A 72,089-nucleotide genomic window follows, 5' to 3' on the forward strand; every position below is an offset into this window, starting at 1 on the left:
CGCGTATTTCCTGTTCACAGGATGTTTATGTTTGCTATAGCTTTCGTTTTCCCTCTCTGTGTCGGAGACACTGATGAAGGCAGTCATGGCTTTCTTTGTTCTGATCAACGCTGAATAAAACTTGTAAATAATGCTCTCCTGAGTGCAACTTTTGGCTGTGGGTTATCTGCTGATAAAGAGTGTGCATTGGCTCTAGAATGTTCTGGAGCTCATGTCGCTAATTGCTGATACTGCGTGTCTACGAGAGGTCGATGGATCGTCCGGCAGACGGCTTGGGGCCATGATGGACTTTGTCTCCCTGGCAGTATCCCAACAAGCAGAATGGATCTAACTTTCATTTTGCATTCCTATCATGTTAAGTATAGCAATTTAATTCACTGAAATTGTAAATGCTTGCATGCATTACTGCGTGTTTAGATTTGATTGGTTGGTAACTGAGTGTTCTCTCGTAGTTCTCATGTGATTCTCTAATGTTGGTCACATGGGAGGTATCTCGTAAAGGAGAGACCCTATTTTACGTGAAGCAAGATGACTGTGTTTTAGAATCCACTGTGAACACTGCTAAGATGAATAGAGTGTTGGAGCACTGCTTCTCGGCTTGAAAGAAAGAGAGCAAAGCTGCAGGGGAAGGTAAAAGTGGAAATCTCTCATAGGAGCTGCAAGGCATAGCCTAATTGAGATACAGTAGACTGAGTGCTGAGCTTTGGAAAGAGAGGAAAATACAGTTTATTTGGAAGTGGGAAGAAGAGACTGTAAGCCCATGCTTGGAGAAGCATGTGAGTGCAAATATTATGTTTTCATTCATCTATAACTATAAGTTTTGGCAAAGTAAAGTTTTTAAATGTTAAAGTCTGGACATTGGTTTAATTTTCAAAGAAGGGTGTCCGTACCATACATTATTTTAACTTCTTAGCTGAGTTTTTGCTATGCTTACTTCAACATACCATGCTAAGGAGTTATGTTACATCAAGGACACTGTGGGAAATTTAAATAGCAACTTGTGCCAGCCCGGAAGTCTCTCTGCACCAGCCTAAGCCCCCCCATCTCTGGTCCTATCCTGGCCATGTTCCTATCACATCCCTTTTTGGAGACTTAGACCAGCATATCTTTGGCTGAGCCATGATTGGGAACATAATGCTGACTGAGCGAAGAATCAGTCAACTGAGCTAGAGATCCACTGCATCCTAAGCTGCTCATCTGAGTGGATATTTCCATAGGATCCCCCCCCCCCAATCGTTATACTTTCACCCAGGAAAGGATAGCGGCAGGCCCAGGCAAGAAAGCTGTTCAATTGGTAGGATTACAGTGAAAAGGGCCCTTTTCTGAAAGGCACAAAATGAGATGAGAATTTCTCATTCATCACAAGCAGAGCAGGAAGTCTCTTTGTGATGTTGATTCTCAACTTCGACAATAATAAGTAACTGATGTTCAGGTGGAAAATAAATCTCTCCTGAATCTATCTTGTTCTCATTTCTTTGCCAGGCTGTGGATTACTACTTTGCTGCATGCACTGCATGCAAAATAAAACATTAGAATATTTCACATAGCTGGGGACAGTGTTACTGAATGGAGCTGACTAACAATGTGTTGGGGCGAGAAATCTGTGCCAGGGAGCCGTTGACAACGGCAGGTCCCTGAGGACAATATATGACTTAGAATCCTGCATCATGCATCAGGTCTGCTAACATTTCATGTAAAGATGCCACTAATATCTGAGCCTTTATGCTTCTCAGTACAAAAGCTGAATAGGCAGCAGGTCTGAAAATATTATTGTCAGATCCGTATGAGACCCAAAATGTAATGACTGGCTATGCAAACTGTTGGGAACATGCCATGTGTAACAGTCCCAGTCTGTGCTATGCTGCTTACAGAGACATCTGTACATTTGAATGGGGGACATGAGGTGCAGTCAAGAGTGTATAGCTATGTACATGCATTTCACAGGATAGTAATGATTGCACATCCATTTCTGTGGATAAATGTCCCAAATGCCAGTGTATGGGAAGGGCAAAATTAGGCTTTGAAGAACCCTAATTCCATAGTGGCAGGCTTCCATTAATTTGGAAGACCTACAAAATGCTTGCAAATTTTCATACCTCGAACTGAATGTGTGGTGCTTCAACTAACCCAGTCTTTTGAAATCCTTTCACTCCCAAAGTGAGTTTTTACTTCTGAAGTGTGCATTTCACCCCCAATCCAAAGCTTAAGTCTCACCCAAATGAATAGGGCATAAGTTATTTGCAACAATCTTGGTCCATTGATTTTAATGGCATTTCAGCTTATTCCCCCCCCCCCGGGGATCGGGGTCAAAATTAGAAACATTTGCAATTGACCATTTATATATCTCCTGATTTATTTATTTATTTTACTGAATATCATGCACATTGCAACTCTGATAGGAAGGTGAAACTTTGGACATAGTGCAACTGCCACTGACAAGATGATAGGAAAAGAATTGAGACCTTGTTGGTTGGTAGTTCCATATCAGAAACCTTGAAGAGCCTATGATAAATCAATTGCTGCCTGTTTCTTTGTGTGATAGAATATGCCTAACAGCCCTTGCTCAGTTAGCTCAAGTAATGGATTCCCCCCCTCCTTGACATATTGATGTGATCTAATAGCCAAATTTTAATCATCCTTAAAAGGTTCACAGTGGGGAGGTGAGGGAGATTCTGCTCATCATTCAAGGAGTCGGTTCCACTGTTCATATCCAGGTACCTTTGACAAGCTATGCCCAAACATCCTTCAAGTGTTATATATCCTATCTGGCTGATGCAAGACGGATCATATACACCTGGCAGCCTTCTGGCCATTAATTGCCATGTCAAGGAGCAACAGTGTCCCTGCCTTCCTATCATATTGACAGCATGCCATATGTGCCTTTGTGTAACATTGCTTCAAAGGCAACTGCTGGTGCATCATTCTGGGAAGTACATAATTAGTATGGATGTCTCCGAGTTTTGTAAAGGTTCCATTTTGGGCTACAAAATCAACACACATATAAAGTACTTTTTAGGTCGCCTGCCCCCCGTTCTTCTCTAGCTCAGATTCTAATCCAAATCGCAAAAGAATTCGCATCATACTCACTTCTGCCTCCAAAAATGGAGGGAACTATTATTCTGACCTGGGGAAATCACATTTCAGAGTATCCGTGGCACTGGCAATCATTGTCACACTAGCATCCTCCTGCTCTAGCTTGGGGGCAGGTGGGGGGCATAAGAAAGTTCTCTGCAGGCAAATGCTTGAAGCAGAAAGCTTCTCACTCCAGACACTCTGCTGCAAGGTGTTTGGTCAGATGGAGCAGGAAGGTGAGGAAGAAACTGTGATGGGACAGATCTGGAGACCCTGTAGTCGGTCATGGCAAGGTGGAGAAACAATCAGAGTGGAGAGTAAAAAGTTTAACTTCCAGATAGGACCTATCTAAGGAAGCAGTTGTGTGGTTAGAGGGTTTTTAGGCAAACAGTGTCTCAGCAGGAACTCAATACATTTCTGGTTTTCCTAACTTGATTAGGATGGCAAAACCTCTGGAAGGAAGGCAGAACCAAGCATCTGAAAAGTAGGGATGGGTGAATCTGACAATTTGGGGTTTTCTCACCTGAAGAAAGATGATCCATCTGCCATCTTACCTTCCTGGAAATTTCAAACAAAGTAGTTTCAAAGGGGAGGCTTTAGCATAAACTTGCTGAATTATAATTTCTGAAGATACTCGGCTTTGAGATCGGAATTGAGACAATGGTTTTTCCTCTCCCACTTCACAGCATTGCCAAGTTGTCTGTCTCACTCCTCTCTCTCCAGGGGAAGTGGTTTAAGATGTCTCCAGAAGGGGAAAATATTTCACTTGGAGGAAGCACTTTGAGTTCAGTTTTCTCCAACCCTCTAGACTGCACTAGAGAGATCCCAATATCAAGAAATGTGGATGCTGCAGAATTTGGTGGCATCCCTTATTCTATTAGAAATGTTACCTTTGCAGAACTAGCTTCTGCTAGTTGTTGGCCGTTATCATGAGCTATCAATTTGCCTCAACATTAATTTCTAATATGCGTCTCTACCCTTTAAGATATCACTTCTTGTCTTTAACCGATGTGCAGATTCTGCATTTGTATCCCATTTCACACACCTAAGATTAGTAGTAGATCTTCAACCTTTTGTCATCATTGAACAATTTTAAAATAAAGCTGCTGCTTTTAAAGATCATCCTTCACTAGACAGGGAATAAAACCTTAAAACCCCTAAAGCTCCGAATTTTTCTCCAGGAAGAAAGCTGGAGGATTTTGATTTTGGAAAAAAAGTGCTGATATGTGCCAATAGAGGTAAGCTCCCTTCTAATCGCCGCAGGCATTCTTAAAGAGGAACATACTTCATCTACTTCAATAGTCTATTGTAGTCTAGCATTCCACTTTTGTGTGCTCATTAACTTGGTTAACTTCTTAAATACCAATTAGAATGGAAGGTGTAATTTGCTTTTGGACACCTGACACTGAAGCCTTAGTTGTTTCATGCCAGCAAGACATTCACAAAAAGAAGTAAAAAGTTAATTTATTGTAGATTTGGCTCTTCTTTTTTCAAAAGCACCCCGCTAGTCATTTAGTAAGAGAAAACCCACAGCAACTCTGGTTGAAAAATGTGTCCCACTGCATGGAAATTCCCCATGCAGGGTTGTAATTTCCTAAGACAGACCACTTGAAATCAATGGACCTAGGTAAAGGTACCCCTAACCGTTAGGTCCAGTCACAGGTGACTTTGGGGTTGTGCGCTCATCTCGCTCTATAGGCCGAGGGAGCCAGCGTTAGTCCACAGACAGCTTCCGGGTCATGTGGCCAGCATGACTGAACCACTTCTGGCAAACCAGAGCAGCACACAGAAATGCCATTTACCTTCCTGCTGGAGCGGTACCTGTTTATCTGCTTGCACTTGACGTGCTTTCAAACTGCCGACCTTCCGATCGGCAAGCCCTAGGTTCTGTGGTTTAGACCACAGCACTACCCACGTCCTATCAATGGACCTGCTCATGACTAATTTACATTTTACCATTTCAGTGGGCCTGAGGCTCCTGCATGTGGCCCACAATACCCTTTCAGTCCAGTCGTTCTCATCTGCTCTACATATATCATGGCAGGTAAAGACTGCCAGTTTGCATTTCTTACTACAGAAGGTATTGATCTGATGTGTAGAGATCTTTCCTATTCCACGTAATCCAAGAGGGTTCTGGAAACTTCTCTGCGTGGAAAAAACAAGCAGAAGGTTCACGATGTTCGGGTTATTCCCAGTGCTTTTACCTGGGGGAACACAGAGGTACGCATACACCCTAAACATATTGTGAATCTTCTGTCCATTTACTGTATTTATTTTTCCCAATTAGAACTATAAAATGGTGATTTTCATTAGTCCAAATGAGAGTACCCCTAAGCATTTTTTTAAAGAAAAAAAGCACTGGTTATTCCTTCAGAGAAGCTGAGTACAGCTGGCTTAAACAGGTTCTGTTATCTCTTCTTCAAGGTCATGCTGGCTGTAAAAATAAGCCAGAAGGAGCCTCGGTTTCACTTTCTCTTCTATCTTGCTTCCTTCTGGTGTGGTATTCTGTACATAGTATGCTTAGTGTAAGGTTTATACTTATAATAAGTTATTGTATATAATAAGTTATTGTAAGTTTAAGTTAAGTCTGCTGTAAATCCGGTCCTCTCTTAAAGAGGGCACGTATTGCAGTAAGACCTGGAAAACTGACACCCTGTGTTGTGGGTGGGTACTTTTGGACAGCCACAACACCCGATTGGTAGGTCCCTCGAAGCTGGGTGCAATCTGGCAAATGGGATGCAGTCCAAATGGTTTGAGGTACCTATTTATGCCCATGCACGTGACCCAGAGCTCCCTCTTTCGGTGCTTGCATTCGGAACACCCGCCCACCTCTCCCTACTTTTAGGGTTTTGCACTTGACCTTGCTATGCTGTTGTGTGTCATCTGTCGTTGGGACAGGGGCACGGCAGGACTTTCCCCCACTTGGCTGATTGGCTGGTGCCATTTGGGTTTCGCCTGCTGCGTAGCAAATCGTCACAACTTGTAAGGTTGTGGATAGGCTCTGGTTCAGGTGATAGGGATGGGAGAATGCTCTCACCATCCCTATGTGAAGGGTATTCCGTTAAAGCAATCCAGGGACTTGATGGTTTAGTCAACCCCTGAGAGGGGGTTGTGCCCGTGCCTGAGTCCAGGGGGGCATTTGGGTGGTGGAGTTAGCCCATTCCCAGCTTTCCACCTATCCAGGTGTTCACCCTTGGCTGACCTATGCTGGTGTCCTGGGTCAGCGCTACCTGCATGGCAGGGAGCTAGTCAAACCAGAGCCTATCACTTTCTGTAATCAATAAAGTTGTGGCCTAAATTCTGCCAAAAACCAAAACCAAAAATGTGAGTCTTGTGTGAATTTATTTAGGGGGGAGGTTTCTAGGTCTGAACATGCAACTGGATTTCCTATGGACAGTGCCAATCCTCAATGTATTGGATTTGTGACTATTATGCTCATTTGCCTTCAGTAGCAGTAAAGCTCTGCTGGATGACATATTGCCTCTGGTCTGTTTTTGGAGAATCCTGCAATGCGTTAATTTTTTACTATGCTAACTATACATCAGAATTCTACTCTGGAATCAATATTGAGTGGGGTTTCAATGGTTTCCTGGCAAAACCAGGAGTTCCCTCTTTGGACGAGCTGCTGTGGAATTGCAGAGTTAAGGTGCTTGGGTGCTGTGCTGGAGTTCTTCGGTGTCCTGAGACACTCATCTTGGAAAACCCATTTGATAATCTGTGCAACCTAAAACATATCTATTCAGAAATATGTTCTAAAGTTTAGTGTGGTGACAGCCACCCTTTGGCACTCCCTCCGGAGACACATCAGACAGGTGCAAGCGTGGTGTAGTGGTTAAGAGCGGTGGACTCGTAATCTGGTGAACCGGGTTCGCTTCCCCGCTCCTCCACATGCAGCTGCTGGGTGACCTTGGGCTAGTCACTCTTCTCTGAAGTCTATCAGCCGCACTCAACTCACAGAGTGTTTGTTGTGAGGGAGGAAGGGAAAGGAGAATGTTAGCTGCTTTGAGACTCCTTCGGGTAGTGATAAAGCAGGATATCAAATCCAAACTCTTCTTCTTCTACTACTATCTTTTGAGGCAACTATAGAAGACCTTCCTTTTTCAGCAAGCTTTTCAAGTGGAGAAGCTGATCCCAGCCTGTATCTGTATCTGTACAGGATTTAAAATAGCTTATAAGTATGTAATTGTTTTTAATTGTTTGCATATATTGAACTTCTTTTACATATGGAGCTGCTTGTAATTGGTTTTTATTGTCGATGTTTTGGCTGTGAAATTGCTTTGAGGAGCAATTCATAAATAGAATCAAATAAGCACATAAATGTAAACAAGACACAGCAGAATCTGCCCATGTGATGACCACCTGGTGGAAACTCTTACTCATATGGCTCTTAAATGTAAACTATATGCTGATCTCCACCAGCAATTCCTAGAGCAACTCTGCATCCCCGAATGGAAACCAGAGTCAGAGGTCATACACTTTTTACTATTGGGGGATGACCAGGAGCTCACCAAGTTAGTGGCCAAATATATTTATCTGGTATTCTGTCGTCAAAACACATTGCAGACGACTGATCTTCTTGGAGACCTAGAGATGTGACAATAGTCTGCTCTGCCTCTCCTTTTCCCCTTTTTTTCTTTTCGGTAAATGTTTTGTGCCATGGGGGGAGCGGGAACTCTGTACTGTTATGTTGTGGATGTTTGTATGTGATGCCAATAAAAGGTTTGACGATGATTAAGATTTTGCATTATAATCTAAAACTCAACACAAGGATCTGTTCCTTCTGCCCTCTTTCCTAGTTATCCTCCTTGCCATAGTATTTCTGCTTTCTGCCCTCCCAACCCATATTTTTATACACATTATAGAAAAAAGGGGGGATGAACAATAAAGTATGATATTTTTCATACAGAATCTAAAAACCTGGGTCTATTAATTCTTCCTTTGCTGCTGTAATCAGGAAAAAGATTCCTGGATCTTTCTTTTTTTAAATGAAACATACCAAAAATTTAAAATGAAGAGCTATATTCTGAAAGGCAAAATCCACCACTGTACTCACTGTGATAAGACATCTGGATAATCACCAGCTATATCGCTGTATATAAATACTTGGCTTTCTCAGTACCATGTTCCAAATGCCATCAAAACAACAGAAAGAGAACGATGCCTTTTAAATATTTCAAAATGGGCTTTGTCCTGTGCTTATGTTTAACTTTCATGAACATGAAAGATTGGCAAGCCCAGCTGGAGAAAGCTGGAGACTGACTGAGTACACCTCAGCTTCAATATCATGCAGCATTAGCAAACCTCCTCAATATCGCTTATTGCTAATTTGTGATATTTTAAACTACTTCAGTCAATAGTGAAAGAGCAACTGGGGGGAGAGAGTGATCACCTCTTTTCCATTTATTTGCTCAGAATTCCTCATGCTGGTTACCACCCATTAGGCCAGGCTTCCTCCAGATGTTTTGAGACTACAATTCCCATCATCCCTGACCATTGGTCCTGCTAGCTAGGGATCATGGGAGTTGTAGGCCAAATGCATCTGGAAGGCCAAGTTTGAAGAAGTTTGCACTAGGCAATAACGCCCTCCCCCAACCTCTGAATCTTCTTCCCCTGTGGGGAAAACTGCAGCTTAGGGCACTTTTGAACAGGTGAATGGCAAAAAGTGGGAAATAATAAACAGCTCCACCCTCTTCCAATCCCGTGCTCACAACTGGCAACCTTCCATGGCCGTTACACAGTGGAAATAAACCGTTGGGTGTTTGTTCACACATCTTTAGCATCTTGTCAAATTTGGCACCCAAGCTGATATAGTAAAACTTGTGGTCTGGCAGGAATCAGCTGGCAGCTCATTAGAATTTCTCTAAAATGCATCAAAGTCAGTCACTCCTACTTTGTGTTTTAAGGAAAGCTTTAATGTGCCAGGCACTGGTCAATGGCTGAGCCATTTAACAATGAACTAAGTCTGGCTGTGCATTTTTACCAGTCGATGAATGCAAGCTGAGCATCCACACAGGTCACAAACTATGAAGGTAAGTGGCTTCGCCTCACTTCAATTTGTGCTCTTTCAGAGTATACACACGGCATTTGTTGAGCACAACCAGAAACCGATGGAAAGGGAAGATTAAGTCCTGATATACATTAATTCCTCTCACACTGCATTCATGTTTCCTTCTCACAAACACAGATAATTGTCTACTTGTTACTTATGTTTGAGAGAGGAGAATGTGAAGTGTGAGGGGGGGTTGTTCACACAAGTCTGTTAGCATGACTTCCTCACAAATGACAAACATTTTGCTTTAGTGCGGTGACTTTTAACCATGCTATCACAAGCTGTGGTGGTTATGTGGCAACTAGATACAGCATTCACAAAACTCTGTATTTATCTGGTATGCTGGCTGAGACCCTACCTGTCCGCAGACTGTCTCACCAGAATGATATATGCTCTAGTTATCTCCTGCTTGGACTACTGCAATGCGCTCTATGTGGGCCTACTTTTGCAGGTGACTCTGAAACTACAACTAATCCAGAATGTGGCAGCTAGACTGGTGACTGGGAGTGGCCGCCGAGACCATATAACACCAGTCCTAAAGGATCTTCACTGGCTCCCAGTATGTTTCCGAGCACAATTCAAAGTGTTGGTGCTGGCCTTTAAAGCCCTAAACGGCCTCAGCCCAGTATACCTGAAGGAGCGTCTCCACCCCCACCGTTCAGCCCGGACACTGAGGTCCACTTCCGAGGGTCTTCTGGCGGTTCCCTCACTATGAGAAGTAAATTTATAGAGAACCTGGGAGAGGACCTTCTCAGCAGTGGCACCCTCCCTGTGGAACACCCTCCCATCATATGTCAGGGAGATAAAGAATTATGCAACTTTTAGAAAACATCTGAAGGCAGCCCTGTTCAGGGAAGTTTTTAATGTCTGACATTTTATTGTTTTTTATATATATATTTTGATGGAAGCCGCCCAGCGTGACTGGGGAAACCCAACCAGATGGGTGGGGTATAAACAATATACAATTTATTACTACTCCTACTACTCCTACTGTTACTACAAAGTTTTGTCTTCATACATACCTGCTGTTTCAGGGGCAAATATGTCCAAGCACTAGAACTCAATCTCTACAGAGTTCCTCCTGTGCAGATCAGAAGTCATGCAATAGCCCCAGCCTAGGAGAGTTTAACTAAAGGCGATGGATGCCATTGGAGGAGGAGGTTGTGTGAACCAGTCCTTAGGTGGCTCCTGCTGTAAAATGACTGGGGAAAGGGACGAGTTTTTAATCTCCCCAAATGTTCAGGATTTTGGCTGAAGGGTGTATGTTTTTATTTTTTTAAAGAATCATTGTAGGGTTTTCTGAGAGGGGTAGAGAGGTCTGATGTGTTTAAAGTTTGAAAGGCTTTGAAAGTGCAGTAACTGGACTCAATCTTATGGGTTGGGGAGAGGCTGGGGGAAAAGACACATCTTTACAAGACATCTGAAGCAGCTGATGGATAGTATTTCACAAATGGCAGAAGAAAGAGCATTCCACAGAGCAAAGCAATCAGGGAAGGTGTTCATGTTCTGGTCACTGCCTTGATCTATTGTATATGGTATGGTTTCATGGGAAAAAATTCCCAGGTGATCTAAGTAATCTTATAGCTTTACATATGTGCAGAACACTTTTCATTATTCCCGCTTTATGTTGCCTTGGCATGTTCTAGTTAAAAGCCAGTTTTAGTTAACAGGGTGATTGGCAGGTCAAGTTTATCTTTATTGACACTGGCTCCATTGTGGAGCATTGCTTCATCTGATGCACTCAGATCACGGGCCAAAATGCTGATTAGCAAGAACTCTGTGGGAATAGCTATTGCAGGGGAAAACACCCCAAAAGTGCAAGCTAAGGGTTAATTTATTTTTAGAGTTTTCAAGCAGTTAATGTGTAATAGCAAGGATCATTCACAATGCAGAGCTATTTGGCAACTTTGGCTGCATCCAGAGAGTCCTGGCTTCAAACAACAGACCCCCATGTGTCTCTATTTTCCAGGGACAATCCAGGATTCATGGAAGCCATCCCAGTTTTTTATTTAATCCTGGAATGTCCCTCTTTTCCTTAGGATATCCCTAGTTTCATCAGTTGGCGGGTATGGAGTTATCTAACCGCCAAGCCATCTGAAGGCAGCCCTGTACAGTAGAACCTCTACTTGCAACCGCCTCCACTCGCGGACCTTCCAAGTTGCAACCATGGCAAACCCAGAAGTAACCGGCGGGTTTGCCGCCATTCGCGCCTGCGCAGAAGCGGTGATCGCTGTTCACGCATGTGCAGGAGCAGGCAATTGCCACCCGCGCCTGCGCACAATGGCACCTCTCCCAGAGACCCATTTTGCCATAAGGACGGGCCTCCGGAATGGATTGTGGTCGTGAGTAGAAGTTCCACTGTATAGGGAAGGTTTTTAATGTTTAATGTTTTATTATGTCTTTATATATGTTGGAAGCTGACCAGAGTGGCTGGTGCAAAGCAGTCACATGGATGGGGTATAAACAGTAAAATTATTATCGTTACAGTGGTACCTCGGGTTAAGTACTTAATTCGTTCCAGAGGTCCGTTCTTAACCTGAAACTGTTCTTAACCTGAAGCACCACTTTAGCTAATGGGGCCTCCTGCTGCCACCGCGCTGCCGGAGCACGATTTCTGTTCTTATCCTGAAGCAAAGTTCTTAACCCGAGGTAATATTTCTGGGTACCACTGTATTATTATTATTATGGAATAGGACGTCCCTATTTTCATCAGAGAAATGGTGATGGGTATGAAACAAGTCTCACCAGTGGAGTGAGTGTTGTTTAGCTGCCAGCTGGAACCAAAGAAGTGTTCCTCAGCCTGAGTTTCTGATATAAAAGGGTGAGCATATTTAGTATGTTTTGTGGTAGTGGTTTCATTTTGTTAGTCTGGTCTCACATGCTTTGCTGTCTGGCTTCTTAGTCATAGGGTCTTCTTCTGCAAACAGCTATTTGCAGCAGTCTCTCTGCTTCAGTTTTGTTCAGGCTATCGGTTTATGTCTCACTAAAAATTTCCAAGCCTTTTCCTTTCTGAATTTGGTCTATTTTATTCAACCACTTCTTCTAAGCAGCCTCAGCAAAGCAACTGCTCCCCCAAGCGGGCAGCTTCCAGAAGGTTCCACCTGACCCACTTGCCTTCATGCAGTGTGGGTTGCGCACATTGACCCTCAATGAGGCATATGAATGAAAACGGGGGCTAGTTGATAAACATGTTAACGCTCTCACCAGCTTATTCAACTTCTTTCCATTCAAAGTGATACATCGAGCGAGCAATTTGCATTCAATTAATCTGCTAATGAAGAAGTGGGAATTGCTATGGAGTGAAACTCCGCTTAATTACCTAATAAACAAGTAGGAAAACATTTCAAGTGGACTAAATGCTTCAGTTTGCTGACAGAAAGTGCTAAAGGCAAAAAGGAAATTACTTGCTTTTGTCTTCAGTGGAGAAATTGCCAGTTTTGAGCTTATATCCTTCTCCTTCTCTTTACAGCCATGCTCTTTTCCAGAAGGAGTTTAAGAAATCAGTAACCACTGGGCTGTACTCATGCCTAATGTAAAAATGTAGCATCTACTGCCTGTATAAATCGACTGAAACAACACTCTTTCCCTACCTCTGTATAATTATTTAAGGAGCTGATGTATGTGTTCTTGCTAGGGATGGAATTTTCTGAAAATGTTGGTGTCAAGCTTATTGACACAGATGTTTTTTTTCTAATTTTCAACTTTCTCCTTGAGCTCTGTGAGAAGGGCTTGTATTTTTGTGTTGGTTTTTCTTTTTTACAGGGTCTGCTAATAGCACCCCCCCTTCATATGGTATATATGTCATTGGTGCCAACACACATTCAGGTTATGACTCCTCCCCAGCACTAGACATTAGGCAACTTTTGCATCAGGAAGGATGGAAGAACTAAGTGGAAGTATTTATTAATTCTATAGGGCACAACCATGCTTTCCAACTACCCTTAGTCAATAGCTATAATTGGGGGCGTGCAGAACAGAGAAATCTTGATGAAACCCGAAACACTTCCCCCTTTAAATTTCTCCTCGAATAATCAGGGGGCAGCCCTACCATTGGCAGCTGTCTATTTTATTTTATTGTTTGCAAAAATTTTATTAGTTTTTACAATATCAACGACAAACAAAAACATAAAACATAACAAACATAAATCCTAACCTTATTGAAAATAACAGTTATTTACTTTGTAAAGCGACTTCCTCGTTTCCCCTCAGTTGAATTTCATTGCATATCCTTATAATGGTTTTCCAAATCCCAATTTTAATACCCTTTAAATTAAACATTAACATCTTTAAATCTTCTCCTTCTTGTATTAAACATATTATTTTGTCAGTTAACATAAGTACCATCCTAAGCCCGTTGAGTATCTGGACGCTATTTCCAGTTATTTTAGCTTAACAAATTTAGCTAAATAATCATTAAATTTCTTCCATTCTTCATGGTGTTCCTCCTCCTTCTGGTCGCGGACTCTTCCGGTTAGATCGGCTAGCTCCATAAAATCCATCATCTTCATCTGCCGTTCTTCTACTGTTGGTAATTCTTGAGTTTTCCACTTTTTAGCTAACAGAATACGAGCCGCAGTTGTGGCATACATCTTTCTTGGGCAATTCCAAACCTGTTATTCCAAGAAGAAAGGCCTCTGGTTTCTTTGTAAATGTATATTTCAACATTTTTTTCAATTCATTATAAATCTTTTCCCAGAAGTCTTTCACCTTGGGGCAGGTCCACCACATATGAAAGAATGTTCCTTCCTTTTCTTTGCATTTCCAACATGTATTATCACAGTTATAATACATCTTTGCTAATTTTACAGGAGTCAAATACCATCTATACATCATCTTCATAATATTTTCCTTTAACAAAGTACATGCAGTGAACTTCACCCCTTTCTTCCACAATCTTTCCCAGTCCTCAAACATTATATTATGTCCTAAATCTCTTGCCCAATCTATCATCACCGATTTAACTTGTTCATCTTTTGTATGCCACTCCAGCAAAAGCTTGTACATTTTAGATAAGTTTTTACCTTCAATATCTAATAACTCCATCTCCAACTTGGATTTTTCCAAGGCAAAACCATTTTTCTTATCCAGTTTATACAATTTGTTAATCTGGTGCTAATGTAACCAATTTAGCTTATCTTTAATTTGCTCAAATGGCCTTAATTTATAACCTTCCTCTTCCTACCATTGGCAGCTGTCTAAGGAGAAAGATCCTGAGTGGCTGAAAGTGAGCACACATGTCTGAGTCTCTCCTCCACCACCTAAAGTGCTGCTCCTTCTTCTTGTGAAGGACTTTGTTCCTTCTCCCAGTGTTAAAGTAAGATTTAACTGTCTGTCCAGTCAGCTTTTGGATATTGTGTGTTTGTGTGTGGATGCGGGTGGCACTGTGGTCTAAACCACTGAGCCTCGTGGGCTTGCCGATCAAAAGGTTGGAGGTTTGAATCCCTGTGATGGGGTGAGCTCCAGTTGATCTGTCCCAGCTCCTGCCAACCCAGCAGTCAAAAGCATGCCAGTGCAAGTAAATAAATAGGTACCACTGTGGCAAGAAGGTAAACGGCATTTCCGTGCACTCTGGTACTCGCCATGGTGTCCTGTTGCACAAGAAGCGGTTTAGTCATGCTGGCCACGTGACCCAGAAAGCTGTCTGTGGACAAACGCCAGCTCCCTCAGCCTGAAAGCGAGATAAGCACCGCAACCCCATAGTCACCTTTGGCTGGACTTAACCATCCAGGGGTCCTTTACTTTGACCTACCTATTCAGCTACAATTGGGGACATGCAGAACAGAGAAATCTTGATGAAACCCGAAACGCTTCCCCCTCTAAATTTCTCCTTGAATAATCAGGGCAGCCCTACCATTAGGGAGATTGAGGCAGCTGTCTCAAGAGAAAGATGCTGAGTGGCTGAAAGTGAGTGTGCATGTCTAGGCCTCTCCTCCACCACCTAAAGTGCTGCTCTTTCTTGTTGTGAAGGACTCTCTTCTACTGCCAGTGTTAAAGTAAGATTCAACTGTCTGTCCAGTCAGCTTTTGTATACTGTGTTTGTTTGTTTGTTTGTTTGTGCTACTGCCCACCTTAAGCTGGTCAGCCCCCGGTCAATAAAGTGCTGACCCACCATAGCCTGCCTACTTCACTGGGTGCTTGGAACCCAGTGCCTAGAGATTTCCTTTGCCATCACAATACAGTGGTACCTCAGGTTAAGTACCTAATTTGTTCTGGAGGTCCGTACTTAACCTGAAACTGTTCTTTACCTTAAACACCACTTTAGCTAATGGGGCCTCCTGCTGATGCCGCGCCGCTGGAGCCCTATTTCTGTTCTCATCCTGAAGCAAAGTTCTTAACCTGAAGCACTATTTCTGGGTTAGCGGAGTCTGTAACCTGAAGCGTCTGTAACCTGAAGCGTCTGTAACCCAAGGTACCACTGTATTTCCAACAGGACAATCCCGAATCCTTGTGTCTTCTATTTCGCTAGAGAAAGTTCACACGTTGTTGATTTGTTTTAGCAACAGCTAGATGAAACCAACCCATGTAACAGTTTTCCCTACCCAAACCAGATTGACATTGTGGTTCTCTCGCATCGTTTTGCTTTGCTTTCCTCGGTGTGGAAACTTTGCGTCTGCACACGACCGTCCCTGAAATAAGCTGAGGAAGCACATTCCCTTATTAACGACACATAGCACTTTAAGAGAGTTGAAATTTATAGCCTGTGTATTTATTTGCATGTGTTAGAAACATTCCTTTGGGGACAGGTATTAAGAAGTAGAACAGCTGTGGTTAAACGCACACCCTCCACTCCATCTGTAAAGGGGAAAAACTTATTTTGAGATCTGGGCAAGTTAACCTTGCCAGGTAAGACATGATTCTGCAGCAGAACTTCTGATGCTTCTCTAACTCGTTAAAAAAGAAGACAGTTTTTGCCAGACAGAAGCCCTCCCCAGGTATCCAGGTGAGTGTGTGAGGGCTCAAACTGTATAGGGGACAGGGGGCATTTGTGCCTCCCTCACCACAAGGCCCTGTTCATGCTGCCTGTCAGGTGGGGAGTATCCTCTACTCCTCCGTTAGCCTCAGAGGCAAGAAGAACAAACAGTTCATATTTTATGGCTTTTTATTCAGTCATCTGGTTGCAAGATAAAAGATCCATGTCTCCACGCATAGGAGACATTGGCTGCTCTGAGCACTTCCTCTTCCGTCCCCAACAACATCCTGAAAATCTGCAGGAAGTCCCAGGAGCCACACTCCTTTGTTCTTGAATGCGTAGGGACCTACGAGCCCTTGGTTAAGGAGGATCTTCCAGACTCTCCAAGGAGGTCTCTGCTGGCTGTTCTCCAACTCCCCCCCCCTCCCACTATCTCGTAGCTAGGCATTTTTTCATGCAGATGTGAAACAGCCTTGCTTCCTCCTCCTTCTGAAACTGCTGGAGACAGGGAGAACGAAACTTCCCACTCCCCCTCTTCTCCTGAGAGGAGCTAAGAAGACTGAGGGGACCCTTCTATCTCTCCTGCCCAGACCAGTCCCTGACACTGCCTCACTTCCCTCTCTCCCAATCCTGACATTTTCAGCACAAAGGGCTGAAGGAAGAGGCTACTCCCTTTCAGTTGAACACAGTTATAATCCTCACCAATGCTAGTTTTCTAGAAAAAAATGTGCCAGAACCCACCTTGTTCTCTTATAATGGCAATGGCACCCACCTGAGAGGTGCCAGAACTGAGTTCTGCCAAGTTCTGGCTGAAAAAAGAGCCGTGATCATCACAATGATTTGGAAAACTGCACAAGATGACCTGTCACTTATCTGTCCAGTCCATGAGGACACGTGAGAATATATGTAAAGTGGAAATTAGGAGTAAACTTTCGCAAGGAAAATATACTTACATGAGTTGGGTAGAACGCAAGCCTTAACTTTTTCCTTGGAAGGCAGTACTGAACAGCTGCATTCGTTTCCAATCCAGCAAGCTATAGGAAATGTACATTGCCAAAGCTTGTTAAAAAGCTAATTCTCCAGGAACTCTGAAAGTAGAACTCCTGCGGCTGGAAACTCCTTGCAACACAGTGCACGGCCCAAAATGTATTAATCCTGGCCTTCGTGTTTTGATAAATAGACCAAGGAGCAGCCATTGATTAATTCTCTCCTGCCTCTCCTCCTGAACTAACAGGGATGGAATTGAAATTCAGGAGGCTCATGCTCATGCAGATGCCTTCCAGGGTGCTGTCAAATATGGAGATTGCACACACTGGGTTTCAGCAGGTAACCAGCATAAACACGATTTTTAAAACTAACACATAATAGCCCAGTGAAACCACACATTCAAAAGCCAGCACACCCAAAAATGGAATCCACTGTATGGTGCTTCCCACCCTACACAATAAGGCCTCCAGGTGCAGCTAAGGCCTTAATCTGTTTGTTTATTTTGTATAGGGACCTGTATTTGTTTCCTCTCCAAAATGGAGGCGCCCTAAACAACCAATAAAACAGGAATAACAGCTTTGTTCAGGTGCTTGGTACCCATGGAAACCAAATGTACAAAAGAAGAAGGTATGGGCTAGCCCTACATCACAGATACCAATATGTATGCCAGGCACACAAACCTGGTGGTATGTGATTGTCATCAATCTGACAGAGGACCACACAAATAAAAATGTACTAGTGTAGGGTACCCTCCATAGAAATCCGAACACTGGTCCATCAAGGTTGACATCCCCATGAAGAGAAGAGCCCTATGTGACTACATAAATATGGCTTCCTTCAGTCTGACACTGAAACAATAGTCAATAAAATACAATAAGCAGCAGAAAGGCCCACGCAAAAATGAAACTAAAGGAGAAGGCCAGGATTATTCAGAAAACCTGTGCAGCACTTTAAATGAAAGGCTTGCAGGGAAAGGAACCATAGCAGTGAAAGGGCACTGGCGGAGTAATAGACAGTCTGATCAAATGAGAGTAGGGAGTTTTACATACTGGGTGCCAAGACCCTTTCATGTGCTCTAAGTAAAGATGGCTGAATAATTCTGTTTCCTGTCCATTTCTCTTTCACATGCAATCACCCCCCCCCCAAAAAAAAAATCCATGCCATCAGTTTCTGCACCAATCTGCAATTTTTTTAAAAAAACTTCTCCAAAATGCCATTTTTAATTATACATTTCTAAGCATACGTATCTTCTCTCAAAGTGTGCAATCCTAAGTGTGCATTTCTGAATGCATTTTCTCTCTCAAAATAATGTTTTTGCAATATGTTTTGAGCCAACAACTGCAGTAGAGCACTGGGGAAGTGCAAAAGTTGGTGATTAGGGGACTTTCTGCACTAACCATCTATAGTGGTACAGTTGCTTTTGTTTTGTTTCCCATTATTCAGCTAGTATTCCAGAATGAAATAAAAAAAAAACCCTCCTTTTTCTTCTACTGCAAAAAATCCAACTTTTCTGAAAGCTCTTGAATGGATCCTCAATATTTTAATTTGTGTTGCATGTATACAACCATAATCTCGGTTTCTGTTTGTAGAGAATCCAACATTTTTAAGAGTGAATTTGTGGCTGATTGGGACACGGGTGGCACTGTGGGTTAAACCACAGAGCCTAAGACTTGCCAATCAGAAGGTCGGCAGTTCGAATCCCCATGACGGGGTGAGCTCCTGTTGCTCGGTCCCTGCTCCTGCCAACCTAGCAGTTCGAAAGCACGCCAAAGTGCAAGTAGATAAATAGGTACTGCTCCGGCGGGAAGGTAAATGGCGTTTCCGTGCGCTGCTCTGGTTCGCCAGAAGCAGCTTAGTCATGCTGGCCACATGACCCAGAAGCTGTACTCTGTGGTTTAACCCACAGTGCCACCTGCATCCCCAAATCCCATGCATGCTTGCTGACAAATACTGCTTTACTCAATGGGACTTAGCATATTTCCAAAGTAGGACAATTCACTGAATGAGCCCCATTTAATTCCATGGCACTTGTATCTACTCCATAGCATCTAGGATTCTGCTGGAAGGCTCCTAATATGAATATCTCTAAGATACATTGAGGTGGGGGTGGGGAATCCAAGTCAATTTAGTTTCAAAGCATGCAACTTCTCTATTACTAATCTTCTTTATGCATCTGATTACAAAGCAGGAATATTTAGATTACTTTATAGTTCATCTGCATCCTCTTTTCACCACAAATAAAAAGCGTTTCCAACAGAGAAATTGCATTTGGTCATGATTTATTCCCTTTATAAATGGAGTGTATACATTAGTTTGGAAGTTACTGTATTTGTGAGGAGCTTGGTAAGATAGATTGCAAGTAATACAGGCACGGGGGGAAATTACTATGAGAATCACATCATGAACTCATGAAATAAACCCTCACATATTTTATTCAGTAACCAGTTGTTCTGATACCATTTGTAAAGAATGGCATGCAGTCAACCAAATTAAAAATAGTGGGGAAGGGGGTAATGTAGATTTTTGTGAAACTGCTTCCCCTTCATAGATAGGCAGTCCGATAGCAAGGGCAGAATGACATTGAGGGGGAGACGATATTCCTGAAAACCTTGAAGACAAATAATAATCGTTTCAATTCATTCAGCATAGAAGTTTAAATGGCAGGTGCCAAATGAGCATTTATGTATGAAGAAGAAAGCTAATTGTGTCTTTAATACATAGATAGCATAGGAATCCCAGTAAAATATTGGAATGGGGATGGGTAGACCTGCCTTGGGAAATTTTACTGATCTCATTGAAACTCTTTTGGCTTCCCTCAAAATTTCTCAGGCGTTTTGCTTGAAAGTGAAGCTCCACATTGTCATAAAATTTTGTTCTAGGCTGATATGTGACCAACGCACAATCTGGCCATTCCCCAGGAAATCCTCTCATAATTCCAACTGGCTTTCCTCAGACCTCCTATTTATGTGAAAAACAACCCAACATCAAATTTCACTTTAGACACAATTGCAAGTAGCAAGTCTTTCCACATTTAAGAAGCGAGGGGTGGAAATTCTAAGTACCTTCAAACAGCTTCACTTCTTGGGATTACCTTGGAAGAAGCTACTAGAGCGAAGCCACTTTAGCACTGTAAAGGGACAAAAACGTAGCCTATAATGACTAGATTTCCTCAAATTTGATTTGATAGTATGCTTTAACATGAAGCAGGTCTGAAACCTGAAATCAGGAGGGAAATGTTTCATTGTCCTTTAAACTTGCAAGAGAAACTGGCAATTAGCACAGCGTCAATTTCTGGTCTGGAAACAACTCTTGGAATTTCAGGGCAATAGGAGACAGTTCAGGAATCAGCCCCCTTCAGAGGTTAATTGAGTAACTATGTAATTCACCACCCCCTTTCCCTTCCTGGAGCACCATTCAAAAGCACTCCAGTTTCATTCCTCTTCATCTGTTATACTGCTAGGCGTTTGCCTTCCGTATTCCAACTCCCTTCCTCTCTCTGTTTAAAACTTCGTGCTATAGACACTGAGAAATGGGAGAGAAGCCATAATTGCCAGATTTGCTCATCCCCAAGTACCATAAATACTGCTGACTGTGAAAATGAGCATTGTGTTGCCGTGAACATTTTTAAATGACTTGCACTAAGGGCCTGTCAGGGAACTGACATCGGAGCTAGAGGCGGAGGGAAGGCTCTCAAATGATGCTGGAGAAGAGCCCAGCAGGGAGAGAGGCAGCTCCGCAGATGGGGAAGGAAATCAGCGCAACACCAGGGATATAGAGGGGCTGATGGGGGAATCGGCGAGAGGGCTCCAGGACTCTTCACCGGACACCAGCGGGGAGAGCACGGGCCCTCCGCTACCCACGCCCACCCTGCGCAGAAGACTTCCGCGCAGAGAGAGTAGGAGGAGACTGGGTGTCAAACAACTTTTATGTTGGAAAAGATTTAAGAAACGCCCACTGACGGATTCTGCTAGCGACTGAGGCAGCCACGAAGTGAAGGGCTGCCCAGACTGAAAGGTTTAGCAAGGCAACAAAGCCTGGAGAGGCGGCAACTTACGCACGAGCAACCCATACACATTACAGGGCCATTTGATGCATATCACTGTAGCAAGCCCAGGAATGTGATTAAGGGCAAAGTCAGCAGGGAACTGTTTTCAGCCCACACTGACGTTATGTTGGAGGGATACCTTATGCTCCTTCTGGAAAAGTTTTTCCACCATTGGTCCTTACCCTGCACTCAATTCTCACCTGTGGCTGCTAGAAGCTTTCAACATGTGGTAGCGGCCACACCCAGGGAATGGCTTTGACTGGCCAGCTAAACCAGGTGAGGGTAGCCAGTGAGTCTCAAGCCCTGTGTGTGAATACAGACTCTGGTGGATTGAGCGGATGAGACCAATAATGGGCCCAACGGTCAAGAAGCTGGTTTCTGGACCTGCTGTAGAGCAGCGGTTCTCAACCTGTGGGTTCCCAGTTGTTGTTGGACTATAACTCCCATCATCCCTGAGCTCTGGCCTTGCTAGCTACGGGTGATGGGAGTTGTAGTTCAACAACATCTGGGGACCCACAGGTTGAGAAAGGCTGCTATAGAGGGAAGTGAGGGGCAGGTGGGGCTCCTCCATCTGGGAAGTTAGCCCATCTAAGAGAAGGAAAACTCTGATCCTAAACCTCCACTGCTTTGTGGGATATCCTGGGAGAGACAAAGGCTAAGGAGTAAGCGCTAAACAAATCTGGAGTGGAGTCCCTACAACGTTTGGATGACTCCTTGTAGGCCTCCTTCTGGCAACTCCTGCAGCCAAGCTGGTGCCAGAGCCATGTTGTTTGTGTCAGGAAAGGAGGGTGGCTCCACAGCTCTCTGCTCAATCATTCAGATCACTACTGCTTATTACTTGCCACTCCAGTTGTGGCTGAAATAGAGCTCTGGTGATTGCTTGAACCCACCAGTGTTTGTACAGAGGTTGCAGCTGTGGAGTTCATTCAGCACTCGCCTCCAATTCTAATTTCACAGCCACACTGATGATACTTACTGCTATTATGCCACCTACGGCAGGAGTGATATTAAAGCCCAAATTGGTTCAAGACCCAAGCTACATGAACAAAATAGTGATAAAGTATTCTTTTCTTAAAAATTAAAATAAATCAAGCAAGCCACAGTAATTAGGGATATGTTCACAGGCTTTGTTGATGTCCATGAAATTTTCCATTTTCAGATACTGCTGAAAAATGCATATGAAATATGTTATATCTATCACATTGTCAACACCAAACTGCAGTACTGAACATCTTATCACTTGCTATCAAGACATAACAGAAGGACAGAAACATGTTTGATTTTTTTTTTAATTCAAGAAAAGTCACTGTTCCTTAAATGATGTCAGACTGAAAGATTAGGAATATAACATGAATGCATTAGTGAAATTGAAAATAATTTTGGGAAGAACAAGGAAGTGTAGTTTTCTTGTCTTGTCCTATCTTATCTTGGCAATAATATTTTGAGAAACGTTGGACTCCATATATTTTATAATACAGGAGTCAGAAATTCAATATGGACATTAATTTGTATAAAGTGTTTTCACTGTCAGAGTGGATTCTATCCAACTATTTTGTTCTCAAGAGTAGATCCATTTATTTCAATAGACAGACAGTCTTGCTTATGTCTACTTATTTCAATGGGCCTTCTTTGAATATGACATATCAGATACAACCCAACAGGTATCTGACTATTAGTAGTAGTAGTAGCATGAGTTATAGTTGCAGGATTATGCATGGAGATTAAGTAGCTAAGTGGTACCTAATTTGGCATTATCCAGATGTTCTCAACTACAGCTTCCATCATGCCTGACCATTGACCATGTTGAAGCCCCCTACCAAAAGAAAACCTAATTATTTACCAGAGTCTAGGGACAGGTTGATTTATCTGGCTAACTGTACAGAGGTAGTCAGATTTTGTACAATTTGTCATGTTCAGTGCATTTTTTCTCCATTCTGTAAATTTTCATGAAAGGGAAATGTCATGAGGTGTGCATATTTGTGTGTTCTGTTCAGCACAACTCTTTAGAAAGGTGCACTCAATTTTGATATTTAGGTAAAAAAAGCCAGCAGATACTTAGCACGTCACATCTTAGATTGATATTCAATATTAGTCATATTCAGCGTAGACCTGCTGGAGTTCTATGCTATGGCTAACATTGGATAGGCACCTAAGACATCACTTCCTTTTTGCTAAGTAATTTGCATATTTCATTTCATGGACACCTTATAAATTACCACCAGGAGAGTCTTCCCTCATTTTGAGAAGTGACAGAGGACAGAGGGCCTTCTCGGTAGTGGCACCTGCCCTGTGGAACACCCTCCCTTCAGATGTGAAGGAAATAAGCAGCTATCTTATCTTTAAAAGATATCTGAAGGCATCCCTGTTTAGGGAAGTTTTTAATATTTAATGCTGTATTATTTTTAACACTCGATTAGAAGCTGCCCAGAGTAGCTGGGGAAACTCAGCCAGATGAGCGGGGTATAAATAATAAATTGTTGTTGTTGTTGTTGTTGTTGTTGCTGCTGCTGCTGCTGCTGCTGCTGCTGCTGCTGCTGTTGTTGTAAAATATAGCTTCCTTGCCTGTGATTGCATTGCAGCTTTGCATTCAACTATGATGCTAAAGTTAGGGAAACAAAGTCTTCCCATAAACACCTGATATAGGCGCATTTAATAATACTGCACTGTGAGAAACCCTCGGCATATTTTTGTTTTGGGAATATGAAAAGCTGTACATATGGCCAAAACAGAGTTGTTTACAAAGTTTGCATGTGAATTAGAATGCGGAGACAACATAGCCATCTGTCCGGAAAGTCGTCTTTCATTTGTTTACCTCAAAGTTGATAGGCTTAGAGAACACAAGAGGGAGGAGCTACCGCAGGAGGCAGTTGCCTCTTCACTGTAGCAATTAGGAGAGGGCTTTTTGTAAAGAATTCTCATCATAAAGCTTTACACAAATGGCTTTTCAGCCAACCACAGAAAAGACAGCATCTTTGGCAGGTTGCACTATCACCACCTTACTGGCACTTTGGTCAGATGACTTTGGAATAATATCAAAAAATGTTTGGATGGATCTTTGCCGTAAAGTAATCACACTGAAGCTCCCTACCAAAAAAAATCGAGAGGATGTGCAGCCAAGGGAAAACTCATACAAGAAAGGGAAAGTATTTTTGTGGCACAGTCCACCAATCGAGTGACAGCAGTGGACAATTTTCCAGCTTATTTAGAGAAGGGCTGTTCCATATACATGCAAATTCATGTACATGCAAGTACATCAAATCAAATCTTTATTACAGTCAAAGACCAGTATAAGAGGGGAGAGGCACAATCTGAAAAATGATTTGAAAAACTAAAAAGAGTTAAAAGTCTATAAAGAACCTAAAGGAAGCTAGGAAAGTCTAAAAGAAGGGTTAGGAACATTAGACGGGAGTGGCAGATCATAAGAGGTTAGGATATATAAGACTATAGCTATCAATCTACAGAGCACTCTGATATGGGTGCTCATTATTAATCTAGTTTGTGGCACAGATCATGCAAGTACATCATTTGGTTACAGCCCAAATGGCTATACTCTAAAACACACGAGCAAGGTAGAATTCACATTTCCCCCCAAATCTTGAGCAAACTATAGCAATTAACTGCCCCATTGGACCTCAGGTGGTGGGTAGAATCACTGTGTTTCCACTTTTCTTTGCCTCAACTTTTCCCTTTCTACTAACAACTTGAGATCAAAATTTGGCTTTGCTCTTTCGTGAACATCTGTCTACTAACAAAATGCAATGGGTAAGGTGTTGCACAGAGGATTTGCATATAACAAAGGCCACCAAAGGTCACTTCCCACAAGGACATGCTGCCCTACATTGCAGGATACCTATCAGCAAGAGCTTGTTGTTGTTTATTAATCATTTAGTCATGTCCAACTTTTCGTGACCTCCTGGACCAGAGCACGCCATGTACTCCTGTCTTCCACTGCCTCCCGCAGTTTAGTCAGACTCATGTTTGTAGCTTCGAGAACACTGTCCAACCATCTCGTCCTCTGTCGTCCCCTTCTCCTTGTGCCCTCAATCTTTCCCAACATCAGGGTCTTTTCCAGGGAGTCTTCTCTTCTCATGAGGTGGCCAAAGTATTGGAGCCTCAGTTTCACGATCTCCTTATTGGATCACTGCCTTGCTGTGGCGAAGGGGCTTAAATAACTCAGAGAAGCTAGGAGCTATGCCGTGCAGGGCCACCCAAGATGGACAGGTCATAGTGGAGAGTTTTGACCGAACGTGATCCACCTGGAACAGGAACCGGCAAGCCACTCCAGTATCGCTTCGAAGAAAACTCCATGGATAAAGACAACAGGCATATCAGCAAGAGCTAGTCCATCCCAAGTAATACCCTGCTGTAATTAGACTTGAAAGAAAGGCCACTATTGCAACCAACAGAAGGCTTTTTCCAAGCCTAATTGGAACAAGAAAAGGGTCATTTGGAGGGGTCATAAGCAGGGCCTGGGTAAAGGTTAAGGCTTCATTACCCCTGAAATTACCTTTCCCTCACTGCAGTTAAATTGGGAGGAACTGAATCTGTTAATTTGGGTTTCCAACTTGCCCAGTTTTAAGTGCAGCTTGCGCCATTTCTTCATCAGTCTTTGAGCTTTTTTTTTTTAAATAAAGAAAGAAAAAGTCCACTTGAAATTTTGTGCACAATTTTTCTGTGCGTTTCTCCTAATATGCATTTTCTTTTTCATGTTGCTGCATGGTCTCTGAAGTGAGACCTCTGAAGCATTGTGCATTACCAACTTTATAGTGTAAAATATTAGACAGCCACAACTAAGAAGAAAGGAACCAGACAAAGACTGCATACCTCATCAAATCCTTCACTTGCGATTGAAATGCTTCTTTCACTATTGACTCCTTAGAGCCTAATCCTAAGGCATGCTATGTCAACAGAGGAGGTAATCGGATGGGGAACATGAGGCGCTGCATCAGCTCAAAGTTACAGAACATGATGATCAAACCATATTACAACAATGCGCCAGCACAGAAGCTTAGGACTGAAGTGTCAGTTGCATTCTGTAAAATGTCAATGAAGTTAAATGCACCATACTGATTACTGCAATGAACAGCCTTCCTTCCCGCATTCTCTGTTCCTGGGCACCTGAACTCAGAGATACGCTATCATGTAATTGCTTCATACAATATGAATACAGAGAGTGAACTTTAATTAGTAGTTTAAATATATGCCAAACTGGATCATTTTGAATCCCAATTAAAATTAACAGCAGCAATTAATTCAGACTTATTAGTCACCAGCTCAAATTCCAGCTGCTGACATTTTTGAGGGAAAACTGAGCAGTGTTTGCTGAAGAGATGGCGCAAAACATCATCATCAGGGGACATTATGTTAGTTATTTGTCAGAAACATGTTAAGGCCTTTCCATCTGGCTCACTGCCACTGATACAAGGGATCTACAAATCATATAGGTTGTCAAACTAGCAATAGAATAATGGGGGGGGGGGATTTTCTGGTTGGCTTCAGATAAACAGTGAACCTAACAGATCCCTGTGTCGATGAAATTAATATTCGCCATTAACAATCCAAAGAAACCAGAAACCATGGGTTTAATTTCTGCATTTGTCAAGGTGAATAATAAGAATTCCTGGGGCAAATAACAAGTATCAGAGAGGTCTATGTTTTGCTATATATGGTTGATACTGTTACAGATTTGGGGTCTGTTGGTGCATAGCAGAAATTAATAAATGGTAGTATTTAGATAATATGTGTGATATGAAGGGAATATACAAGGTGCAGAGGAATTTATGGGTTAGCACATGCAAAACGGCCTGGCTGGACTAGCCAAGTGCAAGGTTATTAATCAACAATACTGGGCCATTAAGTGCCATTGATAATGCAAAAGACCCTGCTCTGAGGAGATTTGGAAGGTTACCAGGGTAACTGGATGCAATGCCAAAGGAGGATTTTGTGCTTTTTGCAAGAAGCTGGGAATAGCTGGGGCTGAAAGGTAGGGCTGTGCTTTGCAGAGTGTGTGGAGGAGGAGGAGGAGGAGGAAGCCCCGAACCATCTTAGCTGCTGGCTGAAGAGGCAGCAACCAAGAGACTGGAGAACATGGTTGGCTACTCTAGACTCAAGCTGGCTGAAGCCATGAGAGAAGCAGGGACAAACACTCTTGAGAGGACAATGCTGTAACAGCTGCAACTTCCTCCACCTACACTCAGGTTGCATACATGTGAACAAACCATATTTAAGGTAAAGGTAAAGGGACCGCTGACCATTAGGTCCAGTTGTGGCCGACTCTGGGGTTGTGGCACTCATCTCGCTTTATTGGCCAAGGGAGCCGGCGTACAGCCATCATGTGGCCAGCATGACATGGGCCAATTGGCCATGGGTCATGTGGCCAGCATGACTAAGCCGCTTCTGGAGAACCAGAGCAGTGCACGGAAACCCCGTTTACCTTCCCGCCGGAGTGGTACCTATTTATCTACATGCACTTTGACGTGCTTTCAAACTGCTAGGTCAGCAGGAGCGGGGACCGAGCAATGGGAGCTCACCCCGTCATGGGGATTTGAACCGCCGACCTTCTGATCGGCAAGTCCTAGGCTCTGTGGTTTAACCCACCATATATAATGAAGTCAAATTCCACTGCTTCTTGATTCTCAAAGGAAACACAACCCCAGGTGAGAACCTGGTACCCCCTGGAATCTTGTGCACCACTCGGCAGAGATTGGGGGCTGGCATGCTACCTTTGTAACAATATCAATGGATGAAATAATATTAATTATATGTTATTATTTCAACAGAAGTAGTAAACAGAAGAAAGCCTCCTAATAAGAGGGTGGTATCCAAACTACTTGATATTTTGGTTCATTTTTCCTCTTCGAGGTGGAATTGGTTTTTTTGCTCAATCAACCAACATCTGCTGCATTTTTCAGATTTCTGAAATTCTGCCTGAAAAGCATAACCTGCTGTGTCACTTTCAAGACAAATTCAGAAGTGGATTCACAAGAATGTACCTGGTCAGGAAATATTTGTTTCGTTATGGATTTCCCCACCCCCATTTAAACTTTTGTCATTTCTTTCCTGTTTTGAGATCAAAAATATTTCCTATGTATTTCACTGAAGTACTATAAAGGAGCTGTCAATCTTTGTATAAGACAGCTAACCAAATAAAATGTGAAAACTCAAAACAAACTAACCGACAACATACATTCAAATTCAAAACACCAGTCAAATGAGATTCAAAACATCATTTAAAATCAAGGAACCTCTTTAATATTGCCGCCATGTGACAAGCTCACTTTGCTATGGTTTCAGGCACCCTAACAGGGTATAAATCAAAGCAGAATGAAGCATAGGCAGAGTCAGATGAAGGAAACCATTTTATTGCCCCAAGGCTACTATTCCATATGGATTTCAGAAAAAAGATTAGACAACTTCATGGACAAGTCTACCTTTATTGGCCACCTTGGAGGCTAATTGAGAGAAAGACAATTGTTCATATTGACCACTACTAACATAAATGTGAGTAAAAAGAATGTGTTTGTGTGTGTATCTTCAGTAGACACAAAGGTGTAGGCTGAAAAATATTCTTCATCCATGGGCTGGCATGGTATATAATAATTGGGGAGATCTGGGTTCAAATTCCCACTCAGCCATGAAGCTCACAGGGTGTTCTTTGCTAACCTATATCACATGGTTGCTGTTGAGAGGATAAAAGGAAGAGAGAACCACACACATTGCTGTTAACTCTTGGTAAAAATGTGGGATATAGAGGATATAAAAATCATACATAGAATCAAAGTGCCATGCAGTCCTTCATATTCAGATAGCAAATGTTGCCATTTGCCATTTGCTCTTCTATAAATGCAATCATCTCCATGATGAGATTGAACACTTTATTACATGTATTCATATTGTTGTTGTTGTTGTTGTTGTTGTTGTTGTTGTTGTTACATGACCTGACAGTGACAGCCCCAGCCCCCAGGGATGATAAGGAAGGAATAAAGACTCTGACCACGTTATATGGAATTAAAATTAGGCGACAACTTTATTAAACTTCCGAATGTAGGAAGACCTTGGCGTAGGCCTTGGGCGTGTATCCCTCCCAGCCCCCCAGCCAGGGGGGAACTGGGGCTCATCAGGGTAATTTTGATATGGGGGTGCTCTGCGAGACGTAAGTGTAGCAGAAAGCCCAGCACATATCCCCGCACACAGAATAGTTCACTGACAACCTTTCAGTGTATGGTCAGTGACACCTATATATATAACCTCTTTAAGAGGGGGTCCTGGAATCGTCACTGCAGGGGGGTAAGTCACCACTTACCCCCCCCCCCATATAGGGAAGAAAAGACTAAAGGATTCCACCCAAGGCCATAGCCACCAAAGTTGTGATGAATTGCTATGGGAAAGACAAAACCTGCCAATGCAGGGAAATTTATTCCCAGTCCTTCAACAGCAACCAGCCAAAGACCGTAGCAGCACCCACTAAACAGGAAGAAAAAGTTAACCTGCAAACAAGAAAACATTAAACTAAGGGAGGGTGAATCTTCAGAGCCAACTGCCTGGCTATTGTTGGCTCTACCTCCTATTTATAAATGGGGCTGGCCCCACCTCCAGCAAGAAACTTGATTACTGAGGCTGGGCGTGAACCTCCAAAAATTAACACTGAGAGGCAAGCCAGCCCTGGGAACTGTAGCACCATGCATGATCCCGCAAAGGGCACCCACAATGTAAAGTGTGAGTGCTTATTATTATTATTATTACTACTACTACACTTAAGTTTGACTTAGTCACATGCCATGCTTAATTAATCAGTGCTGAGTACTCAATAGGATGCGGGTGGACGCAGGTGGTGCTGTGGGTTAAACCACAGAGCCTAGGACTTGCCGATCAGAAGGTTGGCAGTTCGAATCCCCGCAACAGGGTGAGCTCCCATTGCTCAGTCCCTGCTCTTGCCAATCTAGCAGTTCGAAAGCACGTCAAAGTGCAAGTAGATAAATAGGTACTGCTCTGGTGGGAAGGTAAACGGTGTTTCCATACGCTGCTCTGGTTCGCCAGAAGTGGCTTAGTCATGCTGGCCACATGACCCGGAAGCTGTACACCGGCTCCCTCGGCCAATAAAGCGAGATGAGTGCCACAGCCCCAGAGTCGGCCACGACTGGACCTAATGGTCAGAGGTCCCTTTACCTTTACCTTTACCTTTACTAGCCTATTGAAGAATAGATATACAGGAGGCACATTCAAGTAGTGAGTAGTGCTTGGAAATAATACTGTTTAAAAACTAGTTCTATGCAAGAATACAGACAAAGCGTTAAGTTGCTACAGGCAATGATCACACATATAAAAAATAAAGAAGTGTTATAGGAATTGCTATAATAACCAGTGCAAAGCTAGGAGCTGATTTTTCCAGCTTGCCATCTGGAGTGGTGATTGCAAGTACAATAAATTTGCTTGGAATGACCAAGCAAGAACACATCCAAGCATTATCCACTGATAGACCAAAAGCAATCTCGTTCACTTTAAATTGTTTTTAGTATCTTCTCTTATCAGCAGCAGCTTTTCCTAAAAAGTTGGCTGGAGTTGAAACGGCCGATGAAATTGGCAAGGAAACTCAAACTACAAGACAATTAATTGCGTCGTTGAGATTTTTCTTTTAAAAAGCAACAGCAGATGGGTGATACCAAGATTTATTTGTATCCCGGACAAGAACTTAATAAACCACAAATACAACTGAGGCAAGGCAAGGGTTCCAAACAGGTCCTCCTTTTCGTTTGGTGAGATTCCAAGGAACGCAAGACGGCCGAGGCAAAATGGGCACACGCCCCTAAAAAGAGAAGTACAGATCTCAATCAGTGTGCCAGCAGCCATGGGCATGGTTTTTGAGTACAAGGCAAACCAAGCCCATCATTTCTGATATGAGTTATACTAGGAAACAGCTGGCAGCCATGTTGTCAGTTCCAAAAAGGGAGAGAGAAAAGGCAGCTTGTGCTGGCATTTAATGGCAAGGGAACAGGTTTTGTTGCTCCTAGCATGCCCAGAGATTAATGTAAATGTAATATGTTGCCAAAGCTGATAGCAAAATCTACCACGCCAAATGATTACTTCTAGTCTTGCAATAAAACAATGCCGTTAAATACATGTCGATCATTCAAATGGCCTTGGATATTAAATGCACAAGCCTTCCTCTGGTTGCTGCCAGATAACAACTATGCTCAACAAGCTGTGAAGAAAAGCTATGCTGTTTTTGGAAACTTCAATTTGTTTTGGAGGAGAGGGAATTGATATAAAGGGGCAATACAGAGTTACGAAATTGTGAATGGCATTGAAAGAGTGTCGTTTCCCCTCCCTCTAAAGGTGAACACAGAAATGGAGGAGAAATTTGGTTTGGTTAGGATTTTATTGTGAATCCACCTAATTCGCACCACCTAAAGCAAAATGCAAAATGAAACACTGCCATCCTTTGAAATTTGCACTGCACTCTTCTGAATTTCGTGATGTTGCTTCCTGACCAAATAATGTGTACCAAATAATGGTAGGGGGAGTATGCACAAAAAAACCCATGATTCATTTATTTATATTCAGAAAGGTGTTTCAATATTGCTGCATCATAATGTATTTTATTTTATTTAATACATTAACCCAGAAAATCATGAGGCACGTGGGAAGAAAGGCTTTGTCTAGGGTGGTGCTTTCTGCAATGCATATAATCAAGAAGAAAGAAGTAGACTTTTTCTTCAAAACTTTTTCCAGGTCACCCAAGCAGCAACTTTACATCTGTGAAATACTTCAGCCATGCATATATGACACTGGATTTCTCACTTTGCTCCTGGCAGCTCAATGTGTGAAATAGTTCCTTTAAAGAGCATGGTATCGGAAATAAGCATGTTCTAAAATTCTCCTCAACTGAATTTCTCCCTAGATGTTGAAGTTCTGAATTAGCTGTCATTGTTTCCATTTGCGACCAACCCAGTAGGAATCCTTCCGACTGTGCTTTTTAATTTCTGAATTTTGTATATTGAATGCACAATTTTCATAGCTGCTGCTTCCTTCAGTTCCCTTGTGTCTTCGCACTCCCTGCATTATTCGTGTTCAACACATGGAAGAAATGAGTGTTGGGCTGAAATATTTCGCCCAAAGGTTTTTGAAAAAACAAAGGTTGGTCTGGTGCAAAATTGCCTCCAGAAAATTAATGCCAAGGTGGTGGTGGGGACACACATGGATTTGTACAATATGCATCTCACCTTGAATATAGAAAGTGGCCAAAATTTTATTCCCTCCCCTCCTGCCCTTTTCCTGAAAAACAAAAAACTCCCTTGCTATCACTTGAACTGGTGGCATGCTTACTGTGGCTGTTTTCCTGGAGCAGTGCTATGTCATGTCCCAGAGATTTGGGGTGGGGTGTTACTTGCTCTCATCTTCCCCATCCCCAGAGACAGAACTTTGATGCAAATATATACACAATCATATCATATCAAGACAGAGTAAGCAAAACAAAACACACATGCACACGAGCCCAATATTCCTTGTGCCAATGTGGTGAAGAGGTAAATCATTCCTGCTGGCTGCCTCCTAAGTAACCGCCTGCTTCTATGCTGTGAACCTAAGTGTGCGTGGGCAATGTGATAAATCCAAAGAAGGCTAGCAAGAAGCAGGGGAAACTTTTAAATCCTTTCTTGAGCCTATTTTTGCTGGCTAGCATGCAAACCCTTGTTCTCCCCATGTCCCACCTCCCTCCCAAGTTGGATGCAAAGCCCCACAAAGCACTCTGATTAAAAACTTTGCAAACGAGGGCACTCTTTATATGATTGCATGTAGGGTTGAATCAATGTGAAAAGATGCAAAGGAACCATGCATACTCAAGTTCCATAATTAGTTTTAGAAATGCTAGCTAAACCAAGAGCCGGTGTCATGAATACGCCAGCTTCAAGTGAAGGCTTGCAGCCGGCTGCAAAAAGCAGCCAGGAACAGAGAGGCTGGGATTTCACTCAGGCAGAGGAGAGCCGACAGCTGTAGGCTTCGGCTTCTCCCGACCTTGAACGGCAAGCTGATAAGGCTGTAGCGGAGAGTGAATGGGAACACAGCCAAAGCTCTCAGGAAGCACAAACAGGAGTGAACAGGCACAGAGACAGTGGGTCAGAACAGGAAGAGATTGGGACTAATCCAATCAGTCCAAAGAGTCGGTGAATGGGAGGGCTGCTAGATCAGAAGCAAAGGGATGCTGGTTCAATCTATTCTGCAGACACCGGAAGGAGTCTTCAGAAGGGTCATCTTGAGTGATAATGCCGTCCGGAGCTATCTGTTTGGTTTTGCCATAAATCCTCCTTTTTAATGACCTATCTTACTATGTATCAAGCTGGGAACCTGAACTCCTGACACCCAGCAAACCATAGGTGCATATTGGGGGAAGCCCACTACTCACTTGATCTGGAATGTTTGATCTCTTGTGGCTCAGGATGACACTTGGTAGTCATCACTTTGTGACCCAGTCACTGTGGTAAGTGTGCAGTGGGAACAAGCCCTAAGTGTGGATGTAAACCTGGGCTTTCCCCACTGAAGTCCATCTGTATGAGTGATAAAGTCTCTTTATGAGTGATAAAGGCTTTAGTCACCAGAGAAGAGGAACACACAGCAGTTTGGTTTCAGTGGAACTGATGCATGCTCAGTTCTAATACAAGATTAAAGGTTGAAATTAATGCCTTGACATTGGAAGGGTCTGCCAGGGAAATCTTTATAATGTGTTTCCAAGATGTGTACTTCAGCAGAGCAGTTTGTACTCAGGTGGGCCATTTCACTGTCCTTTAGGTCTGGGACCTCTAACCAAATTATATCGACCTGATTTAGGAATAGACAGCTCATTCACTTAGGCCCTTAATGATTTCTTTCCTGAGACTATAAATTAAAACTGGTACAAGATGACACCCTCGAGCTAGCAAATGTTAATGCTCTTTTGTAAGAGTCATGCTGAAAATTAACTATCCTGCACTTATTAATGAAGAGGAATCTGGCTGGTAAAAAAGAGATCTAAAAAACTCTATGCATATATATGGAATATATATATATATATATATATATATATATATATATATATATGGCAGAGACCTCTGGTCTAAGCAGCTGCAGTTCATTGAATGGTGGAATAAGATATATGAGGAAAGACCTCGAGCTTTCCACACATCATAAATGTGTAAGCTACTCTCAATTTCCATACTACTGAGAAACTCTCATTTACATCTTCTTATGACCTCAAGGGTACTGAGGTTACTTCAGTGTTGAAGGAAGGGATAAATTCACAATTTCCTCTAAGGGATCATAAAGCCTCGCTGCCTTCTATTTTAGGGCAGAATTAGACATAACACTTAACATGTAGCTGCTATCAAAAATGGCAGCCAGAGGTTAAGTTCTACCCTGTGTATTTTTGCATGCTCACTCCATAGAACTGGCTGGCAGGGAAATTTATGTCCAATGGCAAAGGGGGATAATAGTCTGGTGGGCCTGGTCCTCAGGCACCACCATGACACCAGCTGACCCCAGTACTATTTTTCTAGAAAAATAGATGCTGGAATTCACCATAAACCTTGTTCTCTTATACTGGCAACTATGCTCAACTGAGAGGTGCCAGAAACTCAGCTCCAGTGAATTCCACCTGCAAAAAAAAAGCCCTGGCTGACCCAACTTCAACAATCATCCAATCCTTTCCTTTCTTCCTTCGCAGCTCAGCTTGAACTCAAGCCAAACTGTAAAGGAAGATCCCTGTATTCTGCAATGCAACTCCTGCATTTGGCAAGAGCTGAATCCATTTCAGAGCTCTGATTTGGAGCTCCCGAGCAGAACCAATCACAGTAGGGCTTCTTACATTTGGTACCAACTTTAAAAGGTACCAAATGCAAGCCCCACTTGCCAGGGAACAATCAAAATCACACTTAGAAGATTTTTTTTTTAAAAAAAAATAATAATAGTGTGATTTGCTGAAACCTAGGCATACCAGTCAATATTCAAGCAGTCATAACCCAAATGCAAGGGCCACCACATGAACAACATATTACCGTAATTCAACCAGGAGGTTACTAGAGTACCCATCTTTTGCTGTCGTGCTAATTAGGCTGCTTCCAACCATTGCTACTTTGTAGGTAGAATTTAATCTCCCACCAGCAAATTCAGGTTGCTCAGTTTTTTCAGGAGAAGGGATCTACAGATACCTATGAGGCAAAGTCTCCAGTTGACTGTAGCCACTGGAAACTGAAACTATTATTGCCAACTGCACAGCCACCTCTATCCTTGTCTTTCTCAGTTCCACTGTCATATTTCTACAGTGGTACCTTGGGTTACATACGCTTCAGGTTACAGACTCCGCTAACCCAGAAATAGTACCTCGGGTTAAGAACTTTGCTTCAGGATGAGATCAGAAAATGTCCTCCAGCGGCGTGGCGGCAGCAGGAGGCCCCATTAGCTAAAGTGGTGCTTCAGGTTAAGAACAGTTTCAGGTTAAGAACGGACCTCTGGAATGAATTAAGTAGTTAAGCCAAGGTACTACTGTATATTAATCCTATTTCCAGCAACACTTAACTTCTTCTGGACTCAGAGCAGCAGAGAGAAACATGGAAGTCATTCATGGACTCCTTTGTGAACACCTTGGTGTAAATTTTGTGATCTTGTCTTCACCAAAGTATAAAACCTATGATGATAATTAGCTTTTCTTGTGCATTTCAAGCAAAGTCATTTATGTATAGTATTACCTTGCAACAGCCCTGTGAAGGAGACCCAATTATTATGGCTGTATTGCAGAATGAAGTGATGGGCTGAGGCAGAGAGCTATTTGAAACCCCTGTTGGATCTGTGGCTGAGGTGAGAAGTGGCTGCACACTTCCCCGCCTTTAATTCTGTCCCCAACATCCAAACGGTGGAGCTGCTATTTTCAAATCCCTCTCCTGAGAGCAAGCAGCCTTTACTTTCCATTCATTGAAACAAAATACCCTCAAACATACAGTGGAAAGGCATGTTAATTACTTGCTGCACTCCTGCATATACTCCAGAAAGCAATATAGCCTCTGTCATTCATGAACGATTACCCAATTCCAACTGTACTGGGAAAGGGAGGGGGAGCAGGAAACATGTAAATCTGCATGGCTGCACACTTTGTATTTTTCGCCTTGCATAGTTTCATATTCCTTTTTTTTAAAAAAAAAATCTACTCAAATGTAGCACCAGAAAATATTGTGTTCTGCAAGATCTGGAGGCAAGGAAAGATCTGGGGGCAAGATATCTCTGGCCCTAGCTAGGAACTTAGAAGATTTCCTTTTAAGCACATTGAAGGTTTAGGATTCCTGCTTCTCTAGGGTGCTTGGAAAACAAAGGGTTCCAAGCTATAGGGAACCAGGCAGAGGGCCTTCTCGGTAGTGGCACCCGCCCTGTGGAACGCCCTCCAACCAGATGTCAAAGAGAAGAACAACTACCAGACTTTTAGAAGACATCTGAAGGCAGCCCTGTTTAGGGAAGCTTTTAATGTTTGATGGACTACTGTATTTTAATATTTTGTTGGAAGCCGCCCAGAGTGGCTGGGGAAACCCAGCCAGATGGGCGAGGTATAAATAATAAATTATTATTATATTATTATTCCTTGCTCAAGGAGAAGGAGTTAATAGCACTTTCCCTTATTCAATAGGCAAAATGCACAGGGATAGCCATATACTCTATATTTGCTGCTTCAGTGCTAAACTGGGGGGAAAATGCTGGGATAATTATTGTGCAAAGGAGTTCCACCCCTAAATAAGATAATCTCCATTACATTCTCCACCCAGTTTACAGAACCACCTGCCAAGATTTCAGCTTTATAAGGCTCTCCTTATAAAGGCCCATCTTTTTCTCCCTATGTCCTATCACTGTCCTCAGGAATTACCCTTTATCCTCTAGGAGTCAAGAATGAATAATAAAGTGATGCAGTTCTCAATAGGGATCCACAATTATGAGACAGACTAAGTTGTGAGATTGATAGTCAGAGGGGGAGATGAGCTATTGCTTTGTTATCATGTTTGGATTGTGTGTTTGAGTTGGCAAACCCTCCCCTGGAAAGACTGATTTATGGTGCAACTGGTCTGGGAAAATTAATGAGCAGGTGCTTAGACTTTATTACATCGGAACAGACTAAAATGGCGCCTGCCACTCGAGCAGGACTGTTGGATCAGTGTGTTGTGATTTAAGGAGAGACTTACAAAGTTCACACAGAAAAATAACAATGTTTGGTTTAACTCGCCTGCGGAAACAACTCAGAGGTTATTAAGAAGAAAAATGATAACAAGAAGAAGACTGGAAGATGGGATTTGTGAACATCAAAAGCAGCAGAAATATGAGATGACTGGACCCTCACTGAGCTCGAAACATGGGAACCCACAACAAAATTTAAAATTTAGCAAAATATTCGGACTGCATAATATGTATTGGTATAATTTAGAAGAAGAAGAAGAAGAAGAAGAAGAAGAAGAAGAAGAAGAAGAAGAAGAAGAAGAAGAAGAAGAATATAATAATAATAATAATAATAATAATAATAATAATAATAATAATAATTTATTTATACCCCACCCATCTGACTGGGCCTCCCCAGCCACTCTGGGCGGCTTCCATAAAAACCAAAAATACAGTAAAATATCACACGTTATTAATGTGATATGATTGGATTGTTAAAAGGAAAACTTAATAAAAATTATTTTTTTAAAAAGGAATAATAAAGGTTCGTAGTAACATATACTCAGCAGACAGCTGACTTTGGTTGTCATCACGACAGGGCAGCAATTTGCTATTACCATTTTTGTACTGTATTCACTTCCAGACACAAGTGCTTGTGAGGTTTTCTGCCACATGCGCCAAAATAATGTTGTCAGCCTGCAATATTGTACCCTGATTTGGGGGTGGTGAAGGATATTACTGTTCTATCTCAGGCAACTGAAATAAATGAAAGCAAACCATGGACAGACAACCTTACCTTGAGGTTTGGCAGATCTTGAGGCTGAACACATTTCAGTAACTACAGGGGATATTTTAATTTGGGCTGGCTTTGATCTTAAGAAAATAGAACAAAACCTGTGTACAAGTCATTGTACTTGATGGTAGAATATGTACATTGCAATGCATGTATGTATACATGGTGCCAGGCTTCGGGGAATCGGATGCCTTCCCCGGTGGCAGTAATTAAGCAGATCAAATGAAAGGAGCCTTCTTACCAGATAAGTTCTTTAATAATCACAGCCAGAGACAAAGGAATGCATTTCTCTCTAAAAAAAATGGTGTTGCTCCCAGTAAAGGTTCACTTCCTCCATCCCCATTAATCTACGTCACTCCTACATCAGGTAATCTAAGCTTGTTGCCGTAACTCTGTTCTATCCCTTTCCAAGCCCATCTAGTCTCAGGCAGAGGGGGGTCAGGAATGCTGTCCAAGGACGCTGAATCTGCCAGCTGTCTCCCTCCTGGTGTGCCCTCTTCTAGTTGTTCCTCACCCAGTATTTCCCAGCTTTCCCCCTCTGGACTATGCCCCTCTGCAAACCACTGTTCTAAATCAACACTGTCTTCCTGCCCTTGGGAAGGTTCAGAAAAGGGGGAGGGGCTCCCACCTTTCCTCCTCCCTGACACATGGGGTCATGTCTTCAAATTGCATGCACCCATGGAGAAGTACCATATTTTTCGCCCCATAAGACGCACCGCCCCATAAGACGCACCTAGATTTTTGGGGGGGAAATAAAGGGAAAAAAATTTATTTCCCCCCCAGGTGCGCTGCGCTACACCAGGAGCTTGGGGCGTGCGGAGCTCAGTGCGCCCCAAGCTTCTGCGTGCCGGCAAGGTCTCCGCTAGCGTGGGAGAGCCGGGCGCCTCTCCCAGGGCTAGCGGACCCCTGCGCTAATCCAGAAGCTTGGGGCAAGCTGAGGTCAGCGCGCCCCAAGCTTCTGCATGCCGGCAAGCAGTCCGCTAGCCCTGGGAGAGCCGCGGGGCTCTCCCAGGGCTAGCGGATCACTGCGCTACACCAGGAGCTTGGGGCGTGCTGAGCTCAGCGCGCCCCAAGCTTCTGCGTGCGCGCAAGCAGTCCGCTAGCCTTGGGAGAGCCGCGGGGCTCTCCCAGGGCTAGCAGATTGCTGCGCTATACCAGGAGCTTCGGGCGTGCTGAGCTCAGCGCGCCCCAAGCTTCTAGGTGCGCGCAAGCAGTCCGCTGCCGCCCCAAGCCTCGCGCACCCGGCAGGAGGTCCCACCGGGTGCGCGAGGCTTGGGGCGGCAGCGGACTGCTTGCGCGCACCTAGAAGCTTGGGGCAGGCTGAGCTCAGCTGGCCCCAAGCTTCTCGGTGCGCGCAAGCAGTCCGCTGCCGCCCCAAGCCTCGCGCACCCGGCAGGAGGTCCCACCGGGTGCGCGAGGCTTGGGGCGGCAGCGGACTGCTTGCGCGCACCTAGAAGGTTGGGGCGGGCTGAGCTCAGCTGGCCCCAAGCTTCTAGGTGCGCGCAAGCAGTCTGCTGCCGCTTCAAGCCTCGCGCACCCGGCAGGAGTTGAGCTTCAGACCATATTTTGTGCTCTCCTCTTTCACCCTCATTAAAAGGTTCTTTAATTCCTCCTCACTTTCTGCCATAAGGTTGTGTCATCTGCATATCTGAGGTTGTTGATATTTCTTCCCGCAATCTTAATTCTGGCTTGGGATTCATCCAGCCCAGCCTTTTGCATGATGATTGGTGCTATTTTTTTACCACATTGGCCTCTTTTAGTTTGTTTCCAAAGGTCCTGCTACAGGCATCCTTTTTGGATTTTCAACATCCCAAAGCTCTTGTATACTTTGTTGGCTAAATGCACTTGTTGCATAGCTCCTGTTTGATGTAAACATCTCACTTGCTTCTTGGACAGATGCTCAAGAAGCAGCATGTGGGAAAATTAAAATGTAGCTAGTAAAGGAGCAAAGAGTCGGAGTTTTGTAGATAGCTGGCAAGAAGAAGCCCTACAAGGCTCGAAGGGCATGCCAGTTGTTTTTGGATAACTGGAGCTGTTTTTAAAGTCTGCAGTGTGGCTGGATGTTTGCCTGCTCTCCAGTGCTCAGTTCGTATATTTGTAAGTAATCATATGACAGAAAAAAATCCCACTAAGGGTCTCCAGTGTTCACAGGAGAATTAACCCTGTGGAAGGCTAGGCCTGAAATTTCTTGCTTTTTAATTTTCTGATATTTAGATTAAAACTATCTGCTAAGGGGAAGGGGCAGGTAAATTATAAAATTACTCATTTTGCACAACAGAGCATTATTCAGTCATAATGGTTTTTTGTTTCTTCTTCAAGGGTTTCCCCCTTATCTTTAACAGATGAGAATTAAATCTGTAAAATCCTTGACTAATGCACTAGGCAAAATTGGCCCAAGATAAACTGCTCAGAGCAAACCAGTAGAGAAAATCCTGCTTGACAAGCAATATTTAGAGGTAAGCTGATGAATAAAAGCCCTGAGCCACACGGAGTGCAAAATCTGCAGTTAAGTTTGATTAGGTTCAAATTGCAAGATGGCCTTAAAGTGTCAATAAATCAAACCAAAATTTCACATGAGAGAGTGATTAGCAATACTTTGTTGCTATGTAAAAGTGCAAGGATGTCTGAGAGCAAGGCTACGAGGCTATAATTTTAATTAGTTATTAAGGTGTTCAAATTAATGTAAATCATGTTTGCCCTTTCCAGCTAAACAATTAGGTCTGGCAGCAGCATTAGCATTTTCATTAAAATTTGAACAAACAATAATCTGCCAAGCCTATTTTTTCACCTCCTATAGGAACCTGACTAGAAACCAGACAAACTTTTGCTGTTGTCAATATGCACCTAAACCTGCAAAAACAGTGTGTGTGTCAGAGAGAGAGAGAGAGACCATAAAAATATAAGATGAAATGGAAGGAGATATATATAGTGCATCTGTATTTAATATCTGGTATGTCTTCCCCAGGAGGAGGAGGAGGAGGAGGAGGAGAAGAAGAAGAAGAAGAGGAGGAGGAGAAGGAGGAGGAGGAAGAAGAAGAAGAAGAGGTTGTTATTTGTACCCCACCCACCTGACTGGGTTGCCCCAGCCAACATATATAAAAACATAATAAAGCATTAAAAATTAAAAAGCTTCCCTCTACAGGGCTGCCTTCAGATGTCTTCTAAAGTTGTATAGTTACTCATCTCCTTGACATCTGATGGGAGGGCATTCCACAGGGTGGGCACCAATACCGGCCAAGACCAACTAGAATGACTACAAATATTTGCTGATTTCATTGGTTGCTTTGCAAGCAGCATGCTTCAGGCAGCTAACCTAATAATCAATAGAAGCTCAGCTTTGCAGGACATTTGCACCGAAAGAACATAAAAGCTGCCTTATACTGACTATTTGTCTGCCTAGTCCTGTGTTCTCTATTCTAACAGGCAGTAGATCACCAGAGTCTCAGGGAAATGTCTTTCACAACTAGGGAGGGGAAGGAAGGGAAAATTTGATTAACTTCAGATTTAAAGACAAGTATCTCTTGTGGACTTCCTGAAACAACATACAAACTGAAGCAGAGCTATCCTTTAAAATTCACACTTCTCTGGTGGTGCAGTTTTCCAACCAAACAAGATGTACAAAATTATTTTGTTTAAGACACATGTATATAAGAGACCAAAAGTTCATCAAGGATTGGGGAAAGTATGTAGATCATTTGGAATATATTAGTGAGGGACAAACAACGCTAATGGGATTCAGAGACGCACTGTGAAAGACTAAGAGTTATTGTGTAAAGAAAATAGGAGACAGAGAAATGTATAATGACAATATAAGCTAGGAAATGTGTAACCTTAATTATTACTACGAATGATTTACGGACAAGCTGAAGGAAGTCTTGAATGGGATGGTTATGTAAAATTGTTGATGTAAAAATTACAATTTTGTGTATTTTTTCTCTTTCTTTCCTTTGCTATTTTTTTCTTTGTGTGCTATTCTCTTTTGTCTACTTGTGTGTTAGCTTTTATTTTCTCATGGAATAAATCAATAAAAAAGGGGGGGGGGAAATAAGACACATGTATACTGCTTAATCATTAGCATTTCCATACCCTCCAACATTTCTCGGGTGAAAATAGGGACATCCCATTTCATAATAATTTTATTACTTATACCCACACACCTGATTGGGTTTGCTCAGCCACTCTGGGCAGCTTCCAACATATATAAAAACATAATAAAGCATTAAACATTTTAAAAAATCTTCCCTGCACAGGATTGCCTTCAGATGGCTTTGGGGGTCGGATAATTCCATACCCTCCAACATTTCTCCAATGAAAATAGGGACATCCTAAGGAAAAGTGGGACATTCCGGGGTCAAATCAGAAACCGGGACAGCTTCTCTAAAATAGGGATGTTCCTGGAAAATATGGACAATTGGGGGGGTCTGCATTTCTAATGCCTCTATTAAGGGAAACATGTATCAAAAGGCATATATTAGTGAAAATAGCTTGCAAAATTGTGCATATTAAAATGTGTTTACTAAGAGAAATCCACAGCAAAATTCTGACAAAATTTCACAAAGATTGTTATTTAATTACATTTTTTTGCAGAAATGTGTGGACCTAAATTTAAGATTAGAAAAAAATGAAAAAAATGAGAACCCCAAATTGACAGATTTGCCTATCCCTATTCACAACACCTGCTGCTTGATTAACCTGGGAAGCTAGGGACTTACCTGGGAACCTTCTGTTTCAAAATAATTCACTTTACTACTTAGGTATCCAACAATGGCCTAGGTTTGATATTAACATGTAAACTTACCCAAAGAATAGGCACCGTGAGTCAAAAAAAAAAGACATTTCACAACCTGCACTTGATTTTTCACTGGGGATGTCATCTGGAGCCTGAAGATGACACAGTGTGATGCAGGTTAAAAAGCTAAAAGTTGTCTTGGCAGACAAAATTATAATGTATAAAAATAAAAGACTTCAGTGTCACCTTGTTTAAGCTAACCACTGCATTTAAAGTTGTCGTTCACTAGCATTTTAATGACTCTGCCGGCTGCAGGTTGAAGGCACAAATAAGTACTTCACCCCAAAGATCCTAAGGCAAGTTCAAAACTTTTTTAGCAACTTAGAAAGTGTGCAGATACCTGCACATTCAATACAAGATATTGGGCTACTTCTTTGTAATTTTGGACCTGTGTGGGAGAAGAAGAAAAAAAAGAAACCAAATCAAACCCTAAACTGAGATGTTCTGTAGCTATAACTGAAGGAGGTGAGGACAGGTGACCCCGCCTAGGCCCAAAGTCACACACCCCCAACCTAGGCCTCAAAACTGTCCCAAAGTCCTTTTGTCTTCTAAAAATCCACAGCTAAAGTACAGCTAAAGTTTTCCTCTGTTTTCTCACAAGATGCTGTGCAAGGGCAAACCGTTACTTTTACAGTGGTGCCTCGCAAGACGAAAAGAATCCGTTCCGCGAGTCTCTTTGTCTTGCGGTTTTTTCGTCTTGCAAAGCAAGCCCATTAGCGGCTTAGCGGCTTAGCGCTATTAGCGGCTTAGCGGGCTTAGCGGGCTTAGCAGCTCAGCTGATAAGCGGCTTAGCGGATCAGCTGTTAAGCGGCTTAGCGGATCAGCTGATAAGCGGGTTAGCGGATCAGCTGTTAAGCGGCTTAGCGGATCAGCTGATAAGCGGCTTAGCGGATCAGCTGATAAGCGGCTTAGCGGCTTGGGAAAAGGGGGGGAAATCCCGCAGGAACTCGCAAGACATTTTCGTCATGCAAAGCAAGCCCATAGGAAATTCGTTTTGTGAAGCACCTCCAAAACGGAAAACCCTTTCATCTAGCGGGTTTTCCTTCTTGCGAGGCATTCGTCTTGCGGGGCACCACTGTATCAGCACAAGAAGGCTTCAAAAAGCTAATGAATAGGCTCTGTTCAAAGCAAGCCTGCAACATCTTTGGAAATGCTGAACCGCTGTCATTCCCCTTTTCCTGGGAAGGGTGCCAAGAGTTCCAATAGTCCCAAGACAGAAGCTTTCTGTTCATGCTCAGGGGAACTCAACATGGGGCAGGACTCCTGAAGAGGAGGAGAAAGGGGAGGGAACTGGAAGGGGAATATATACTCTGTGCAAATGGCTGTGAACTTGTGCTTGTTTTGTGAACTATCACACTTGCTCCTTCTACCAGTTCATGGATGGTAGAAATAAAGCTTTTTCTCCGAAACTATTCCTTGAGTGTCAGTTTGACTCCCACTCCCTTTCCCGGGCGCAATATTTTTTTCCACCCGAGGGCAAAGCCTCATAAGGCTACATAACTTCATATTGTGATTCTAGGACCCGCCACCTGCTTGAGGAAAAGAAAGACACATGGACATGGTATATTAGGTTAATGGGCTAAAAAAAGGCCACAACTTTATTGATTACAGCATGTGAGAGGCATTGGCTTAGGCATTGGATAAAACAACAGAGCATGACTCCACCCCTTCAGGGAGGGGTGAGTTTACCAAGGGTTAACCACCAGTGGGAGGAGCCTGTTGATGCAAATACAACTGAAAGCTCCCCCTGATGTCACCGGGGGTCGTGCCATGGCCCTAGCCATCAGTAAGGGCATCAGACAGGATCCACGACAGCCGGATTCCTTTACCGGAATACCCATAAAATGGAGGGGTAGGCGATGGCCACACCCTGCCCTCCAACACACAACCATATTCCAATGCCTAACCGCCAATACCCAAAAGTTGTGATGATTTGCTACGAGGTAGGCGAAAAACAAAGTGGCCGGTGCCAATTTGGAGTGGATACTGACCAAAGATGTACAGCCTTAGTTCAACAGTTTTTTTTGCGCCCAGCAGAGCCGCTGCCAAGCGGGGCTGCCCCCAGTCTAACTCAGGAGTCAGGGGGAAATTATAGCAGCCCGCACGGTCCCCAAGGCAACCGAAACACAAAGGGAAAGGTTGAAAAAGAGAACCTAATACTGCCAGAGGATAAGATCAGCACTGAGCACGTGGCGCCTTAGAAGGGCGGCCACTCGTCGCCCTAGCAACCCCAGCCACTAAAGGCAGTTGGGAAAACGGCAAGGGGCAATTTGAATTTTAAAGCCGGGTGCTACAGGGACCGGGTAAGGAACAAACCCAGCTAATGACACAAACCCCACAGCAGACAAAGGTGGTGTTCTGCGGGGTGGGGAGTAACATCCTGAAACAAGGCGAAGGAGGGCAAAAAAGAGGGCAAGAAAGAGGCAGCACACACACTGCTTCTCCGCATACAATCCCTGCCCACTATCAAACACTGATAGACCTTCTAATAATGGAGGGGCAAAGCCATGAGCCAAAAGCCGCGGGTTTTAAAATGAACGCAACCCCTTTTTTGGACCTATCCTCAGCGCAGGCACAGCAATGAGCTTTTAAAAGGACCAGGGGGGGATCCTTTAAAATTTTAAAAGGACCGGGGGGAGGATCAAAGCCCAAAAAAACTAGAAAGGGGGGGGGATACAGCCAGCCAACCCCACACCCCCGCCTCCAAACCTTGCACACTGCTTGGCACAACGCTGTCGCCTGAGCCTCTCAGTAACAGTTGCTGCGTTCAGAGCTGGTGGTGCAAGGCAGAGGGAACCTGCTGGCTCAACTGGCACTGATGGGGCAATCTTCTGCAGACCAGTTAGCCTAAAGCAAACTAGCTGCTAAAGATCCTCAATGCTTGCTCAGCCGACACGTGGTCAAGGAGGTCCTTCCTGGAAGTCTTAAGCCGACGTCTTGATCCAACGAGAAGCAGCAGCACAATGGCTGAGAAACACTGCCAAGGCCATGTTTGAGTGGCTAAACCTGTCCCCCAAGCCTCCAGCCGATGGGCTGGCCACCTGGGGGTGTGGCGCAGCAGCCGGAACAGCTGGACAGGGGGCACAATGCCCCATCCCAACACGGGAAACGGCTCCCGCTCACAACTCCAGTGTGGTGTAGTGGTTAAGAGTGGTAGACTTGTAATCTGGGGAACCGAGTTCACGTCTCTGCTCCTCCACATGCATCTGCTGGGTGATCTTGGGCTACTCACACTTCTCTGAAGTCTCTCAGCCCCACTCACCTCACAGAGTGTTTGTTGTGGGGGAGGAAGGGAAAGGAGAATGTCAGCTGCTTTGAGACTCCTTCGGGTAGTGATAAAGCGGGATATCAAATCTAAACTCCTCCTCCTCTTCTTCTTCTTCTTCTTCTTCTTCTTCTTCTTCTTCTCCTCCTCCTCCTCCTCCTCCTCCTCCTCCTCCTCCTCCTCTCCTTGAGGAGGAGAGGCTTATGCAGTACATTTCCAAACACATTTCAAAGTGTTTAAAGTCCTAAATGGCTTTGGCCCTGTATACCTGAAGGAGCATCTCCACCCTCATCATTCAGCTCAGACACTGAGGTCCAGCTCTGAGGGCCTTCTGGTGGTTCCCTCAGTGAGAGAAGTGAAGTTACAGGGAACCAGGCAGAAAATCTTTTCAGTAGTCGTGCCTGCCCTGTTGGCCTCCCTCCCATTAGATGTCAGATGTCAAAAAGTTAAACTTTTTGTAGACATCTGAAGTCAGCCCTTTTTCAAAATATTGAATGTTTTGTTTGGTTCCTTTATATTTTGTTGGAAGCTGCCCAGAGTGGCTGGGGTAACCCAGTCATATGGGTAGGGTATAATAAATAAATTAGAATTATAATATTATTATAGGTAAATAAAAGGTAAAAGAACCCTGGACTGTTAAGTCCAGTCAAAGGTGACTATGGGGTTGCAGCGCTCATCTCGCTTTCAAGTCAAGAGAGCTGAAGTTTGTCCACTGACAGCTTTCTGGATCATGTGGCCAGCATGACCAAACCTCTTCTGGCACAGCGGGACACCGTGACGGAAACCAGAGTGCACAGAAACGCCATTTACCCTCCTGCCATAACAGTACCTATTTATCTACTTGCACTGGCATGCTTTCGAGCTGCTAGGTTGGCAGGAGCAGGGACGGAGCAACAGGAGCTCACTCTGCCATGGGGATTCGTACTGCTGACCTTCTGATCGGCAAGTCCTAGGCTCTGTGGTTTAACCCACAAGAGATACTTGTCTTTAAATGTGCAGTTAATCAAATTTTTCCTTCCTTCCCCTCCCTAGTTGTGGTTTAGACCACAGCACCACCTGTTTCCAATTATTATTATAACTTTATTTAATTATGGTTGTCCCTATCTAGTCTGAGGTCCATTCAGGAAACTTCCTAATATAACTGTGAAAAAGTTTTCATTATCCATTTGGTTATAGCTTCTCCACTTTAAAATACATAGAACTCAACACCTGTGTGGCTTGCCCAATATTGCTTACAGTTCTCACTTCTTAGGCAGTATCTGTCGTGTGACAAAGACACATGAGAGCAGAAGCAGCAAAGCAGGCTGGGAAGTGCTAGGACTGCACAGTCATTCTAACATGTGACTTAGTAAGATGTCAATGAGAGTTTGTCTGCCTCAGTTGCGAACAGAGTCAGTATGTAATCTCAGTCAAACTGTTTGGAACCATGTTGTTTATGAAGAAGTTTATTTTAACTAAGTAAAGCTATTATTCTTTAAAACTCTGCATTATTAATTTACGCTGCGTGTCAGTATCAGGAACCAAGCTTCCACACTGATCTTTCCTTCCTAGCTTACCTGGCAGGTTAAGTCTAGCAAAAATAGAATTCCACTCTGGTCCAATTTCCACTGATATTAATGACCAAACGCATCAAGTTCCTGAGTGGGTCAGCTGATCATATGATTGACTACACCATGTGACTAAAACTCACAAAAATTCAGCTGAGCCATACCTAAAATACACATTGCAAATAATTCTGGACACTGCACACTGGACCCACTATATCCACTAAACAAAAATGATTGATGCAACCATCTTCAATTCATCTGAACTGCATTTTTCCAATCTTGATTTTCAGTTGAAGAAAAGTTGACATAGGGTTTGTGTTGACTTGAAACTTTTATTATATTTAGAATAAACTTTCCATCTGGGATTTATTTTTTCCTAGACTTCAGAAAACAGACACACTGCTGTTTCCATCTTGCTTTTGCTCCTGAGACTACCCTCATATTTCAGTCATAAATCTGTCATGCAATCACACTGAATGTGTTAATTGATATCACATTTCCATGTCTCTGTTGCAATATTTGTTGGATGCTAATCCTTTAAAATTACTATTTGCACATTGCCATATGTGCCACATAAACACAGATATTTAAAATAGTGACTTAAGTAGATTAATATCCAAAGTAAATATATTATTAAAAAATTATCTGTAGCATATGAACCTTTGCACTCTTATTGTCTGAATGATTAAATGGAAATAAGTTCCATTGAGTCCAGTGGAACGTACTACAAAGTAAGTATGCATAAGTGTCATACATAGGAGAGCTGCTATAAAAGGACTTCCGGGTTGGTGCCTCCGGCAATGGCGGAATTCCTCTGATCGGGAGGAATTTGCCCCGTGGGAATTTGGGTCTGTACCGCCACGGCGAAGGCGGAGACCCATAAAAATCACAGGCGGGAGAAGCCTGTGAACGTGGGATTCCGCGGGCACCTTTTGCGCCTCCCCTACTTGCGGGGAAACCCAGTTTCGGGGATCCGGAGTGACGTGGGGTGAGCGGAGTGGTGCTTCAAATCGTCTGCTTCTTCCACGGAGCGAAGCCGCATAGCTATTGCCGGAGCGCACTGACTTTTTCCTGTGGACAATTTGACTCTAAAGTAATTACCCGTGAGTAGAGCTGAAGTGGGAGAATTGGATTTTTAAACGTTTAATTTGGCATCGAAACGGGGAGGTTCAATACAGGAAGTCTGCCTCCCCTTTTGTAAATAAACTAAAGCAATGAGCCTGCAAGCTGAAGTCTTGGAAAGCCTTTTGTAAAAAGACTAAATCTCCATCGGCAAAGAACTAACCCCCCCCCCCTTGGAGACAGGAGAAGAGGGGGGGAAGTGGTGGACTGAATATGCCTGCAGGAGAGAGTCAAGAGAGTTAAAATACTACCGCTCAGACCCTGGAAACGGGCTGCTAGTAGGATCGATGTCTTTTGGAATATTCATTGACAGCGTTTAGAATGTTCATTGGCAGGTAGCTAAACAAGAGAATACATTGTTTCTACTGTCTCCGGCTGGTTGTTGTTGTTTTTTTAAAAAAGGAGCAAAAGTAACTGAAAACTGAAACTAACTTTGGATTATTGGAACATTGTTTAAAAGAGGACAGTACTGACTAATACAAATAGAAACTGTTTTCCCCTAGTGGAAGCTTTTGAAATTGGTTGCTCTACAGGAGCTGGGCTAGGGGAATTTCCAGCTGCAAGATAAAAAATTGTGAGATTCTGGGATTGACCTTGAATCTCTTAAGTGTTATGGCAAATGGAAAGGAAAAAACAGACGGAATCTCGACAGAAGAGGCCTTAGCGGTCGTATTAGTGAAAATAAACGATTCGCTGGAACAGCTTCACAAGAAAACAGACGTGATAAATGTGAAAGTGGATGCTGCAAATATTAAAATAGACTTAATTGGAGAAAGTTTAAATAATCTGGGACAAAAGGTGATTACCAATACAGAAACCATCCAGAAATTGATACAGGAATCTACTCTGATACGGCAAACTGCGGATGAAGTCAAGGAGAAAACCCTTGCTGCTGAATGTAAAGCAATACAACTGGAGAGAGAGAGAGTCTCATCCATACAAGGACAACTTGATGAACATAAGCTGACATTTGTTATGATTGAACTTAAAGAGAAAGAGATGAATTTGAAGATCAGAGCCCTACCTGAGGAAAAGGAAAGCTTGACAGAGTTTCAGGAGGAGACAGGACTAACATCGGTTGAGAAACAGAGGTATTTGAGGGTTAGTATGACCGCCAGAAATGTGAATTTATTCAAGGATAACTGTGAAGGACGTTGGATTGAAGAGAAGGGGGATTTGGAAATATGGACAAATCTGAAGTTGTTATTGTTGGGCCGAGTTGCTGTGGTGGGGATGAGGGTTGCTGTGTTGTCGGGGATGTTGCTTTTGTTTCAAACATTGCAAGCTTTGGATGGGATGGATTGTTTCAGGAGGTGGCAGAGGGACATCTCTAGATTTGTTTGGCAGGGCAGGAAGCCTCGAGTAAAATTTAAGATATTGACGGATGCCAAAGAAGGAGGTGGACTTGCCCTGCCAGACCCCTAAACTTTGTTGTGAACCATCTGCTTTTTGCTGGCTGAGAGAATGGCTGCTTCTTGAAAGCACTGAAGTGTTGGGTAATGGCAGATGAAGTTGATGGACTATATGGAATTGGTGGAAATGACTGGGAAGATCCGAGACCAGGGAGAAGAGTCGGGGGAAGAAGACTGGAAAAAGTTTAAAGACTATTTATAGAAATATTGTAAAATTAATGAATGTTAGAAGACTGTTGGAATGAAGTTATATGGCTTTAGTAGAAATGTTATAAGGAATTAAGTATAAATAGATTAATAGAAAATTAAAGGAAAAAATAAGGCAAGAATGTGTTAAGATAATTATAGGATAGAAAACAGAGGAAGATGGAAAGGAATTGCTGAAACAATTAATAGAAGTGGAATACAAAAAGGGAGGTGTGAGGAGGTCGATGGAAATAAGCGAATGAAAGATAAGATATTGAAAATGTTTGAGGTGTTTTTAAATTGTTTTTGTTTGTTTTTGTTTTGTTTTGTATGTAGTGTTTTTGTATTGTATTTGTATTGTTCTTTTTTTCCTTTTTTTGTTTGTAGTGTTGTGTTGAAACTGTTCAAAAAGTAATAAATATCATTTCTTTTTTTTTTAAAAAAAGAGCTGCTATAAAATCCAGTCCTATGCATGTTTATTTAGAAATCCCGTTCTTTTCAACAGTATTTTATACAAATAAATATGGATTAGACTGTAGCCTGGCGAAATTGGCCTGCAAAGAGCAGGGAGGATTACATGAAGACAGGAATTGTTGTATTTGAATAGTGCAGCAAGACTTTGTACAGTGTTGACCCGAGTTGGTGCATATGTGTGTGCTGGCAGGCTGCCGGCATATATAAACAGCATGCAGTAGTGGTAATTACAAGAAGATTTATTGTCTACAGTATTCTTCCTTTCTTTTTACAATCTTTTATTTAATTTTTAATAATATATTTATAAATTTTCCCTTTTTATAATATTAATTACATCTTTATAAAACTCTTTCATTATTTGCTCATACGAGCTGTTGACTTCCGTCCATCCCGCCTCATGGTTTTCATAATTCCAATTTTACCTCATAGCATTTGTATGTTTACGTTTCCCTCCTTCATTTTACCACATATTTTAAATAAATGTAAAATGGTAATAAACATTAATGTTACAAGTCTTCTTACAACAACCCTGCTAGTGTTGTTAGTTGTTCTGCATCATCTGGACTGCTAAAGGTTCCCCATGCTTGTTCTACAAATTATTATTAATAATAACCATAGTTACTCTCCCATACTCTCCCATTTACAATCCTGTTATGTCAAGGAGCTCATGAATTTCTCAGTTTCTACTTGTAGTCAAAAGAAGCCTGTGAAAGGAACTGGTCCAAGAGGCCATGATTTGCCCAAGGCCACCTGATGAACTTTATGGCTTGGCAGGTCTCCTCAAAACAATACCACGTATGGAACTACCTCTCAGCTTCATTTATTAAGTGTACAAATCACTTCCCGCAATGTAATGTCCCAAAGCAATTCACAAGAATAAAATACAGTGAAACAGTAATAAATAAATAATTGCTTAAGTATATTAAGACACATAACAAGGGTGTCTCTGGACATTAAATTGAGGCTCATACAATAAAAAAATAGTATTTAGAACATACTGGACCCCATTATGTTTGTTTGTTCTCTGAGGGCTTTTAGTCTGAAGGCTGTTTAAAGTTTGTTGTTGTTGTTTTTTAAGTGGGATAAAGGAATGGATACATGGATGGATTTTAACCTGTAACGAACTTCCCAGTTTTTACAATATGTTGTTGTTTAGTCGTTTAGTCGTGTCCGACTCTTCCTGACCCCATGGACCAAAGCACTCCAGGCACTTCTGTCTTCCACTGCCTCCCACAGTTTGGTCAAACTCATGCTGGTAGCTTCGAGAACACTATCCAACCATCTCGCCCTCTGTCGTCCCCTTCTCCTTGTGCCCTCCATCTTTCCCAACACCAGAGTCTTTTCCAGGGAGTCTTCTCTTCTCATGAGGTGGCCAAAGTATTGGAGCCTCAGCTTCATGATCTGTCCTTCCAGTGAGCACTCAGGGCTGATTTCCTTCAGAATGGATAGGTTTGATCTTCTTGCAGTCCATGGGACTCTCAAGAGTCTCCTCCAGCACCTCCAGGTGAACCATTGCAAAAACAGAAGTTGTTAGGTGCACAAACTGGACAGGGCAATGTTCTGGGATTTAAAATTAGGCCACAACATTATTGATTCCAGGTGTACGTTGGATTTGGCTTAGGCATTAGAGGGCTGGTGGAGGGCAGGCACATGATAGAGTCTGTCTGAGGGCATTCTTTATCTGCTCCTTTTCTTTTTAATAGACGAAATAAGTCTGATGTTGGACTTAAAGGATTTCATGCAATGCCTTCTGTGCCAAAGCTGTGGATATTGCTATGGGGAAGGCAAATCCAATATTAAGTTCGTATTGAGCTTATCTGGTGCACAGGGGGCATTTCAGTTGATGCAGTGACCCTGCAAAAACGTAAGTTGTTAGGTGAACAAACTGGGCAGGACAGTATTCTGGGATTTAAAATTGGGCCACAACATTATTGATTCCAGGTGTCGGTTAGATTTGGCTTAGGCAAAAATGGGGCCAATCTGTTTACAGGCAAATGGCTTCCTGGTTCCGAAAACAGCAACCATTATAAAACCACCAGTATCCTAGGAAGCAAAAGATTAATATACAAAACCCACGGCATTACTGAATAAGGTGGGAAAGGAGGGGTGTTTTTCAGCCAACTGGGATTGGGAACAGCCTGTCTGTGGGAGGGATTCAAGACTGGAGTGAAGCCCCGTCCACTTAGCCTGGCTGTATTTGCCAGAATTCAAACAAATGGATGGTGGGAAAGCCTGCCAATCCAAGCAGCCGACATAGGAATTCCCCAGCTGTCAGCCACCTTGTCGCAGTGTTGCTTCCTGGGGGTCAGAGCCTGCCACGATGGGCCACAACAGCTGCCCAGCCCATGTCTGTGTAAGCTGCCATTCTCTCTGGCCACCTCCTTGTTAGTATTTTGTGGGAGGGATTCAAGTGTACACTGGAAATTTAGGTTGGTGCAGTTAAAGTGGATTAAAGTGCTCTGTCATCCAGCTTGCTCCTTAAAGTCCAGATATAATCTAACTTCTGCATAAGCAAGCAAATCAAGATGAATGCCCAATAAGTGGTTTGTCAGGCTGAGCTCACTGATCCCTACTCAAGTTGTTGACTATGCCTTCTGTCTAAGAACAATCTTCGTCTGTTCTTCTTTTTTAAATAGATGACCATGTCCACTCTGTGGCTCCTTGGTCTTTTCCTATTCACTGTGGTGCGGACCATGGTTGGCCTCACCAACTCTTGATTCCAGAGGTAGGTTGGATTTGGCTTAGGCATTGGAGGGCTGGTGGAGGGCTGGCACATGATAGAGTCGAGCCTAGGATTCATGGGTCCTCCTCAAGACACAGGTCTACACAGATGACTATGCCTTCTGCCTTAGAACAATCTTCATGTGCTCTTTTTTAATTGATGACCATGTCCACTCTGTGACCCAGTGTTGCTGTTATAGAACTCAGCAGGAAGGAGGGTGAGGACAAAGCCAGAATTAGTTCACTCTGCCTGTCATTGGCTCTAATTCCCCACTACTGTTGACTCTCCCGTATTCTGCCCTAAAAGTCCAATGGGCATCAGCCCCTCCCCCTGCATTCAATGCAATAAAATGAACCATAGATGCAAGTGTCATTTTATGACCTTATCCATTTCCTTTGGCTTAAGAATCACCTGGATGCTCCAAAAACTATTACAGGGGAAAGAACAGCAAGGTTAAAATCTTCCAGATTTTTAAAATGAGATATTTATATTTTGAAAACATTTTAATATATATGTATTTATTTGAAATTTCAGGTAGTTCCAAAATGGTTGTAAGGCATGTGAGATTCCTCGACTCCTTGAAGACTTCTGACAAAGAGAATTTCCTCCCAGCTGTAATGAAGAGAAGTAGAGAGAAGTTGTGGACTTTCAGCCAGGTGGACTTTCACCCAGCTTTCATAGAGCCAGCTGTATCATCTGCCTGCAAAGGAATGTGCAAAGGAGTTGGATCCATGGAAGCGTATGACCGGGTGGCAAAGGTGGTGGCCCCAAGACATCAAGAACTCAGGAAAGAGGAAGGGTTGCTCACTCTACTGATGCAGAAGCTCAATACGGACAGAGATGAACTAAAGAAAGTAATTGACCGCCTCCGGGACCTGAACAATGAAGTTGAATCACTTAGTAACCGGAAGAAAGAACTTGAAAACAGCATTGAGGAATGCTCTCAGAAGCTGGAAAGGGCTGAAAAGATGAGCTTGGGAGGAAAGGAGGATAGGGGCATGAAAGCAGCAAGCTATAAGGTGTCTGACTCCACTTACGTAAGGACTTTGGAGAACGCCATCCAGTTTGGAACCCTAGTCTTGCTTGAAAATATCAGCGAGGAAGCGTTGGGTGACCTCTCAGAGCCAGTGCTGCTAATGGCAACTTTCAAACAACAGGGTGGAGAGTACAGGAGACTGAGAGAGAACGTTCTTGAGTACTCAAGCAATTTCAAGTTTTTACTCAATGGATTTCAAGTGGAATACTACTTGGAGGAGTCGGACCACATCACCAAGGAGCCCATGTCTCTGGTTATGTTGAAACAGGTAGATTTTAAGGAAACTTGTATCTGTTTTCGTTATCTGCTTTATCCGTTGCAAGCTCAGTATTATTAACATACTATTAACATACTATTATTAACATATTATTGTTGAAAGACAATAGCTGTCGACACACCAAGGCCCATGACTTCCTCCAAAGAATCCTGGGCACTGTATCTTTCAGAGCTACAATTCCCAGCACCCTTAACAAACTACACTGTTCCTGATTAGTTAGAAAGCAAAATCACTGGCAGATTCTGGTACCTAGTTGCCCACTAAAATGTTGGTGCATTTTTGTTTTGATTTTTTTCCTGAATTTGAATATGATTATGAAATGTGGTGAACTGAAGAATGGGACAGTAAGGAATTAATATGTAGATCATGCCCTCACCCTTGGTTGTCCTCCTTAGGTTGCAGTTTCTGATGCCAAGGAGCAGCTAGTGGGTGCAGATGAAAAGGAAGCCAATGAAGCGGCCGCTATTGCCCAGGGTATTCAGGTAATTGTGCTGTGCAGCCTGGTGCTCCCTCCCCATTCTCTACTATGCCAACTTACCTGAGAGTAAGCCGCCTTGAACCCAAGAAGACTGAAAAAAGAGGCACACACAGGGCTGCACTGTCAGCACATGATGTGCCCTTCCACAGTTGCTCTTTAACTAAAGAGCCGCAATTAAGAGGGGATGTTCACACATGATGTTACTTAGAGGGGTTTCAACCCCTTGCCCCCCCCCACTTCTGATCCGCCCATAGCTGTCAACTTTTCCCTTTTCTTGCAAAGAATCCTATTCGAAATAAGGGAATTTCCCTCAAAAAAAGGGAAACATTGACAGCTGCCTCCCCAGGGTTGCTATTTACCCCAGAGTTAAAAGTAATATTGGGCTAAAAATGCCCTCCTTTTGTGGGGTCACAAGTGAGTGAGTGTGATGCAGTTGAGTGTTAGGCCAGGGGAGACCGGGGTTCAATTCCACACTGAGTTCTAAAACTCACTGGGTGACCATGTTCCCATTGCAGCAGGGAGTGCATTTGACAGGTGGGGAACTGCCATTGAGAGGGCCCTCAATCAATTCCAGTCAAGGCACATTCAGTGGCAGCACCTGGAATAAGAAAGGAAAGGGTGGTTCTTGGAAAGTTATTGTTTCACTGGACTGTTCATCCTGACTATGTGGTATATTTGCTATGATTACAGGAGGAGTGCGAGGGAGACCTTGCCGAGGCAATGCCAGCCCTGGACTCTCCCCTTCCGGCTCTCCACACCCTGAACCTGGCAAATACCTCCTTTTTCAAACCCATGCCGGATCCGAATGGACCTGTCACGCTGGCCATGGAGAGCGTGAAAGAAGGGGTCAGGGCCGTTGAAGAGCATGACCGTGCCGCAAATGTGGTGGCACCCAAACATGAACAACTGAGAGAAGCTGAAGGGTTGCTCCCTCTGCGAATGAATGAAACTACACATTCTGGGGAAGAATAACTCAGACCTCTTACAATGATGTTTCCACAAATACCACACAAGAAACAATTCAGCCTTAACAGAGATCAAAGAACAGGACTCTGCATTTCTGCCTTGTAGAATTCTCTGAAGTAATAAAGGAGAACCTAAGTTGTGCTTTCAAGGCATCTGCAAGAAAAAGGTTTCTTACTTGGGGCAGACTCTGTTGACACAAGTGCCACCTTCTTTCTTTTTAAATCACCCCTCCAATCTTCTCTTAGCAGAGGGTGGACGAGATGTAAAATGGATGCCTGCCAATTTTTAATTTTAAAACCATTCTGGGGTGTAAAACTGTGTCATTGTTCTTGCTTAGGCGATCCTGAAGAAAAGAGCTTCTGGTTTTATTACTGGTCACGAGTGTAGGGTGAAAAAGAAAGACAGACGGGGGTGTGGAGGGGGAATGACAGCAGTGGCCGCAAACATTTTAATCTCCCACCACGCTTAAATGCAAAGCCTGCAAGACCAGAAGCGTTTGTGGCTTGGTTTGGCGATTTTGTTGCTTTAATGCAAAGATCCAATTTAGCAGTTTCAAGTTCAGGGCCAAGGTCTAATATACAGGTTTGTATATAAAGCCTTTAACAGCTTGTCCCTAGTTTACTTGTGAGATTTCCTTATCCTATATATGCCCATGCAACTGCTTGGATCTGTGGAACTGGCACTGTTACAAGTGCCACATAATACTTGATCCGCATTTGTAAGAAATAGATATTTTCAGATGGAACTCCCAAGCAAGTACCTGGGTGTAAATATACACCCAGATTTAGGCAAGCCCTATCAGGACCATGGACAGGTCCTGTGTCCTCCAGTGGCTACAGTTTTCTCTTGATTGTGGTTGATGGGTGGATGTTGTCTCAGCAAAGAGGTTGAGGTTGGCAAACCCTGTCCTGCAATTAGCCCTGCCTTTGCAGAGGAGCTGGCTGTGTTCTTTAAAGGGCTGTTGTTCACTTCCATAACTGCTAACATCTACAAGGCTGAAAGATGAAATGCTACTGGGGACTCATCCTAAGGGTTTGATTCACAAACCTCACCTGAGCCCACTCACAGAGGGCCATCACAAACCCCACCTGAGCCCACTCACAAAGGGCCATCACAAACTTACCTCAGCCCTCCCACAAAACGCCCTCACAAACGCCATAGTATATTGAGATTTGTGACAAAACTCCATCATCCCTAGTATGCAAGGCCAGCTAACATATGGCTGCTTATTAAAAGTGTCCCACTGTAGGTTCCAGTTCCCCCCTGTGCCCACTGTATTAGGGCTCCGGTCACCTTTTGAGCAGAGTCTTATTTAGTCTTCTGTTTTAATCAGAAGGTATATCTGCATTCTCCATTAAAATCTTACCATTTTCATTCAAATGCGTTGTTTCTATTCCTAGGCGAATCTAACTATGGTAGGAGATTACTGGACGACAAGGACAGGCTTCTCCAGCTCTCTGTTCTTTCCAATTGCATATTGTAAAGCTGCAGAAGTCCTGGAAAACTATCAGCTTTCCCCACAGAGGGAATATTTTGTAAAAAGTCCATTCTTTTGGGAGGAGTGGTTTGTTGTTCAAGGCCTCCCAATCACCTTGACTGCACAACCGGGATTTGCTGGGATGTGGCTGAATCCCACCCAGTACTGGTCTGGAAGTCCTCTTTGCTTTGCTCCCAGGTTTCTTTCTCTCTTGGGTTGAGCCCAACTCTTTGCTGTGGCATTTCATTCAACTTCGCTTCTGGCTTTCCCCAGTTCCTACCTTGGCTTTCATTTTCAGGTCAGGGTCATGGCTTTGAGCCCCTGCATTACAGGATGTTGAACTAGATGACCCTCTCTTCCATTCTAGCTCTATGATTCTTTGATTCTGTGACTTCGTCCATTCCTGTGTAAGGTCTTCCTTGCTCTCTGCCTTCCTCTCTCTGCCCCAGATATTAATCTTCTGGTGGTTTTAGGCCCCATCTGCAGCATACATTTAAAGCAATATCATACCTATTTACACAGTCATGAATTCCCCCTCTAAAATATTGGGAACTGGAGTTTATTAAGGGTGCTGAGAGGTTAGTTCCTCTTCCTAGAGAACTCTGGAGCTTGCAGCTCTGTGAGGGGAACACAGCTATTAGATTTTGGGCGTATATTGACTGATCACAAAGTTTATTTGAGTCTGCTACTTTTATTTTATTTTTTCCCCTATTTTCTTTTCTTTTGCTGTTTGATCAGTCAGGATACACACACACACACACACACACACACACACACACACTTTTGTTTATTTTGTATGGGACAGACATCCACAGCAGCTTAGAAAGCAGTAGGATATGTAAGGCACAACTTCAAAGGGGAAAGATATTATTATAATCAGTTGGACAGGAAGAAATGGATATAGAAGAAAGAAGAGTAGTCAAATGTGAAACATGGGCTGCCCGTCTGAACCTTTCACAATATTCTAATTTTCTGAGATTGTTAATTTGGGGTTTTCATCAGCTGTATGCCATAATATCATAATTATAACTAATAAAGGCTTGACATATCTCTCTTAGCGTCTATCTCATATATTAGTTTCACATTTTAAGTTGAATTACTGAAATAAATGAACTTTTCCACGATATTCTAATTTTCCGAGTTTCACCTGTACTGTATGTCCACCTTAGTTCTGGTTCTTCACTTCCAACTGGATCTCTTTCATATAAACTATTGAGGGCCCTTCTTTCCGGGGGACCTCTAAGGTGAGGTACTTCATTTTTATTCTTGGTTGGGAACCCCAGACAAGGAAAGACATTCTCTTTGCCTACCCTGAAGAGGTTGTGTACTGATATTTCTAGCTGTAGACTGTCAGATCTGGAGAAGGTTGGGAGATTTGCTAGCTTAACCATTTCTGGACTCTTGCCTTATAATATTCATTTTAAAGACTCAAAGGAGGGATACAACTCCCCTTATGGCGATTCCTAATTATTTAAAACTAGCTGCTCAGAAATTCTAAGAAACAACAGCAATAATATCAGGACAGTCAGCACAGTTTTGAAATGCTCAGTCAATCATGTGGTTCAGAATGACATGCAGTTGTATTCAGACATCAATAAAAAACTTTCCCCTTGGTCTCGGGAACCATCATGCAAAATTCAGTTATAATAGCTTTTTAAAAATTCTAAATGCCTAGTAAACAGACAGCTTTCCAAAATATATAGTAGATGCTACCATGACAATAAAAGGTAAAGGGAACCCTGGCCATTAGGTCCAGTCACATACAACTCTGGGGTTGCTACATTCATCTCGCTTTATTGGCCGAGGGAGCTGGCGTACAGCTTCCGGGTTATGTGGCCAGCATGACTAAGCCGCTTCTGGCGAACCAGAGCAGCGCACAGAAATGCCGTTTACCTTCTTGCCAGAGCGGTATCTATTTGTCTACAGTGGTACCTCTGGTTGTGAACAGAATCCGTTCCGGAGCCCTGTTCGCAACCTGAAAGGAACACAATCCGCGTCTGTGCATGCGCGGGTCACGATTCATCACTTCTGCACATGCGTGTGATGTCATTTTGCGTGTTTGTGCATGCACGTTTATGCATGCGCAAGCGGCGAAACCCAGAAGTAACCCTTTCCAGTACTTCCGGGTCACCGTGGGACGCAACCTGAAAAGACATAACCTGAACCGAATGTAACAAGAGGTATGACTGTTTTTGCACTTTGTGCTTTCGAATTGCTAGGTTGGCAGGAGCAGGGACCGAGCAATGGGAGCTCACCCCATCGCGGGGATTTGAACCACCGACCTTCTGATCAGCAAGCCCTAGGCTCTGTGGTTTAACCCACAGCACCATCGGCATCCCTTGACATTACATTCTTCTTATATATTCATAGGATCACAGAATTGTAGAGTTGGAATCTCTACTAAAGCATTCCTGACAGATGGCCACCCAAGCTGTGATGGCCTGGGATTCCGATTCGGAGGATGAAACAGAGGAATCCCAGCCTGCACAGGAGTCCCCGCCTCCAGGGCCGGCTGAACTGGGGCAAGGCCTAGATGCTGAAGAGCCTGCACCTGTGGCAGTGCATCAGGAGCTGGCCCCAGGTGAAGCCCTTCTGGCCCCAGAGAGGCTTGACAACTCAGTGGCCACAGGTGAGCCTCCTCCAGGGCCCAGTAACCCTTCGGCCTCTCCTGATCTGCAGAGGCTTAGAGCAGAGAGGCGAAGGGAACTGGTTGCCCCCAGGAGGAGTGCTCGCCTTAAGGCCAGAGGAGGCGGGGCTCCTGGGGGCCGGGACCGCCCCTGACCTTAGAAGAGGATAAAAGCCCAGTCAGCCCGGCCCCAGGTTGCGGGAGCAACATCGTTGTTGGCTTCGGACCTTCCTGTGTTCCTGATCCCTGCTCGGCCTCCTGTTCCTGACTATCCGGTACTCCTGTTCCCTGCTCGGCTTCCTGTTCCTGACTATCCGGTACTCCTGTTCCCTGCTCGGCCTCCTGTTCCCGACCATCCGGTGTTCCTGTTCCCTGCACAGCCTCCTGTTCCAGCGTTCCTGTTCCCCGCCCGGCTCTCTGCCTCGGACCTTGCCCCTCTTCGTGTGGACTCTGCTACACCCAAGGTACCTGACCCCCGGGACCAGCACAGTTTGCTCCCGCCACACCCGCACTCCCCCTTCGTAGGGGTGCGTTCGGGAAGAGCCAGAGGCCATGGCTGAACAGGCGGCTGCACTGGTGGCTTTGGCCCAGGAGAACCAGGCCTTGACTCACACCGTGCAGCAGCTCAGCGATGCGGTTGTGGCACTTCAGCAACGCTTGGAAGCCCCACCGGCTCCTGGGGCCGACGCCCCGGCTCCGGGCAAGTACCCAGTGGCTTTGCCTGAGAAATTTGATGGAGCCCCGGCCAGCTTTCCCATGTTCCTGGCCGAGGCCAAGCTGTATATTCAGGGGCGAGCCCGGAACTTTCCTGACGACCGCACCAAGGTGCACTTTTTGATTAGTTTGTTAAAGGACCAGGCGGCCAAGTGGGCGTTGCCGCTACTCAGGCAAGACTCCCCCTTGCTGGCAGACTATACGGGGTTTTGCAATCGTTTGGAGGCCGCGTTCGGCAACCCCCAGAAAGAGAGTCAAGCCAACCAGGCGATTCGGCGTTTGAAACAGGGCAAGTCCACGGTGGCCACATATACCACGGAGTTTCAGCTGTTGGCACAGGACTTGACCTGGAATGACTCGGCACTGCGGGACCAGTATCTCGAAGGGCTTTCGGACGAGGTACTGGACCAGTTGGCCACAATGGAACGCCCCACCACGCTGGACACTCTCATTCAACGGAGTCTACAAATAGACGACCGGTTGGAGGATCGTCGTCAGGCCCGGGGTCGCCGACACTTCCAGTTCACGGCACCAGCTTTTTCCGGCAGCCCCACGGTCACAACTGATTTCACGGAGGAGCCTATGCAGCTCGGGGCAGTGCGGCCACGCCTTTCCCCCGCAGAGAAGGCACGGCGTCGGGAGGGAAATCTCTGTCTTTACTGTGGCGGAAGTGGACACTTCGCTCGGTCCTGCCCTGAGAAACGCCAGCCGCAGGGAAACCGCCAACCCCAGTAGCTGATGGCCCTAGCTACCGGGGGTCCCAAACCGTACAGAATGGGCCCGCACCAATGGACTTGCAACATCTTATGGTTTCGGTACGTTTATACCCTCCAGGTGGGCCCTGGATCCTCACCCATGCTTTGGTAGATTCAGGGGCAACCCGCTCCTATATGGACGCTGCTTTTGCCGCCCATCATCAGGTGCCACTTCGGAACAAGCCTGTACCGGTCCAGGTGGAAGTGATTGACGGACGACTTCTGCGTTCAGGAGCCGTTACTCAGGAGACCCAGCCCCTGGTCCTGTGTCTCCAGCAGCACCGGGAGTTGCGAACTTTGGACATTGCCTCTATGCCCCGCTTCCCCCTGGTGCTCGGGATGGACTGGCTGGAAGCCCACAACGTTCAGATTGACTGGGTCAAATGGACCGTGCACTTCCCAGATCCATGTTCCCATGCTCAATCCGGAACGCTGGCGGCCGCGCCCTCAGAGGAGGCAGCACCCACGCTCCCAGCCGTGTACCAGGACTACCAGGACGTGTTCGAGGAACGGGGGGCAGACCAGCTGCCGCCGCATCGGCCTTTTGACTGCGGCATAGACCTCCAACCCGGAGCGCCTTTACCAGTGAGTCGCTTATATTCCCTAACAGAGCCAGAGCGCGAGGCTTTGCAGGACTTCTTGCGCAAGAACCTGGAGCGTGGGTTCATTAGGCCTTCCACCTCGCCTACCGCGGCACCAGTGCTTTTCGTTAAGAAGAAATGTGGGGAACTCTGCCCTTGCCATGATTACCGAGCCCTGAACAAAATTACCGTCCCAGACCGGTACCCCTTGGCCCTTATCTCGGAGCTGCTGGAGCGGGTGCAAGGGGCACAGGTGTTCACCAAGCTGGACCTCCGGGGGGCCTACAACTTGATTCGGATCTGAGCCGGGGATGAGTGGAAGACAGCGTTTGGGACCCGGTACGGGCAGTTCGAATATTTGGTTATGCCTTTCGGTTTGTGCAACGCGCCTGCTGTGTTTCAACGCTACATCAACCACGTGTTTCAGGACTTGTTAGACAAGTACGTGGTGGTGTATTTGGATGACATACTAATTTACTCCCGTGACCCGGCTCGCCATGAGGGACATGTCCGGACCATGCTGCAGCGCTTGCGTGAGCACCGTTTGTACGCAAAGCTCAGCAAGTGCGAGTTCCATCAGCGGACTGTGGACTTCCTTGGTCACCGGCTCTCTCCAGATGGGGTGCAAATGGACCCGGGGAAGGTGACAGCGGTTCAAGAATGGGCGGCACCCCGGAACCGCAAGGACCTACAGCGTTTCCTGGGGTTCGCCAATTACTACCGGACCTTCATCGCCGATTATGCTCATCGCACCACCCCGTTGACCCGGCTACTGCGCCCAAAGACGCCGTTTTCCTGGGACAAGGAGGCAGAGGAGGCGTTTCAGGGGTTGAAGGCCTGTTTCCAGAGGGCACCAATCTTACAACATCCTGACCCCTCTCGACCCTTTGTGGTGGAGACCGACGCTTCCAGTACGGCTCTTGGTGCCATCTTGTCTCAACAGATTGGTCCTGAAGCGCCACTCTTACCCTGTGCCTTCTATTCCCGCCAGCTCTTACCAGCGGAGCGTAACTATACTGTGTGGGAGCGGGAACTACTGGCCATCAAGGTAGCCTTTGAGGTCTGGCGCCACCATCTTGAGGGGGCACGACATCCGGTGGAGGTGAGAACCGACCACCGGAACCTGGAGTACCTCCAGACCACCCGCAAGCTGAACCAAAGACAGATCCGGTGGGCGTTGTTCTTTTCCCGGTTCCAGTTCCGGATCCGCTACATCCCTAGCTCTCAGAATCAGAAGGCGGATGCCCTGTCCCGGAAACCTGAAGACAACACAGACACGGTACAGCAAGCAGAACCCACCACGATCCTACCTCCGGCTGCATTCCTGGCCACCCAGGAGGCGCAGCCACTGCAGGTTCGGGTGCGGGAACAGCAGCGGGTCGACGCTTGGGCCCAGGAACGACTCCGGGAGCTGGCTGAAGGGTCCAGCCCACAGTATCCGGGGCTGGTCCTGCATCAGGGCCTTCTGCTGCACCACGGTCGTCTGTACATCCCGCCAGGGCCACTACGGCTGGAGGTTTTCCGGATGGCCCATGACGCCCCAGCAGCGGGGCACTTTGGACGGTATCGGACCACCCATCTGGTCAGTCGAGAGTTTTGGTGGCCCCGCCTGAAGGCTGACGTGGCTCGCTACGTTGCTGGTTGTGATGTCTGCCGGCGCGCCAAGGGACCTACCGGGCGACCCCCCGGCCTACTTCAGCCATTGCCAGTTCCACCGCGCCCTTGGCACATGGTTTCGTTGGACTTTGTAGTGGACTTACCCTCGTCTCGTGGCTGTACCTGCCTTCTAGTTTTCTCCGACCATTTCACCAAGATGGTGCACTGCGCTCCCTGTCCATCTGTACCCACAGCCAAGGAAACTGCTCAGCTGTACCTTCAGCATGTCTTCCGCCTGCATGGCCTACCTGAGCGCGTGGTGTCCGACCGGGGCGTTCAGTTCACATCCCGGTTCTGGCGAGCACTACACCAGACCCTTGGGACGGAGGTCTGCCTCTCGTCAGCCTACCACCCACAGACCGATGGCCAGACGGAACGGGCGAACGCGGTGCTGGAGCAGTACCTCCGGTGTTACTGCAGCTACCAGCAGGATGACTGGGTCGACCACCTGGCATTGGCGGAGTTCGCCTACAATAACGCGGTGAATGCGTCCACCCAGCAGACCCCGTTCCAGGCCAGTTATGGTTATCATCCACGGCTGTTTCCAGAGGTGCTGCCGACATCCGCGGTCCCGGCGGTGACGGAGTGGCTTCAAGAGCTCCAGTCCCAGCAACAGCTTTTGGTGGAGCAACTGCACCAGGCCAAGGAAGCGTACAAGGCCAGGCCGACCGCCACCGCCAGGTGGGGCCGGATCTTCGCGTCGGTGACCTGGTTTGGCTCTCCACTCGCCACCTCCACCCCTCTCGACCTTCGCGGAAGTTGGATGCCCGCTTCACCGACCCGTTCCCTATCGTAGACCAAGTCTCTCCTGTGACATTTCGTCTCCGGTTACCCGCAACCCTGAAGGTTCACCCGGTCTTCCACAGGTCCCTTTTGAGTCCGGTGGCCCCACCCGACGAGTTCCATCCGAACCGTCCCCGACCGCAGCCAGTGTTGGTTCGGGGAGAGCCTGAGTACGAGGTGGAACGCATCCTGGACTCCCGATACCGCAGGGGAAAGCTGCAGTATCTCATTGACTGGAAGGGGTACGGACCGGAGGACCGTTCCTGGGAACCAGCGGCCAACGTCCACGCACCTGCCTGCCTCCGAGAGTTCCATGCGACGTACCCCGGCAAGCCGGGTCCGGACCCTCGGTTGAATGGGGGGGGGCTGGGAGGGGGGATGGTGTGATGGCCTGGGATTCCGATTCGGAGGATGAAACAGAGGAATCCCAGCCTGCACAGGAGTCCCCGCCTCCAGGGCCGGCTGAACTGGGGCAAGGCCTAGATGCTGAAGAGCCTGCACCTGTGGCAGTGCATCAGGAGCTGGCCCCAGGTGAAGCCCTTCTGGCCCCAGAGAGGCTTGACGACTCAGTGGCCACAGGTGAGCCTCCTCCAGGGCCCAGTAACCCTTCGGCCTCTCCTGATCTGCAGAGGCTTAGAGCAGAGAGGCGAAGGGAACTGGTTGCCCCCAGGAGGAGTGCTCGCCTTAAGGCCAGAGGAGGCGGGGCTCCTGGGGGCCGGGACCGCCCCTGACCTTAGAAGAGGATAAAAGCCCAGTCAGCCCGGCCCCAGGTTGCGGGAGCAACGTCGTTGTTGGCTTCGGACCTTCCTGTGTTCCTGATCCCTGCTCGGCCTCCTGTTCCTGACTATCCGGTACTCCTGTTCCCTGCTCGGCTTCCTGTTCCTGACTATCCGGTACTCCTGTTCCCTGCTCGGCCTCCTGTTCCCGACCATCCGCTGTTCCTGTTCCCTGCACAGCCTCCTGTTCCAGCGTTCCTGTTCCCCACCCGGCTCTCTGCCTCGGACCTTGCCCCTCTTCGTGTGGACTCTGCTACACCCAAGGTACCTGACCCCCGGGACCAGCACACAAGCTCTGCTAAAAACCCACCTATGAAGAAGAGTCCCCTACTTTTCACGGGAGTCCTTTCCACTGTTACAAACAGCTCATTTTGTTTGCAATAAATAGTGTAAATGCATTCATTGGCATCATAACCATTAGATTTTGTGTATACATAGCTTGAAAAGATAGCATAGAATATGCAAAGGTCAGCGGATTGGAGAGAGCTATTGTTCCTCACTCTGAAAGGAGAGGGATAAACAGACATGAAACTGTCTATGCAAAGAAGAAAGGGGAGGCAAGAGACTTGAGATTGTCACCTCTTGATGCTATTACTAATCTGCCAGCTTTGCACTGCTTCATGTTGTGGATTCTTCTCCCTATTGTGCTGGCAACTGTCCTTGACAGTGTGGAAAGAGTTCTGAGTGACCTGGTAGCTGTATGGCGGCTCCCTCGGCCAGTAAAGCGAGATGAGCACCGCAACCCCAGAGTCGGCCTCAACTGGACCTAATGGCCAGGGGTCCCTTTACCTTTACCCTCTGTGAAGACTTCAGGGAACATAATAATGAATAATTTTGTTGTATACATGAACCAGCTTGGTGCCCCTGTTAAGAAGAAACAGATTTCAAATGCCCCTGGTCTTCTTTAGGACCCTAAGAGATGGGAAATATTTTAAGCCCTCTATATATCCATCCATTCATTCTTGATCCTAAAAAAAATAGCTTTTAAGTCCTCACTGTGCATCAAATCCTTTGGGTCTCAAATATATACACAATGAAGCATGGGATGGAACGATGGAGACATTTTTGAAACAACGATGGGTTGTTGTTTCACTCAAGGGATGGTGGATAACAGCAGGCTTCCTCAACCTCGGCCCTCCAGATGTTTTGAGACTACAATTCCCAGCATCTCTGACCACTGGTCCTGCTAGCTAGGGATCATGGGAGTTGTAGGCCAAAAACATCTGGATAACAGCAACAACCAGGGGAAAGAAAGACATAACATCTTACAAGCACAGGAAGAAACACCACAGACAGAATAATTGTCACACACAGGAAGAATAAGAATATAGTTTGAGTTCCTCACTTGTAGTTTTTACAAGTCATTTAATGTGTCAACATGAGTAGAAGTTATTAATATTGCAGTTGTTGTATAATGGATTATTATGATGACCGGAATGTAATGGAAATTAATAAGATTTTGGAATGCAGAAATAAAGCAAATCATCAAGCCATCAATTCTACCATCTGGGGGGCCACCATATCTAAATTACATAATTTGGCATTTGAACTATTGGCATTAATAATTGTATTATAAATTGGTATTGTTATAATGAGGCTATTATTGGATTGTAATTGAAAACTAATAAAAATTATTATCAAAAGGAGATGAGAGCTTGTTTGTCTCAAATTAGACCAAATATAAATGATATTGCCTGGCCAAAGCATGCTTACAACTCTCACTGAGTTTGTATACATAGCTAAGGTACATTAATGTAAGGGGCTTGTTTATAATTATATTTTGGGAATGATCCATGTTCCTATGTAGCTGCATTGTTTTATACTTTCTGGGTGTCCTGTTATCATTTTATAAAGTAGTTGTGTTCTATGTTATAAATCAAGCACTACAAGGAGTTGTTTTGTTTTGTTTTCCAGTGTATCTCCTATCAATAATAACATTCAGCGTGGCTCAAGAAAATTTTTATTCTGAAAACGTGAGACTTATAGGGAAAAGGGGTGGGGAACCTCCCATATTTAGTTTGAGGGGTGGTATTCCTATTCTTATTTTTCTCTTGTATCATACTTCTAATGCTTGACTTTGAGCCAAATGTTTCTATCTACATAAAATATTTTCTCTTTTATATAGAAAAGCAGGCTTTCGTTCAGCATATCTGGTAAAGCTTAATAAACTATGGATAGAAGTTAACCTTTTGTTTCCATTAAATTCTTATTTCATTTTAAACTGAGTTTTCTTTTAAGCAATATAATATAGCTGAAATTATATATATATATATATATATATATATATATATATATATATATATATGCAGGTTTTGGTGTCTTCGGGTGTCTTCCCGTGTAAGAGTTGGGGTGTCTAGGCGACGTTTCGACGTTTCGACGAGGTCTCACTCGTCATCTTCAGGCTGGTGCTTTCGGCTTCTTGTTACTGGAACAAGAAGCCGAAAGCACCAGCCTGAAGATGACGAGTGAGACCTCGTCGAAACGTCGCCTAGACACCCCAACTCTTACACGGGAAGACACCCGAAGACACCAAAACCTGCATTCCTGTACCCGTGAAAATCTACGAAAGCATATATATATATATATATATATATATATATATATATATATATAATAAATATGTGTGTGTGTGTGTGTGTGCGCACCGACCCCTCTCGCTCTCCAGGCTTCAGCGAAAGCCTGCATTTGCTCCATAGGACGCACACACATTTTCTCTTCATTTTGGGAGGGGAAAAAGTGCGTCCTATAGAGCGAAAAATACGGTAATTCTTCTTTCCTTTTTCTTTTCCAGTGATTCCTTTCTATCCTGGCAAGCTACATGTTGTGCACGAATAATGCAGAATGAAGTCCTAATAGTTTTGTGATGGTTTAAAGAAAAGCAGCCCCTCAATTCTGAATTTGAGGGTTTGACAAGGGAGGAGGTGTCTTATCCTGTCTCAGGTGTCTGGGTTTTTTTTTTTTTTTTTTTTTTGTCTACTTCCCCACCCCACCCGGGGTTTGAGATGCAAGTTTTCAAAGGTAATGTTACATTTAGAATCCCAAGAGCAAATGAGTCTGAGCTGGAAAACAGGGAAAGGATTAAGTACCTCTCTGATCAAAATTGCAGCCCCCTGAGGGTGTTTTTCATTTCAAAAACTTGTCAAAGTTGCATTCACATATAGCTTGCTGTTATTGTGCCTCTGTTTTCTTTCTAGGTTTTCTGATTCAAGAATTTTTCAGTTTTGTTTTTTCTCAAAAAATCAAGGTAGGTTTGTGAAAAGTTGCTAAATGACACAGGAAAATGAGAAAGTGTTTCCCCTCGCTCTAAACTTTTCCTGGTCCAAGTACCAGCTGAAGGTTCTTCATTGGATTCAAAGAGTAACTATCTTTTAGTAGTCTAAGGAGAAGGGAAGTACCAACTTATGAAACTTATGAAACCCATGGCCTGCCTGTACACCATTGACTGGTTGTTTTGTGGAAAGATAACCAAAACCAAAAACCAAAAAACCCAACCTGGAAATGATTTGGCAAAAGCAAACAAACATCTACTTCCTGTGTATTCTGCAATCTAAAACTTCTATTCCAAATATAAGTCCAAACAGCAGTTCAAAACCAAGATCTTGAGCTCCCTCCAAAACAAACAAACAAACAAACAAACAAACAAACACTATGTTGTCTACAGTTAAGATAAACCCTGGATGGTTAAGTCTAGTCGAATTTGACTATTGAGTGCGGTGCTCTTCATGCTTTCAGGCCGAGGGAGCCGGCGTTTGTCTGCAGACAGCTTTTCTGGGTCATGTGGCCAGCATGACGAAACCACTTCTGGTGCAACAGGACACTGTGATGAATGCCAGAGTGCACGGAAGCACCATTTACCTTCCTGTTGCAGCAGTACCTATTTATCTACTTGCACTGGCATGCTTACGAAATGCTAGGTTGGCAGGAGCTGGGACAAAGCAACAGGAGCTCACCCCGTCGCATGGATTTGAGCTGCCGATCTTACTATCAGCAAGCCCAAGAGGCTTGGTGGTTTAGACCACGGCGCCACCCGTGTCCCGTTGTCTACAGAGCATGCTTTAACAAGGGGGATCAGGGAAGACAGAAAATTGCACCAGACTCCTTCAAGAAAGGAAAGCAGTCCTGTCAGCTGAAAGTGCCAGTCCTTCCACTGGGATGATCTACATCTCAAAGGTATGATTAGCATGTGGCATCTATCATTTTTGTAGCTCTGAACAGCACCCATAAACCATCATTTTATCTTGTCATTGTTTTTGTCTTATACGTTTTGATCCTTTGGCTCTTTGAGTCACTTAAAGGAAATGGATGTCAAAGTTCATGACAAAAATGCGACGTGTAATGTAGAAATGTACACTGTTGCAGGCCAAAGGACCTGCTGCTTCCTGAGTGACATGGAGAGAGGGAGAGGGAAACAGAGAGAAACATAGAAAGAGAGAACGAGATCTTTTGCACATTGAATTGGGCAAATGCATAATGTTTTATCCACTTCAGCAAGATATATAAATGGTGTAATCTGGCTGATAGCGACTTCTTTTTGTATCATAAAAGAGGTCATTTTGAACAATTCTGCCTAACAATGTTCGAGCAGTAAAAGCTGCCACTGTGTCAGGAGGATCAATTGCAAAAAAAGGGAAAGGGCTCCCATGCCTTTAATAGCTGTGTGAAAGACAGAAAGTTGGCCAGTTCAGCTTCTTCATGAAGGGCTGAGAAAAATGAAGGCATCATTTCAGGATTCAGTAGGTGGAGGTGGGTGAGCAGTGGGGGCGGAAGAAAGGAGGGAGATTTCTGCTGGGAGGCAAAATTCTCAAAAAGACCAGAAAGGCAGCATACCCTATATATCCAATATAAAATTGAAAAGAAACAAAATACAGTGGTACCTCTGGTTATGAACTTAATTCGTTTCGGAGGTCCGTTCTTAACCTGAAACCATTCTTAACCTGAGGTACCACTTTAGCTAATGGGGCCTCCCGCTGCCGCCGCGCGATTTCTGTTCTTATCCCGAGGTAAAGTTCTTAACCTGAGGTACTACTTCCGGGTTAGCGGAGCCTGTAATCCAAGGTGTTTGTAACCCGAGGTGTTTGTAACCCGAAGTACCACTGTAGTGTAAGAGCATTTGTAAGATTCTTGGATTGGGGGTTTGTGGGGTGTTGCTGTCACTGTTGATTGTCTCTTTGTTTTAGATGTAGGTGGACACTGTTTGGTTTGGTTGTGTATTTTTTAATGTTCTATTTATTGCTTATGACTACTTTAGTTATGTTGCAGTGATGTATATTTTCATGCTGTAAGCTGTCTTGTACATGGTTTGAACTGTGGGAATGCAGCAAACAAAATTATGTATGTATGTATTTGTTGTAGTTATTATTTTATACCTCAGAAATGAATCAGATACAGTGAACTCAAAAGCAAGTGAATCACCCAGAGAGCAGTTTGGGGGCATACTTTGTCATAGAAACTAAGCTTCCAATGAGCAGGCAGTCTCCCAAACACCAGCACCAGGTATAGGGGGTGCATAGTCATTAAGGATGGTTTCATGGAGCAAAACCTGTGGTCTAAACCACTGCTCCTCTCGGGCTTGCCGATCAGAAGGTTGGTGGTTCTAATCCCTGCGATGGAATGGGCTCCAATGCTCTGTCCCAGCTGCTGCCAACCTAGCAGTTCGAAAGCATGCCCGGGCAAGTAGATAAATAGGTATCACTGCGGCAGGAAGATAAATAGCATTTCCATGAGCTCTGGTTTCAGTCATGGTGTTCTGTTGTGCCAGAAACGGTTTAGTCATGCTGGCCACATGACCTGGAAAGCTGTCTGTGGACAAACGCCAGCTCCATCGGCCTGAAAGCAAAATGAGCACCTTAACCCCATAGTTGCCTTTGACTGGACTTAACCATCCAGGGGTCCTTTACCTTTTACCTTTACCATGGTGGGAAAGTCTAACTATGGCTACTAGTCATAATAGGCCACCTAAAGTGTAACTAAGATTTCATTACCACCCACCCAATGCAGGGAGTGCGTATTGGGAATAGGTGCATAAGATGGACACCAACAGTGGCAGATGAAGCACAACAAATATTAGGGAATCAGATTACAATGAAATTAAGAGGGGAAATTGTAGGCAAGATGGGGAGTATCCCCAACCAGTATCAGATCCTGATAGAAAATATAAGACCTTTCCAGGTAAAAACTGGACACCAAAAGATAGAACCTTATATAAAAACATGGTTCGATGCAGAGTGTAGGAAATGTAAACAGGCCTTGTTAAAAGCACAAAAAACCCAAAGGAAACATAAATTTGATGATAAAATTAAAAAGTTTTTAACACAGAGAAGCTTATAATGGTTGTTCCAGGAGCAGAGGAATACGATATTCTGAATACCAGATGTTGAGGGAGAACAGTGAAGAGGGCTATTGGCTTCACGTCTTGCTTGTGGGTTTCTCAGAGCTA

At 44.3% G+C, this 72,089-nt stretch overlaps 1 protein-coding gene and 1 long non-coding RNA gene across 2 annotated transcripts; both read left to right on the top strand.

The window, feature by feature from the left end:
- Positions 1 to 11,298: 11,298 nt before the first annotated feature.
- LOC310714441 lies at positions 11,299 to 31,944 on the top strand. The gene is made up of 2 exons (XR_014529770.1): positions 11,299 to 11,463; positions 31,685 to 31,944. It is a non-coding gene; the product is annotated as an uncharacterized lncRNA (long non-coding RNA).
- A 22,097-nt stretch (positions 31,945 to 54,041) lies between these two features.
- LOC310714254 (dynein axonemal heavy chain 3-like) lies at positions 54,042 to 56,437 on the top strand. Its single transcript, XM_083519565.1, has 3 exons — positions 54,042 to 54,832; positions 55,237 to 55,323; positions 56,010 to 56,437. The coding sequence occupies exons 1-3, from the start codon at positions 54,074 to 54,076 to the stop codon at positions 56,289 to 56,291; spliced, it is 1,128 nt and encodes a 375-aa protein (XP_083375691.1). The 5' UTR covers positions 54,042 to 54,073; the 3' UTR covers positions 56,292 to 56,437.
- Positions 56,438 to 72,089: the final 15,652 nt, after the last annotated feature.

The sequence above is a fragment of the Podarcis liolepis genome, assembly GCF_965112155.1.
Source record: "Podarcis liolepis genome assembly, chromosome: 8".
NCBI classification, from domain to species: Eukaryota; Metazoa; Chordata; class Lepidosauria; order Squamata; family Lacertidae; genus Podarcis; species Podarcis liolepis.

Excerpts from the sequence above, each read along its gene's own strand:
- LOC310714254 (XM_083519565.1), top strand. The coding sequence starts at position 54,074 with ATGGTTGTAAGGCATGTGAGATTCCTCGACTCCTTGAAGACTTCTGAC. Across the intron at positions 54,833-55,236 it reads CTCTGGTTATGTTGAAACAG|GTTGCAGTTTCTGATGCCAA; the intron begins GTAGATTTTAAG and ends TGTCCTCCTTAG. Across the intron at positions 55,324-56,009 it reads CTATTGCCCAGGGTATTCAG|GAGGAGTGCGAGGGAGACCT; the intron begins GTAATTGTGCTG and ends CTATGATTACAG.